The sequence below is a fragment of the Lampetra planeri genome, chromosome 18, assembly GCF_965212315.1.
Source record: "Lampetra planeri chromosome 18, kcLamPlan1.2.h2, whole genome shotgun sequence".
Taxonomy (NCBI): domain Eukaryota; kingdom Metazoa; phylum Chordata; class Hyperoartia; order Petromyzontiformes; family Petromyzontidae; genus Lampetra; species Lampetra planeri.
The window spans coordinates 8,793,272-8,849,773 of NC_136124.1; the positions used below are offsets into that span (position 1 = coordinate 8,793,272).

General features: G+C 46.4%; 1 protein-coding gene across 1 annotated transcript; it reads left to right on the forward strand.

Moving 5' to 3' along the window:
- Window positions 1-19,657: 19,657 nt before the first annotated feature.
- LOC144723742 (protein cornichon homolog 1-like) lies at window positions 19,658-45,159 on the forward strand. Its single transcript, XM_078602676.1, has 6 exons — window positions 19,658-19,738; window positions 24,032-24,100; window positions 25,658-25,705; window positions 34,173-34,285; window positions 39,922-40,065; window positions 45,129-45,159. The coding sequence occupies exons 1-6, from the start codon at window positions 19,658-19,660 to the stop codon at window positions 45,157-45,159; spliced, it is 486 nt and encodes a 161-aa protein (XP_078458802.1).
- Window positions 45,160-56,502: the final 11,343 nt, after the last annotated feature.

Genomic DNA, 56,502 nt, shown 5'->3' on the forward strand with positions numbered 1-56,502 from the left:
GGTGTCTGGTCTGATCTGCGAATCCAAGTCTAATGCATCAACCGAAATGACTTTTTCCGCCAAATTACTTTGACAGTGTCCCTTCATATAATTTTAATGACAGATACGTTTTTTTACAGCTCAGCTGGCAACGAGTGTGTTCTAAATGTCACATCATCAAAGTGGCCATGCTTGGCAATGTTGTGGTTATGCTCCAAATTAACCGCGTGGTAATCCATGACGAGCTTTCCTTATCGTGCATTCAGCCCAGTGTGGCCAATTCAGGCTGGTACAACGCCACACCAGTCGCATTTGTCTCACCAATGCTGATGTTTTCTGATGCTTGGCTAGGGTTGCCACCTGTTCCACAGAGCAAACCCGGACATATTTTCTACACTGCCTAGCTCTATCCAAATCGTGTTATCCACTGGGATAACGTTCAACACCTGCCACCAGATCTCAATGCAAATACATTCCTGGCACCTCGTAACAGAAGCCAATTCCCTCGCTGTCCAGGTTAAATGATGTTCGGAGGGTCACCAACCTTCTGGGTTTGACTCGGACAGGTGTCAACCCTATTGTTATTCACCAGATCAGCAGGTTGTCTTGCGTTGACCTACGAAGGGCCCGGGGCAGGTTCAGATACAGCGTGTTTGGAAGTTGAACGTGGGTTGCTGGGATTGAAGTGCAGATCGTGAACCACTGTGCCACATCTGCGCTATCAGGAGCCCGCTCAAAAACACACGTTCTATTCCCAAACATACCAACACAACGCCAGAACAATATTCCACAAATAAATTGACAGAATTCCACTGTATGCTAATTACATTAACAGATGCAGATGCATCTGTTTAATGCTCGTGATTCATAATCAAGTCATTACGTTTTTTGAATTAAGACAAATGGCATCAGCAGGATCAGATGTTGGCTGATTACTGAATTTCTAACCAGATCGCCCTGAATGTGCCCAGATTTTATGGATCTCAGAAGCTAAGCTGGATGGAGCCTAGTTCGTACTTAGATGGGAGAATGCCATAGAATACCAGATGTTGTAGGCTTAGACTGTAAAGTTGCGAGGTTATGCAGTACAACGATGGATTCTTGAATCTGTTTGTGTGGCTCTTTAAGGCTTTCCCTCTCATTAACCCAAACGTTCATCAACGAAACTGGCCAAACATCAAAATGCAGGGTACGCCTAGAAAATAGTCTCAAGGCTCAGAAATGCTTTCTTGGGCAAATGGAAATATTAAATAAAAAATGCTAACCCATTTAAAAGTCCACTAATTCACCGGGCGTGTGGCTGATTTGCTGATTAGTGTAAGTGCGTTTTCCCAGTAGAATTCCGTCTGCTGCTGCTGCTGCTGCTGCCCACGCTCTCAGCCATTTGATGTGACGCGCAAGCGAATATCTCTGCTGCGGCGACATCCACGTGGCACATGGCGACGCAACACTGGCCAAGCCGTGCGTGCTGCACGTGTACCCGAATTTTGGCAGTGCCGATAGTCCATGAGCTTGGCAACACTTTCGTGGTTCCAATTTCTTCGTGTGGCCAGTTACAGTGAATTGTGTGATAACCGTTTGAAATGAGAGGGTTGTCACATCGTCCACAGTTGTTGGTCATGTAAACAAATGTGTACAAAAGATCTGCCACATTAGGTGGTACCAATTTCTGCCGTGGCCCATTGACTGATATTTCGTTTTCCAAGACTGGCAAATATGAGGAGTAGCCGGGAGTCACAACCACTTGCGCAAACAGTTTTAACGGCGATGGTGGGAATTTCCTCGCAGCTGAACTTTGCTGCAAGGAAGCAGGGCACGTGTGGTGGGAATGTTTACGCAAGGCTCAGGGCATGCATCGGTGCGTTCCATTCAATGGCATCGTGGCGCCCAATACAAAACACCGCGTGGCGCCTTCTTGTCAACAAATGAGGTTTCTCTAATTTTGCAAAGAAAAATTCTTCGAGACCTTCTCACCAGTGGCGGCTCCTGCAAAATCTCTCAGGGGGGGCAAATGTCTGGATGATTGATAAGGATAAGGTCCACCCATGCAAAGGATAAATTAACAGCTTAAGCATGTAAAGGCAACTTCACTTCTTTAATATTAATGAAAAATAAAGTGACTCTTACAATACATCTTGTTTGTTTCTATACTCACTATTAATACAATCCACTCATGTTTCTTTTATTAAATATTCCACTAGGTGGCGACAAATAATTTTGTTGGATGAAACGTGCTTACGTATGATGACGTAAGCATGTTAGTGCGAGCCCTCCCGGAAGCCATAGAGAATGCATTGCAGCGCCCCCCGTTCGAAAAAAAACATCTTTGAATGTAAGTCTATGGGACCACTCGGGGCGATTCTCAGCCGGAGGGAAATCGCCCAAAAAGAGGCGGTACTCCACAGAACGTAGCATGACGCTGATTGGACTATATCCAGAGGCACAGTGACGGCTAGCGTGACTCTGTGGTTGAATGACATTGGTGGTGCGTCGCCCAATCGCCCTAATGAAGAAACCGCCTCTGCTTCTCACCAAAAGAAATATTTTTAGAAGCTGACATTCTCACCATTGGCAATGAGTAAAAATCGATGATTAATTTATTTCTATTCAGCGATGTGAAGTGCCAATGTTTTTTTTTCACCGCAAGCTGCCAATCGGAGGCTGCAATGCGACATTGTTTACCACATTTCAGCATAAAGGCACTGCTGGACAATCCCCAACTCCCCAGCTAATGAAGATTTTTTTTTTATTCCTTTAATACTTCCAGCATCCCAGTGTGTGTCCGGAAGCAGACCAGCTGGGCAGGGACGCACACATCTGCTGCTGCTGTTGTTGTTGATTCTTACCGTCAGAAGTAGAAAACCACACTTGTGAGTGTGGGTGTTTGGATTAAATGAAGATGACATAATGATAATTCCTTACCACCCAGAAGAAACACACTGGGTGGCAGGGTGGTGCAGTGGTAACACTCATGCCTTACATCAATACATTCCTGGGTTCGATTACTGAATTTGGAACCTTTCTGCGTAGAGTTCTCCAATTGGATTCTTCCTGGTTCTAAGGTTTCCTCTCTTAGTTTAATTTTTAAAAGTCGTGGCTAAACCGCCCAATATTTAAACAAATCCTGGATATTACGCTACTCAGTTGGGATTACACGCAGCAGTAAAATCGCCCCCGACCACAGAAACCTGACAGGATCCTTCTGAAAAAGAGTCTTGAGACTGGGTGAGGCTTTACTGGGTAAAAAAAGCACAATCGCAATAATAAAATAATAACAGTGCAGCGTTTGAAGGCGATATCTAAGGAAGATCCTGCTACATTGGGATGTTTGGCTCACGACAATTACGTTGTATGTTTGGATATGACAGGAAACCAGAGCCTGGAGAAAATCCACGCAGAACAGGGGGAGAACACACAAACTCCACACACTCACACTCACTCTGCAGAACAGGGGGAGAACACACAAACTCCATACACTCACACTCACTCTGCAGAACAGGGGGAGAACACACAAACTCCACACACTCACACACACTCTGTAGAACAGGGGGAGAACACACAAACTCCACACACTCACACTCTGCAGAACAGGGGGAGAACACACAAACTCCATACACTCACACTCACTCTGCAGAACAGGGGGTGAACATACAAACTCCACACACTCACACACACTCTGTAGAACAGGGGGAGAACACACAAACTCCATACACTCACATACACTCTGCAGAACAGGGGGAGAACACACAAACTCCACACACTCACACACTCTGCAGAACAGGGGGAGAACACACAAACTCCACACACTCACACACTCTGCAGAACAGGGGGAGAACACACAAACTCCACACACTCACACACTCTGCAGAACAGGGGGAGAACACACAAACTCCACACACTCACACACCCTCTGTAGAACAGGGGGAGAACACACAAACTCCACACACTCACACTCACTCTGTAGAACAGGGGGAGAACACACAAACTCCACACACTCACACACCCTCTGTAGAACAGGGGGAGAACACACAAACTCCACACACTCACACACTCTGCAGAACAGGGGGAGAACACACAAACTCCACACACTCACACACACTCTGCAGAACAGGGGGAGAACACACAAACTCCACACACTCACACACACTCTGTAGAACAGGGGGAGAACACACAAACTCCACACACTCACACTCACTCTGCAGAACAGGGGGAGAACACACAAACTCCACACACTCACACTCACCCTGCAGAACAGGGGGTGAACACACAAACTCCACACACTCACACACTCTGCAGAACAGGGGAGAACACACAAACTCCACACACTCTGCAGAACAGGGGGTGAACACATAAACTCCATACACTCACACACTCTGCAGAACAGGGGGTGAACACACAAACTCCACACACTCACACTCACTCTGCAGAACAGGGGGAGAAAACACAAACTCCACACACTCACACACACTCTGCAGAACAGGGGGTGAACACATAAACTCCATACACTCACACACTCTGCAGAACAGGGGGTGAACACACAAACTCCACACACTCACACTCACTCTGCAGAACAGGGGGAGAAAACACAAACTCCACACACTCACACACACTCTGCAGAACAGGGGGAGAACACACAAACTCCACACACTCACACACTCTGCAGAACAGGGGGAGAAAACACAAACTCCACACACTCACACACTCTGCAGAACAGGGGAGAACACACAAACTCCACACACTCACACACTCTGCAGAACAGGGGGAGAAAACACAAACTCCACACACTCACACACTCTGCAGAACAAGGGGAGAAAACACAAACTCCACACACTCACACACTCTGCAGAACAGGGGAGAACACACAAACTCCACACACTCACACACTCTGCAGAACAAGGGGAGAACACACAAACTCCATACACTCACACACACTCTGTAGAACAAGGGGAGAACACACAAACTCCATACACTCACACTCACTCTGCAGAACAGGGGTAGAACACACAAACTCCATACACTCACACACACTCTGTAGAACAAGGGGAGAACACACAAACTCCATACACTCACACTCACTCTGTAGAACAGGGGTAGAACACACAAACTTCATACACTCACACTCACTCTGCAGAACAAGGGGAGAACACACAAACTCCATACACTCACACTCACTCTGCAGAACAGGGGGAGAACACACAAACTCCATACACTCACACTCACTCTGCAGAACAGGGGGTGAACACACAAACTCCACACACTCACTCTGCAGAACAGGGGTAGAACACACAAACTCCATACACTCACTCTGCAGAACAGGGTAGAACACACAAACTCCATACACTCACACACTCTGCAGAACAGGGGAGAACACACAAACTCCACACACTCACACACTCTGCAGAACAGGGGGTGAACACGCAAACTCCACACACTCACACACACTCTGCAGAACAGGGGGAGAACACACAAACTCCACACACTCACACACTCTGCAGAACAGGGGAGAACACACAAACTCCACACACTCACACACTCTGCAGAACAGGGGGAGAACACACAAACTCCACACACTCACACACTCTGCAGAACAGGGGGAGAAAACACAAACTCCACACACTCACACACTCTGCAGAACAGGGGAGAAAACACAAACTCCATACACTCACACACTCTGTAGAACAGGGGGAGAACACACAAACTCCATACACTCACTCTGCAGAACAGGGGAGAACACACAAACTCCACACACTCACACACACTCTGTAGAACAAGGGGAGAACACACAAACTCCATACACTCACACTCACTCTGCAGAACAGGGGAGAAAACACAAACTCCATACACTCACACACACTCTGTAGAACAAGGGGAGAACACACAAACTCCATACACTCACACACTCTGCAGAACAAGGGGAGAACACACAAACTCCATACACTCACACTCACTCTGCAGAACAGGGGTAGAACACACAAACTCCATACACTCACACTCACTCTGTAGAACAGGGGGAGAACACACAAACTCCACACACTCACACTCACTCTGTAGAACAGGGGGAGAACACACAAACTCCACACACTCACACTCACTCTGCAGAACAAGGGGAGAACACACAAACTCCATACACTCACACTCACTCTGCAGAACAGGGGGAGAACACACAAACTCCATACACTCACACACACTCTGCAGAACAGGGGGAGAACACACAAACTCCATACACTCACACTCACTCTGTAGAACAGGGGGAGAACACACAAACTCCACACACTCACACTCACTCTGCAGAACAGGGGTAGAACACACAAACTCCATACACTCACACACACTCTGCAGAACAGGGGGAGAACACACAAACTCCATACTCACACACACTCTGTAGAACAGGGGGAGAACACACAAACTCCACACACTCACACACACTCTGTAGAACAGGGGGAGAACACACAAACTCCACACACTCACACACACTCTGCAGAACAAGGGGAGAACACACAAACTCCACACACGCACACACACTCTGCAGAACAGGGGGAGAACACACAAACTCCATACACTCACACACACTCTGCAGAACAGGGGGAGAACACACAAACTCCACACACTCACACACACTCTGTAGAACAGGGGGAGAACACACAAACTCCACACACTCACACACACTCTGCAGAACAGGGGGAGAACACACAAACTCCATACACTCACACACACTCTGCAGAACAGGGGGAGAACACACAAACTCCACACACTCACACTCACTCTGTAGAACAGGGGGAAAACACACAAACTCCACACACTCACACACACTCTGCAGAACAGGGGGAAAACACACAAACTCCACACATAGACGGAGGGGCCCCGATCTTTCTTGTTGTGAGGCACAAAGTGTTACCAATTTGCCACCCAACCGCCCGGATCACACGTTTACTTTTTAATGCAGCGATTTGCAACTGACTTGAAGCCAACATCCTATGATTGCGTATGGCAGCAAGATGTTCGGGAGCTAAATGCCGATGACGAGATATGTTCGCCACAACAAGAGGGCTTCAGGAGAAAGTTCGCGTCGTTTTTCTATTGTTGAGTTGATGGAGTGCAGACAACAGTGGGTTACTATACGGGACGTTCCATGGCTTGCATGGCCACAATTACACCGTGGCATGTGTTTAATTCTACATCTATAAAGGAAATAGAAACTATCATGCTTGCTGCACATGAAGCCCATGTTGAATTGAGCTGTGTGATGCTGTGTGATTTGGTGCTGTGTGATTTGGTGCTGTGTGATGCTGTGTGATTTGGTGCTGTGTGATGCTGTGTGATTTGGTGCTGTGTGATGCTGTGTGATTTGGTGCTGTGTGATGCTGTGTGATTTGGTGCTGTGTGATGCTGTGTGATTTGGTGATGTGTGATTTGGTGCTGTGTGATTTGGTGCTGTGTGATGCTGTGTGATTTGGTGCTGTGTGATGCTGTGTGATTTGGTGCTGTGTGATGCTGTGTGATTTGGTGCTGTGTGATGCTGTGTGATGCCGTGTGATTTGGTGCTGTGTGATTTGGTGATGTGTGATTTGGTGCTGTGTGATTTGGTGCACGGTGTTCCTGCACTGGGGAGTGAAGCAGTTCCCTGGCACAAAGTTTCGGCAACTCAAGCTGCACAGCAAAGAAAACTCAAAACGTATGAGTTCGTCAGCTTTCCGCTTCTACAGATATGAGACTCGGGTTTGTTTAAGTTTTCGGTGCGGAATGGGAAACAGAATTAGTGCACATGAAAAGTTAAGCTCTCTGCTGTAACATTCCGTCGCAGGACACAGAGAGCAGCAAGTGCCAGATTTCATAAAAAATGCATCGGTGCTTCTGCAAAGTCTTTCAAGTTTGTGATGAGCTTTGGCTCACATCTCAGCACCTGAGTGAAATCGGTGGTTATTTGCAGAAGAAACAGGAATCTCTTTATTAGCTGTGCATACTCCACGCGCCACATTCATTGCCATAGTTGCGTCTTCAGTATAGCCCATCTCAGCCCTGAGCACGTCCTTCTTTCAAAATTCTGAGCGGAAGATCATCTTGCGAATGACCTTGCCTTCCACCTACTAACCCAGTGTTCATGTACAATTGATCCCCTTGAATCTCAGGAGCTAAGCTGGTTGAGTCTGATTTTTATTGTGATGGGAGACCACCTGCCAGGGCTTGCCAGGTGTTGTAGCTGCTTCTTGCTGTGAAACACAAGTGTCGTCACTACACACCACCATGCCACAAAAATAAACAATTAGCATTGTTATTATTAAACTGTTGTGCTGCATATGATACAGTATATAGTACTATAGATATAAAAAGGTGCAATCGTTTGTTTATCAACTGCTGGATGAAGTCCTTCCCACACCATGCTAGTCATGGGGTTTATTCACCACTGCCACCGCTGCACCGCTGCCTGTGGTGCAGCACGCAGCCTCAGTGGCACGCTGCGGCAAGACAAGACGGCATGCGTGCCGGCGATGACTTCATTGGTCTGTCTGCTCACACACAGGGCACAGTGGCCCAGCACTGAGCCTCCCTTACCTCCAGCAGCACAGCTGAAGCAATCATCAGCACTAATAGGTTCTCACGGTACAATTCCGAGACATTTTACAACAGCGATCACTCAAATGACCGGAGCGTCAAGAGATAGTTTTCCCAAATTAAATATGTGGGATGTGGAGCGAATAACTCTCCCTCTTCGATGTGCAGTTCGATCTGTGTGATTATATACGATGCTTATAATAAGACCGAGCTGGGGGCTTATTGGAATTCAGCACTCTTACTTCCTACAAGGCCTAGGGCGTGGGGAAAACAATCTCGGGGTGGATATAACCTTAAAAATAAATTCAATGCATGTGATGTCAACTTCTTTCAAATGTTAATGTCCTAAAACGAGAGAGCACAAGGTTTCTGGCAGCAGAGCACGTGGCACGCGGATGGATGCGAGCACGGCGCGGGTTCACCGATCGCGTCAGCCCGCCACGTGCTCCGCTCGTGGTGACCTTGCGTTGTCTCGCCGAGCCCGGGAGGTTTGTTGCCGTGCGGGCCGCGTGCGGGAACTCGGGCTGGCTCAGGGGCTTGTGGAGGGAGCCACGGCCACCTTCGCCCCAGCCACCCGCCGCCGCTGCTGACAAGTGCTGAAATTCGAATTTCCGAGTCATTGTTTCGTACGGTGGGGAGTTGACCGCCGACGTTTCCATGTCCACGCCGAGGCTGCTGAGCGAGCCGGCAGACGGCTCCGTGAGCAGCCGTGGTCAATCTCTGAAACGCTGTCGGCGAGTGATGCGAGCGCGCGGCGGTGCCACGATGCAGTTTGTGGCTTGAGATTGGCGACTGTGGTCGCATTGAGAGAGACGCCTGCATTGGCCGTGGGTGCGGGTGTAGGAGGAGGTCGTCGTATTGGAGCCAAGACGGCGACCTCCACTGGGTTGCCCCCCGTTCCGTGTCACTTGTCGGCACTTTCGTGCTGCTCATCAGCACGACAGATGTCATCAAGAGGTCACCACCGGATACCGGTGCTGTGCCCCCCCCCCCCCCCCCCCCCAATTGTTACCAAATAATTTCCTATCCATGCACTTACTCTGTTCATAATCCTTGCTGGCGTCGGTCAAAGATCGTCTTGGCATTCAAATACTAACAGTTTACTCTACGGCAAACAGTAGCGGCGATGCAGTTGGCTTGTAACCCCACACTGTGGAGGCGAGGGTCGGTAGATCGCATTTATGTTTTTCTTCTTCTTGGTTCTTTCGGTAAAGTCACGTAGAAGGAAAATAATAAAAATAAAACATAATAAAATAATTCTCACGACGTTTTGGCCACAACGCAAGCAGCCGTCTTCAGGTGGAGAACAGGTCTGTCGAGAAGGCAGAGTCTGAATGCCTTCCCGACAGACCTGTTCTCCACCTGAAGACGGCTGCTTGCGTTGTGGCCGAAACGTCGTGAGAATTATTTTATTATGTTTTATGTTTATTATTTTATTATTTTACTTCTACGTGACTTTACCGAAAGAACCAAGAAGATGAATCCATGCAGTCACGAAAGCTTTAAATCGAAATTTACGCATTTATGTTGTGAAACTCCCTTCCCGTGGGCGTCGAGTTGCCATATCCTAGCTCGCCAGCAGAAGGCAGTACAGCAAGTGGACTAATCGACATCTGTTTCCAACTGTATGGGGATAGAGTGTTGCCCCCCGCGCACGTGGGGATTCTCTGGGTGCTACGGGTTCCTCCCACTGGTATAATACACACTCAGAAATTGTCTGAAAACACCTTACAATTAAAACCCAACACGGGACCCTCCTGGAAAACAGTCCCACAACTCAGTGTGGTCCTCCTGGATACATAAGCACATTTAAAAAACAAGTTTTTAGTGGTGGGAACCACCTGGTTCCACCAGCCCACAGGGGATTATTGTGTCCGTCCGTCTGTCGTGCATCCAAAAATGGGAAGGGTGGGGATGGGTGGGGAGGGGCTGGGTGGGGTAGGTGGGGAGGGGCTGGGTTGGGAGGGGAGGATGAGGAGGGGCTGGGTGGGGAGGGTTGGGCCGGCTTGTGCCCGCCCTCACAGTCGGCCATTTTTTCGGAATACACCACGCCGCCGTTGACCCTGGCCATTGACCGAGCAACCCAACGTTCCTACCAGCTCCCTCCGCAGGAATGTGTTTTTTTTTCATTTCATCTCCGTAGCGTGCTTGAACTTCAGTGTCTCCTCCTCCTCCCACAGCACTGTCCATGTAGAGTTACAGCGCTTTGTGTCGACCCACCAGTGGACGAGGGCCTACCTGCTCCGTGCAGGTCACGGGAGGTTATTTGGCCACCTTTGATCATACTTCACCAAGATGGTCGCAGAGGATTGGTGAAAATGGGGAGCATAGAAGACGGAGCGTAGTACAGTACAACGATGGATGTAGCTGCACTTCCGCCCACTGCAAGCGTGGACATCGGATGGCCGCGTTCAGCACAGTGGCCTTCAGAGCAATCACCATCACAGAATGCGAACTATTTTCGCATCGTATGTAACCAACCGTGCTAATCGGAGGTGCGGGACAAGGATAACAAACTAAACACAAAAAGCTTTCACCACTCTTCCACAACAACTCATCCTCCTCCTGCTCCATGTCCTCTCCATGTCATTGTGAACACAGAATTATCTAAGTGGGTGGAATGGGGCAGCGTCTCACCTTAGCAGCCCTGAATCAGTGGTGGAAAGTCCACATTCATATGGTGGAGGTGAAGCATTCCGTAGGACAGCCTCTGTTAAGTTCCCCACAAGGTGATCATAATTGTATCTACCCCCAGGGGATGATGGGCTGAGTGAACCCTGACTGGGAAATGAACTCACAACCTTCAGATTGCTAGTCTAACCGCTGCTCCACCCAGCCAGACTTAGTGGGTGGTGAAACGGTGGGGTCGGGGATATGGGTTTCTACGTCTTGAGTGATGAGCACTGCTAGCAAGATAAATATGAGCCTGTGAGCCACAGAGCGTCTTGAACGCATTCGCGTCAGTGGGCGCTGTGCTCCCCATTCGCCTACTTTGAGATCAGCACAGAGGCAGGCAGGCAGGGGTCCGCAACATCTCGCGTTCTGCTGCCAGTTCTACCACTGTGAGTCGAATGGAATCCTTATTCCATCATTATCAGCCATGATCTATCCACTGCTGGATAAATACCCCGTAACACCTAGCTCTGTCTGAGACCTCCATCCAGCGAGCCGTGGACACTTCACGTGGCGTCAAGGTGCACCTAGCCTGGTACCGCCACTTATTGACGAACAGTGGGTTTTGTTGGGGGCCAGATATTCGCCGTGGTTACAAATTGAACTCGGGGCAATCAGGTTCAGCGTGCAATGCGCTACCCGCTGCACCAATGCTCCACCCCTCCGCCCGTGTACATCCTTTGTCAACCCACTGCTGGATGAAGGCCTCCCTGTGCTGTATCGATCATGGGGGTTGTCTTACCATACTTCACCTTGCTGGTTTGTGAACCGTGGGTCCAGAACCGGTTCAGATAGCACTCACAACTGACGCTAGCCGCGGCCGGGAATTGACCTCAGGTATTCATTGGGCAACGCGCTAACGGCTGTGCCGCCACTCCACCCCTGAGCTTGTTGAGGGCAGGACATTCACGGTTAAGTGGTGGCAAGTTCAGGTTGGCGTCAATGCTCGAGCTCGCCGTTGATCAGAGCCGCTGGCTTGTGGCCAGAGGACTATGCTGGCGACGTGCGTACAACAACAGCGTGGATGTAGACATCGGCTACACTTAACTGCAGAAAGAGGATCATTGATTCGAGAACACGCGCTGGTTGAAGACAATTAAAACTGTGAATAGAGCTCAGTGTGCCTGGGCGGGACACTGCGTTAGGCGGGACGGCAGACGCTGGTCAAGAATCACGACGGAATGGCAGCCGAGGGACAGGACGCGTCTGAGATGACGTCCACCGAAGGGATGGAGCGATCGGCTCGTGTGCTAAAAGGATGTTAACTCTGCAAGACCGTGACATATTTGGCGGTGGCTTGGGAAGCCTTCATCCAGCAGTGGATTGATCACGGCTGTTGCGGCTGCTAATGATCGAAGGCAACTGCATCTCAATGATGCTGTACACAAACAGAATGTATGGGTCATAGGCAATCAATGCAGGCAGGGAAAGAAGCATTTTTAGTTTCTCCCGGACAAACTACGCATTACAAGCCAGAAACAATCCGTGACCGCACAAATGAAAAGGAAATGGCATCATTTAATTGCATAGTGACCCCAAATGACCGCAATCCAACCCTGTCCCCACAGTCTCGCAGCGCAGAGGTCTGTGGGGATAGTTTGCATCACATCCTCCACATTTACATTTGCATAAAATGAGGAGTTTAAAATCTAGAATTGAATTGTCATTCCATGACTGGCTTCGGTTTGATCGTTTGATATGAATCCTACATTTGCAGTGTGTATCAGATACAGACACACACACACATCATATCAGACAAAAAAAATATGTTGGTGGCAAAATGCTGCCCCCTGCCGTGCATGGACCTGGTCACTTGAAGGGACCTCAGAAGTAGTGCTGTGATGTCCGCTTCAGCGGGCCGTTCTGACACAGGGGTCGCGTGTCAGGTTGTATTCGCGTCGATCTCGCATTGTTGTTATTGTTGCTGAGTGAAGGTCAAAGGTCACCGTTAGTGCCCTTGGTGTCGCTGGGTGAGGCTGGAGGATGTTCGTCTGCTGGGAACTCGCTCTGCTCATGAGGAGCGAGGTCCCTGAACGTAGCTTGGAAATGCAAATTAGATCGAAAATTATAGCAGCTGTTTAGCATTTCCAGCCTCAGTGTTGCCCACAGCTGCTCAATGGAACGAAACTACTTTAATTTAAAGCAAATTGCGTCCTGTGTAAATGTTATAAAGACCGTGAAAATATGTTTCTGATACGGACTTGAAAAGGGCAGAGTGGTATTTATTTTAACCTTAGATTTGTTCTTTTTTTTACGATTTATCTATTTTCGTCGATGTTAAACTGTTCACAGATGAAAGCAGCGCGCATCGATTGAACCCTCCGTGCACTTCAGCCGCGTTCACGCTCGCACCTCCGAAGGGCGACTGAGAGTTTGTGGACAGGGCAACACCAACCTCGCCGGTGCACAGCTTCACGCACAACCTCACCGCATTGCCTGTCGCGGGGACCCATATCCCGCGACTTATACAGAGTGCAAATAATATCTGCCGCACCGAACCTCACAAAAATAATATTCAGGGGCTATCTTGGCTCCTCCCACCCTCAACCAGTATATATACAAATACTGTGTTCTTGGAATTTCTCTCACTTGATACAGCTATCGTGCTGTGACGGTTCCACCTGAAGACGGAAGCTTGTGTTGCCTCCGAAACGTCGTGATTTTTATTTTATTTTTATTTTACTTTTATTAATTTTTATTTTTTACCTACGTGACTTTACCGACAAAACCTAAGAATACAAACCCAACAGCATTGCTTAACGAGCCCGGATCCGCTGATGAGACCGCAGAACGGCGAAACCGGTGCAGAGTGTGCCTGCTTTAAACAAATCTTGCTCCATGTTTGTATGGAAAGCGAATAAATAGATTGATAGCCTCCTCCACCCCTCCCCCAATATTGAGTGTTTATACGTGGAGACGAAACGCGGTTCTGCGTTTATTGACGGGGTGGTGCCAATTGGAGAGCTGTGGATGTCCCCAACGGCGATTTTCTATTCTTGTGCATGGCACCAATTGGTTCGGGAGCTAAATGCCACTGTCGAGGTCGAGGTCTGCCAGCCACGAGAGGGCTTCACCGGGTCGTGTGGTTTTGCAATTTGTCCTCGGCTGAAGGATTGCAGACTACAGCGATTTATTATTTGTTCCATTGTTTGTGTTCAATGGCTTGTGTCTTTCATTTTCCATTCATGAAGGACATGTTCGCATCGGCCTGTTGATGTTCTTAGACTCAGAATCTTTATTTAGAGTGGAGCCATCTGATGAGCTTTCGAGCTCGTTTTCACAGATGTTCAAATGTTCCGATGCGGTTGATGGTTATACCACCCATTTTTTTCTGGCAACAAAACTGGAACCTTTTTACGAGGATTCATGTCTGCATTAACCACAATACTTGCAGTCAAAATGCAAACAAAAAACACACTATGATAATATATGCATTGTCCTTGAAACTGATTGGTCCACACCAAGTTTCAAGGACAATGCATATATTATCATAGTGTGTGTTTTTTGTTTGCATTTTGACTGCAAGTATTGTGGTTAATGCAGACATGAATCCTCGTAAGAATGTTTCAGTTTTGTTGCCAGAAAAAAGGGGGAAAACCCGATTATTATATTTTGGTACTGGCAAAGGAGGTCAAATGATGGAGGTGCGATGATGTTTGGGTGTCGAGTGAGGTGTTCATTCTGGACGTCTGCGTTGTTCCACTCTGCTCGTCAACGTTCTTCCGGATCTGGGCGAGATTCAGGCACGGTGACAGCAGCAGAGCGATCCTAGAAGGGGGATCGGGACTTGAGTTTGCGGCGAGAAACATTGACGAGGTCTTGGTGGACCACGGTTGGAGGTGGTGGTCGTTGGCATAGAAAGCGTGAAAACTCCCTTGCAATGTGCACGCGGGTATTTAGTGACAGAACGTTGGCCAGGACAGGGAGCCCAGGGGGTTGGTGTCGGTTTCAGTGTTCTGGTTGTGATGCTCGTCGCATTATCTCATTGCGCATCGAGCAGTCTTGTATACTGCGATGCATGTGGAGGTTATACTGGTAGGAACCTGCTGGTTACACCAGCCCACAGGGGATTATTGTGTCCGTCCGTCCGTCCGTCGTGCAGGGAGGGGCTGGGTGGGGAGGGAGGGGCTGGGTGGGGAAGGGAGGGTGGGGAGGGGCTGGGTGGGGAGGGTGGGGAGGGGCTGGGTGGGGAGGGGCTGGTCACCCCGTGGTGCCCTTATAAAACTCAACGTTTAACCTACTCACGCCGGCTTGTGCCCGCCCTCACAGTCGGGCATATTTGCGGAATACACCACGCCGCCGTTGACCCTGGCCATTGACCGAGCAACCCAACGTTCCTACCAGCTCCCTCCGCAGGACAATGTGTGGTCAGTGCAGCAGACGCGTTTTGAGGCTGTGTCACTCAGCTGGACGCGACGCGTGGTAATTGCAGCAGACGCGCGCCGCTCCTGCCTCCCAGCAGGCCCCTGCGGTCTCCCCGTTTACAAGCGGCTGTGATCATTGCCGTGATAATCGCCTCGAGCGAGCGGGCTGGGCGGATTGCCACGCCGCGGGGCCGTGAGAGGTGGCCACGACTTAGGGTGGCCTTCATCCAGCGGCGGACTGATCATGGCTGACGAATACTGCGTGATGGACTGTGTGTAATGGTTATATATTAATCGCGAGCGTAATTGCGGATAATGTAAATACCTACGACAATAGATAAGCGGGCACTGTTTCCTTATATCTGCCTCTCCGCGTAAAAACACAGAATAAGTTTTCCACAATCCCTCGGCCGCTACGTGGAGGACACGTTTGTGTTGTACGTGGAGAGACAGACTTGGGAAGGGTACGATTCGTGCACGAGGTTTAGCTCGCTACCAGGCGAGATGACTACGATGACTGGAAGCCGTCGAGGCTACACGTGGCGAATTCACGACGGTGTCGACAGTGCTCTCTCTCTCTCACGGTGGCAATCGGAGCGAAGCTCACGACACTGATGGAGTTTGCCTGATGGCGGTGATGACGGTGATGCTGGTGGCAGTGGTCATGGTACTGATGGTGTCGGCAGCGATGGTACTGTCGATGTTGACGGTAGTGCCGGTGACGTGAAGACGCGGATGGCGACGATGATGGTGGTGGTCGCGGTGGTGCTGCTTGTGGTGACGCTAATGGTTGTGCTGTTCGTGTCGGCACCCCCCCATCTCTCCTCTCCCTCCTCGTCTCTTCCTCGTCTCTTCTCGGGTCGGCGTGATCCGTACTCGCTCGCTCACTCACACCCTGTGCCATAGCAGCGGGAGTGGTGGTGAGCGGGGGTGAGTGGGGAGCTGGCGATTGTGAGTACCGCAAAGCTCACCCATCGTGAGGTTTTGGGTGATGCGTTGTGGGGAAATAGCTGGTGAGCTGGCGATCAGTGAGTAATGTGCGTCTTGAGGAGTACTTAATATAATAGTCGTGGGATTGGTGAGGGTGGGTAGGTGAGTGGTGTGGGAGGCTGGCTTAGCTCATGGTAAGAGGTTTATAAAGTGAGGAGTGAGATGGTGAGCAGCTGAGTGATGATAATCTGAGCATTTAAATGTTGAGATACTGAGGAGGTGAATGGTAATTAGTGAGGTTAGTGAGTGCGTATTAGTGTGTGTGTGTAGCGAGTGGTATGAGTGGTGTGAGTGGTGAGCAGGTGCATTGCGTAATATTGAGAGATTGAAATAGGTGCGCTGAGTGGCGAGTCATGATCAGGCGGTGAGTGGTGAGCTGGTGAGTGGGTGAGCACGACACGAGAAATGTTGAGCAAAGTCGTGACATGAGATAACGGCGCACGGTGATCGTGGTGAGTGGTGAGAGGGTTAGTGGTGAGAGGGTGAGCGGTGAGAGGGTGAGTGGTGAGAGAGTGAGTGATGAGAGGGTGAGTGATGAGACGGTGAGTGATGAGACGGTGAGTGATGAGACGGTGAGTGGTGAGAGGGTGAGTGATGAGAGGGTGAGTGATGAGACGGTGAGTGGTGAGAGGGTGAGCGGTGAGAGGGTGAGTGATGAGACGGTGAGTGATGAGAGGGTGAGTGATGAGAGGGTGAGTGATGAGAGGGTGAGTGATGAGACGGTGAGTGATGAAAGGGTGAGTGATGAGACGGTGAGTGATGAGAGGGTGAGCGATGAGACGGTGAGTGATGAGAGGGTGAGCGGTGAGAGAGTGAGTGATGAGACGGTGAGTGATGAGAGGGTGAGTGATGAGACGGTGAGTGATGAAAGGGTGAGTGGTGAGAGATTGAGTGATGAGACGGTGAGTGATGAGACGGTGAGTGATGAGAGGGTGAGTGGTGAGAGGGTGAGTGGTGAGAGAGTGAGTGATGAGACGGTGAGTGATGAGACGGTGAGTGGTGAGAGGGTGAGTGGTGAGAGGGTGAGTGGTGAGACGGTGAGTGATGAGACGGTGAGTGATGAGAGGGTGAGTGGTGAGAGGGTGAGTGGTGAGAGAGTGAGTGATGAGACGGTGAGTGATGAGAGGGTGAGTGATGAGAGGGTGAGTGATGAGAGGGTGAGTGATGAGACGGTGAGTGGTGAGAGGGTGAGTGATGAGAGGGTGAGTGATGAGAGGGTGAGTGATGAGACGGTGAGTGATGAGAGGGTGAGTGATGAGAGAGTGAGTGGTGAGACGGTGAGTGATGGGAGGGTGAGTGATGAGAGGGTGAGTGATGAGAGAGTGAGTGGTGAGACGGTGAGTGATGGGAGGGTGAGTGATGGGAGGGTGAGTGATGAGAGGGTGAGTGATGAGACGGTGAGTGATGAGACGGTGAGTGATGAGAGGGTGAGTGATGAGACGGTGAGTGATGAGAGGGTGAGTGGTGAGAGGGTGAGAGGGTGAGTGGTGAGAGGGTGAGTGATGAGACGGTGAGTGATGAGAGGGTGAGTGATGAGACGGTGAGTGATGAGAGGGTGAGTGATGAGACGGTGAGTGATGAGAGGGTGAGTGATGAGACGGTGAGTGATGAGAGGGTGAGTGATGAGACGGTGAGTGATGAGAGGGTGAGTGATGAGACGGTGAGTGATGAGAGGGTGAGTGATGAGAGGGTGAGTGATGAGACGGTGAGTGATGAGACGGTGAGTGATGAGAGGGTGAGTGATGAGAGGGTGAGTGGTGAGACGGTGAGTGATGAGACGGTGAGTAATGAGAGGGTGAGAGAGTGCGTGATGAGAGGGTGAGTGATGAGACGGTGAGTGATGAGAGGGTGAGTGGTGAGAGAGTGAGTGATGAGAGGGTGAGTGATGAGAGGGTGAGTGATGAGACGGTGAGTGATGAGAGAGTGAGTGATGAGAGGGTGAGTGATGAGAGGGTGAGTGATGAGAGGGTGAGTGATGAGACGGTGAGTGATGAGAGGGTGAGTGATGAGACGGTGAGTGATGAGAGGGTGAGTGATGAGAGGGTGAGTGATGAGAGAGTGAGTGATGAGAGGGTGAGAGAGTGCGTGATGAGAGGGTGAGTGATGAGAGGGTGAGTGATGAGAGGGTGAGTGATGAGAGGGTGAGTGATGAGAGGGTGAGTGATGAGACGGTGAGTGATGAGAGGGTGAGTGATGAGAGGGTGAGTGATGAGAGGGTGAGTGATGAGACGGTGAGTAATGAGAGGGTGAGAGAGTGCGTGATGAGAGGGTGAGTGATGAGAGGGTGAGTGATGAGAGGGTGAGTGATGAGAGGGTGAGTGATGAGACGGTGAGTAATGAGAGGGTGAGAGAGTGCGTGATGAGAGGGTGAGTGATGAGAGGGTGAGTGATGAGAGGGTGAGTGATGAGAGGGTGAGTGATGAGACGGTGAGTAATGAGAGGGTGAGAGAGTGCGTGATGAGAGGGTGAGTGATGAGACGGTGAGTGATGAGAGGGTGAGTGGTGAGAGAGTGAGTGATGACACGGTGAGTGATGAGAGGGTGAGTGATGAGACGGTGAGTGATGAGAGGTTTAGTGGTGAGTGGGTGTTTGTAAGACTCGTTCGGCTCCACCCCGCCCTCCCAGGGCTCAGTGGTACCCCAGCAAAGCCCCCACCGCCTCCGGTTTGAACAATCGAAGCGCGGCGCGGCTCCTCAAGTCTCTCTCCACGCCGTGAGTGCTCGGCACCCATTGTTTCCTCCGCGGGCACCCTTGGCACGAATTCTGCGATCATAATTCATATTATTACAAGGATTAGGGCCGTTGAAATTTGTTCGACGTTCGTTTTTTTTTCTTCTGAAATCAACGGAGGGTGGCTCTAAATTAAGAACATATTAATTAAGTCTTCCAAACCCTCAACCGTCGGTCGTGGTGTAAAAAAAAAATATTAGACGTGAAAAGTAGTTATATTAATAATAATAGGAGACAATAAGGAATACGGGCCGGTGCAGAAGACGGCTTTGGCGACGAAGATTCCACAGCGAGCAACGGAGCGTCAGTGGCACGGGGAAGACGCAACACGGCGGCAGGCAGGCAGGTGGTGGCGGTAGTGCCTCGCGACCATGGCGTTCAGCTTCTCCGCCTTCTGCTACATGTTGGCCTTGCTCCTGTGCTCTACGCTCATCTTCTTCGCCATCTGGCACGTGAGTGATGCTGCTGCTGCTGCTGCTGCCGCACAACGCGCTGCACCGAATTGAGTGCCGGTGGCTCGCGCTTGGCTCGTGGGAGACTTGCCCGGGCGAACAGTACTTGGGCTGCGAGGTAGCCAGTTGATGCCAGTTGCAGCAAATGATGATTGAATCCATCTGTGTGGCGCTTTGAGTGTAACCCGTCCAGGATGCCTTGTGAGCGTTTGTCTGGCTTTCCCGCCGTTCATCTCACGTGAAGCCGATCGGGAGCGTGGCGTTGTTCAAACATCTCATTGCAGGGCCCTCCGGGTAAACATTGGGCATTACGAGTACTGCTGTATTGTTTATCTCAAGTGGTGCAATGCACGTGTATGTGTGTGCGCTTTTGGGGGAGCGGTGGCGCAGTGGTTAGCGCACTACGCTATGAAACCGGCGAACAGAGTTCGATTCTCGCTCAATGACCAATAACAGTGGCGAATATCTGAACCGGTCCAAGACCTCCCCGAGGCTGACTCAGCCTTAAATGGGTACCTCTGGTGCGATGTGTAAACATCAGAACCCGGTGAAACAAAGGCGAGCGGGCGCGGTGCTGGCCACCCACCCCCTGGTGTGCCGTGTCGGCCTTCATAGGTGCTTCGCTAACAGCACTTGCCCCAACAGTCTGTTGAGGCTATACGTGGGATCTCTGTCTTGTGGGTGGTGATGAATCCGCGGTGACTGAACTCGCGTTTAACATCCGACCGCTCCGTGCTCTCGGGGGAAACCGCACGTGTAGACCGTGCAGGGCTCACTCATTGCAGTCCAGAGTTCATTGGCCAAGCATCCCGCCGCCAGACCCGCGTCAAACGTAATTCCAAGACACTGAGGCTTGTTGGGGTAAATTATTTTACACGATCGTTCATATTCAACCGTGCTTTGCATGATTCTCGGCTACCACCGGTGGCGAGCGATATCCGGACCGGGTCCGAGCCACCGCAACGCCACGCCACCTCGCCAACCCGCGTGCTGTGGACCAGCGTGGTGAAGTATGGTCAAACGACCTCTGCGCCAGACACGGCGTGAAGAAGAGGTGTCATCCAGCAGTTGATTGAGAAAGGGCTGTAAATCCGTGATGTAGGTGATCCCAATTGAAAACATTGCAAGGCGGATTAGGATGATGCGTCGTGGGGAACTCTGGCTGCTGTGGCACTTACATTTAGAGTTGTTAATTTTTGGAAAATGAAGCAAAATAATGAATCATGTGCGGTCGTGTCTATTAATAGTGGAGTTTCTTCACATCGCGTGATGCAAATCAAATTTACACGCGGCCCACTTGGTCTGTAACGGCGTCAGGCCGGTGTGGTAACGAACTTCAACTTCGACGCGAGAACACGTCGAACAGGCAGATTGTTGATAATATCATTACTATTACAGCTGTATTCGTAATTAATAATTTACAGCTCTTGGCATTCCACTGCTGGATGAAGGCCTTTTCGACACGCAACGTCGCTCGTTGAGGTTGTTTAGCTATACGTCACCAAGCTGGTCAGTGCGGGTTGGACAGACGCTGACCCATGATGATGAGTGTTGTTATGATAATTGCTTTTTTACCCTTTAATCTGGCAACAAAACTGACACCTTTATTACAAGCAGTCATGTTTGCATTGACCACAATAACTGCGGTCGGAATGCAAACAAAAAAACACAACTCTGATAATCTATGCATTGTCCTTGAAATTGATTGGTCCACACCCGAGACAGCTTTTCTAGAGCCTAGTCTTACATGGTGTTGGACCAGATGACGCCATGGTGTTGGACCAGATGACGCCAAAAGGCGTCATCTGGTCCAACACCATATGAGACTAGGCTCTAAGAAAAGCTGTCTCGGGTGTGGACCAAGCAATGTCAAGGACAGTGCATACATGATCAGAGTTGTGTCTTTTTTTGGTTTGCATTCCGACCGCAGGTATTGTGGTCAATGCAAACATGACTCCTTGTAAAAAAAAGGTGTCAGTTTTGTTGCCAGATAAAAGGGTAAAAAAAAGCAATTATCATATTTTGCTACTGGCAAAGGAGGTTCCAATGGTGAGTGTAGTTATATTTGACAATTCAACACGCAGGCTTTCGCGACCAACATTATTCATAATAAACGTTTTTGGGTTAGATCGCGTTATTTATAAATGTGTCGCAACCCTCCACCACCCGACACGGCCAATCAGTAAAACATGTGTCACGTTGACAAAAGACAAATAGTTCACTACTTTAGCCCAGAGGTCGCAAACGGGTTTTGATTCCTTACCCGTACCCGGCCGCACCAGGGTCGCAAATGGGTACCCGTACCCGTACCCGAAATGAGTGACAAACGGTTACTCACCAGTGACTCACGGCCTACCCGTACCCGGCCGCACCAGGGTCGCAAACGGGTACCCGTACCCGGCCGGGTACGGGTAGCCGGGTATCGGGTAGGGTACGGGTATCGGGTACCCGATTGCGACCTCTGCTTTAGCCCACCGGTGTGTTGTGTATATTTGACAATATTGCTCTGGGTGTGACATGACACCATAGGTTGTAGAGTACAGCAGTGGGAGTCCACGCCGCTCTGCGCATCCTCCGCCGATTCCGCTTTGTTCGTCAATGTCCACGTCCCTTGTCCACCGAGCGGCAGGGAGGCGCAGTGGAAACTCTCGCTCCTCACAGAAACGAGTGCCTGGGTTACGTGTGGAGTGTGTATGTTGTCCCCCTGCTCTGCATGGGTTTTTTCCGGGTTCTCCCTTGGCTGAAAACACACCACGCAATGTAACGGTATTGTCCAAACATCCCAATGCAAAAAACGTATTACCGACACATTACTCAATTAGGGTTGCACATAGCAGCAACTGCGCCCCTGATGAGAAAACTTAGCAAGACCCTCCTGAAAAGGAGTCTTGAGTGAACAGGCAGAATGCAGCGCAATGTGTTGCGCATTAGAGAACATACACGAGTTAGACATCTCCTTCAATGTTTGGGAAGTCGGTGGGGCTTGGGCAGCTCTCTGGAATGGATGATGTCTGGAGTTTGAGTCGAATGACTCAGCGATGCAATCCGCCGGCGTGCAGGTGCCAGACCTGTCGATGCGTTGCGAGCCTCTAAGAAGTAGCAACGGCTTGGGGGGTGCCTTAATACAGCAGCGGATAGATCATGGCTGATGATATTCTTAGGTTTTTTCGGTAAAGTCACGTAGGTAAAACATTAAAATTAATGAAAGTAAAATAAAATAAAAATCACGACGTTTCGGAGGCATTTTATTTTATTTTACTTTCATTAATTTTAATGTTTTACCTACGTGACTTTACCGAAAAAACCTAAGAATATGAATCCTTGCAGTCACGAAAGCTTCAAATCTAGAATTGATGGCTGATGATGATGATGCCGGGTAACACCAGGAGCGGACGCCTGCTTCACTTACACCGAATTTTATTCGGCAGCAAAGGCTGACTCTCACTCGAGGTGTTTTGCGCAAACCTCCTCATTCGCACGTGTGTCTCAGATAACCCCCCTTACATAACCGCGAGCATATGCCACCGAGCGACGGGTTAAAGGGGGCATCGGCTGCAGCACGCGGCTGGTGATCTGGCAGTCGGGCGTGGAGATTAATTGCAGAGTCAGCCAACCTGCTATTATAAGTAATGATTACCTGAAGTGGTGGGCTATCATTAGCCCCGTTGCTCGTCTGCCTGTAGCGATGGTGGCCCTCTGTGGAAGAGGAGGCGGCGTTTCGTGCGCCCACGCGCACGCCGATGCCGCTCATTGTCGCCGATGCCGTTCCATTGCATGCTTTGTGCCAGGGGTAACAATGGCAGTTTGTATCGAGTCGAATACTGGTGTGGGTGTTTAATACCCAATAACTTAAGCCATGGGTTTGCATAAAGCATGTTACTATAATGCGTTCGTATGTACACAGCACTGCACTGCGTGGGTTTGTAGCGCACTGCATGCGTATCCATGTCGTGAATTGCATGTAGTTTCTTGTTGCTGCGCACTAAATGTGTCTGCATATATCACATCGCGTTTATAATTAGCAGGTGTACTGGAATGTACTTGTGCACGTTGCATTGAACATGCATCAGACGTGTACTGCACGGGTTTCAATACATCTGTGTGCTGCATGTGCATCTATATAGCCGTGCACTGCTTGGGTCTGCATAAGACGTGCTGCATGAATTTGCATAAAGTCGTGCACTGCGCTAAGTGCAAGCCGCGATGTAAATTCACGGAACGTCGCAGTCTTGAGCACGGTCCCCGCGAGCGAACAATGTAACGCCTCCCTCCCTCCCCTCCTCCTCTTCACAGATCGCTGCTTTCGACGAACTCCAGCGCGAATGCACGAGTCCCCTCGAGCACAGCAACGTGTTGAACAAGGTACGGGCAGAGTGGGCAGAGAGGAACGAGGTACACCACGCGGAGTGGACAGAGAGGACCGCCAGCCCCGCCGGACGACTCGGAGAAAGGGGAGAGTGCCACGAGGCTCTTAACCCACGCGCCGTGGTGCCAGCCCCTTTGCCAGCTCGTGGGTCCAGTATTTGGAGGGATGGTGGCATATTCATGACCAACCCTGTAGCTTGACCTAGTTTCAACGGAGAGTGAGGGGGGGGGTACACGCATGCAGAGGTGTCATGACATTTTTCCGCAGTCCGATTTAAATCCTTTTTTTTTTACTCGAGTCGGTTTCCCGTCAAGTAGTCGCACACACGCAGAAATCGCACGCGAGTAACGCTTACACGCGAATTTGTGGCTTGCCAATAGGAGCTTAGAAGGGGCATCTGATCCTTACGCAGGAGGAGCTCAGCCCCCTCCAGCCCTCCCCGGTGTTACCGTCCGGAACAGCCCACCTGAGTCTTATCAGCCGCAACATTTCCTTGCGGAACCGCTCTGGCTTCCTCCCCGAGCTGAGCGCGAAGATAATGACTCGCTGCCTCCACGCACCAATAAACGAGTTCACCTGCACGCGTCACTTGCGACCCCACAAGTGACGGTGGCGACACGCACAGAGCCAGCGCCCTCGGCTGGCATCGGTGCCAGGCCAGGTTTCCCACGTGGAGTTTCATGCCAACAAGTTAATTGACTACCCTGGTGTTACGCAATTAGTAGTGCCTTTCGGGCCGGGATGATGCGGGTCGTCCCTTGGCACCAGCTCGGAGTGTTCCGCAGGGGCGTCGTGGTGGGAAGCTCGCATTAAACACCTCCGTCAATTGTGCGCACGATAGAGATTTCGTACAGTGACGATGCAAAAATAAATACCGTTCAAATATGCCGCATAGATATATGACAGTGATGCGTAAGTAGAAACAAAGAACCCACACCAAAAGTATTAATTTCCGCAAAAAAAAAGCAGAGTGCAAGGCTTTTGACAATTTGGATAAAATCCACACACACGGAAAGTCCTGGCGGAAACGATTATAGCAGCAATTGCTTTTGAACATCGGCACCTGGCAAGATAATGGCACAAGCCCTCCACGCTGTGCTATACACACTTACACGGTGTACACAGGTGCAGGGCAGCACGGCGAGAGGGAGTGTGGAATGTATTATTAATGCTCAGCCTCGGTAAAGTAAATAACACATATGTTCTCCTAGTTGGCGGGTAAGTGCAGTCGGAGCGCGGTTACGCTTCATCCGAAGTGCCCGCGTATTGATGGGGGCTTCAGAAGATCTGCCCTTTTAACTCCACACACGAGCCGTTTTAATCGCGTTTCACTGCAGATATGCATTTGTTTATTGAAGCGATCTGATGGTAACATAGCACACGTGTTTCTGTTCCATGAGCTAATGCATGCTGCGTGTGAAGTCTAAATCGAGTGCGTAAATGAACAGATATTGTGAACGTGTTCATAATTATACTTATTGAAATGGCGCGTGTGTGTGTGCGTGTGCGTGTGTGTGTGTGTGCGTGCGCATGATGCTGTCGCCTGCATGCAGCAAGAGCGGATGAGGAAAATTGAACGGATCTGCCGCATGCTGAGACAGGTTGGCTTAACCCCTCGCCCGCCCGTCACACCATTGTTTGCGAAGAGAGCGCCGTGTTCTTTGTCTTGCGTGGAGCGGGCTTGCTGGCTGGCCTATGGAAGACGCGCCCGTATATCGAGGCCCGTGTGAGCCTGGGCCCCCCGATAAATCGCAGGAACGTTCGCTCGCAGTGCTCCGTTCCCACGGGCGCTCCAGGCTGTGCTGAGTCTGCAGCTGCTTTCTATATTGAGTTGAAGGCAACAGATTATCCCCAGACGCGGCGCAGTCAAATAGTAACGGAGCATCAAAGGAACATTTCGCACGGGCATACAAAGCCGTCCATGGCATTCTTGTCGAGTACCGGAGTTGTTGCGCATTGTTTGGAGACACGCCGTATCTGCAATGTCCCCTACTCCACCTGAAATAATTCCTTTAATTAAGGCAATTACAGCGCATTATGGAAACAATGTTATCATAAGCATAGTAAGACACGAATGCAATTACAAACTTAAATTTCCGGGCCCATAATTCAGCAATTGCAAATCTAAGGCATTTAGGCAATCAGCTCCCAAAATCTGTCGTGAGAGTTTAAGTTGTGATGCGACGAAGAATAATGCACTTTATTCCATGTAAATTTCAAAAGGAAAATACCACTGAGTGCACTCTGCAGCACAATAATTTTCAGTGATGTGAATGTAATCAATTTCCTTCTGAGATAATTCTGCGTAAATGTAGCTACTCAGAAAACAATCGCACTTGGTAATGTAAATCAGGCAGCCCTTGGGGGATTGAAGCCCATACAAGTATGCTGGAATGTCCCGATAATGTAAAATGAAACAATAATTACTGAAGGTATTTAATGAAATAGATTTTGTAAAGCAGTATGAGTACAGTTTCTGCGTGTTTCCGAGACAATAATGATAATTTATATTTCCCCCTGCAATGCAACATTTGCTGTTTAAGCATTGGCAAATGTGTTGCTGAAATCAATATTTAACTAAATTAGTTCTTATTCATTTCTGGTGTGTGTTTCAATTTGTTGTTAACTTTGCACAACAAACAATGCACGTATGCAAAACGTAATACATGTCAATGGCACTTCAATTACATTGCAAGGATTTAAATTTCACATTGAAAAATGTACAGCAAAAAAAAAGGTAAATACTTTTAAATGTGCGCTGCCTTTAGACCACGAGTGCATTTTAAAGTTCTAATTGTGTCGAGAAGGGACCTTAGAGCCAAGCACAGAGAACCTGTTAATTGGATTCCACACCGAGAAACGCAGAGCGATGCTGCTCATTGGTAATTACCACGGCGCGCACGAAGAGCCCTGACATTTGGTGCCAGCCTCTCTTCGCCAGCACTAATCGCGTTCCATTCAGTGATCTCAATTAATGAATGACAAATGTTTGAATGCTATTTGAATGCCAGTTTATTAATCATGTGGAATACAACACATATTTCTATTGTTTTATTTAACACCCCCCCCCCTCCACTAAATTAGCATTACCGGTATAGTGCGTGTCTCGTGCTTGGCCGATGAATCGATGCTGTGATTTAACGGAGAGCACGGTGGCGCGTCGCGAACCTTTGGATCGTGCGACAGCTTTGTTAGCGCTGCTTGTCCACACCTCGTTGAGCCAAGATTGGCAATGCGATTTAAAAAATATATTTATAATTTCGGATCGCGATAGATTTAGCAGCAAGTACCGTGCTGCCGTTTTTCTCGCCGCCGTAATATTATCACAACGGCCACGTAGCTTCGTAGAATCAAAAAAAGATCTGGCCCACTTGGAAATTAGTATTGTACGCATGCATAATTATGTTTGGTTTCTTTGCGTTTGATGTTTTTCGTTGCTTGTCAATTAAATAACGCTCGGGAAAACATTTACGTGACATTTTTTGGTATATTAATCACATGTACGTGTTCAGAGGTTTTTAAAGTATTTAGGATTAATATTCATTCTCTGTCATTAGCCCATTAAACATAACCATACAAAACACAATTACACAAATACGAATGTCCCTTTATTCGTTCCAACCTTTCCTGCAAACTGCCGCTGTGGCCGGGAGCAATGACGGGAGGTGTGAGTGTCTGTACCCCAGTACAGAAGAGAAAGCATCCGAAGTGAACAACCAATTACCATATTATTATTATCATCATCATCATTATTATTTTCTAAATAATGTTTGCCGCGCACGCATTTAAAGGAACACAACTCCTCTGTGGTCACGCGCGTCCTAGCAAGGCTCCCACTGTGCTCACTCCCGCGTCGCCGCCCGCAGTGTCGTTGATTGCCCGCGTCCCGGGCTCTGCGTGCCCAGTCTCTCACAGTCAGTGGCCGGTAAGCCGGGAGGTTCACCATTCACTGGTGGCCATCGCGAGAGGTCGACTGGATGCGGTGTGTCGGGGCGTGGAAATATTTTCTGGGTCGCCGACCTCTGCTGCATCTGTGATTTAAAAAATATATATATCGGTTATACATTTATAAGTTTTGTCTTTTGTTATGGGACGTCGAAATATCTAGCCAGATGGCTCATCGGTAACGAGATGGGCTCGTAATTAGAAGGTTACGAGTTCAATTCCTGCTTTAGGGTTGTAAGGCCATCATTCCTTTGGGGCCAATAAAAAGAGGACCACTCTGTGGGGTAAGTCGACAGTAGTTGTCCTATGTATAGACTGGCCCCCACTATAGAATGTGGAATTTCCACCACTGACTCAGCTGTAAATAGATGAGCAGCACCACTTGGATTGTTCACTTAAAATTTGGTTATGAATACACACAATGTCTCATTTTGTTATTATACGGATGAGTTTTTAAGCCGTGGTTCTTTACCGTTTGTTTCATTGGCTCACGTTAATGTCGTCATGCGTTTTATAGAAAGAGATCAGCGCTGGTCATTAACTCTGAAAGCAGCAGCCTCTTGGGTCCAGTTGAGTCTCTTTGTCTTCCGACTGCTCCACGACATCCACCGAGTGCCGATGACTCGTGCTTTGTGCAGATCAAAGTGATTCGTGCGTCTTCATTTAGCGTCTCAACAGAATGTCTCATTGTCATCGGCCATGGTCAATCCACTGCTGGATGGAGGCCTACCCCAAGCCGTCACCAACTCTCGCCATCCTGCAAAGCAACAATCCATCCGTAGTGTCATTGCGGATGTCACTGTGTATTGTCGGCTCTAGAGAGGCACGGCGTGCGATGTAACGACATCGCGGGCACCACGTTTAAGTGGGTGCAGTAACGGCCCTTGAGGGGCTCGGTGAGCGCTGTCTGACAGTGCTGAGTGGCTCCACGCTCTGCGTGCAGTGCCAACCCCTACAGGATAGGGTGTGAGAGTACCGGCCATGGAAACAGGGTTACTAAAGGCCGTGGCACTCTGGTTGACCGGAAAGGACACGTGAGCGGTTGAGTCTACACAGGGGCCCCCAAAGTGGGGGCTAGGGGTGGTCACGTGTCAGGTGGAGATCCTGCTCGAGGATTCTCGAAGGTGGTTGTGGCCAGAGGCGGAGCCAGCCCTGCCACAGAGGATATAAGCCGGGTCCCCGAGCAGGATCGGCTGCTGTTGTTCATCCTGAATAATCTACATTCTACGTCCTATAAGAGTCATCAACACGTGGACCTGGACCCTGGCCAGAGTCCGGTCCGTCGTAGCTAATTCCAGTGTGATTATTGTAGTTAGCCTGGTGGTACACCACCATAGGTTGTTAATGTGTTGAGGGGTAGTGCCCCGTGTGTTGGTTTTAATAAATGTGTTGCCTCCAAGAGGTACGACTGCGACTCAGTTGAACTCACTACACATCCAGCACCTGCTGCACGTGAAATTATTTCATTGCTCCATCTCCTCGCTGGATCTCCGCTTGGATGCGTTCCGTTCCATGGCTGCCATTCCATAATTATTATTGACAACTGTCCAGAATCGTCCCTTCTCATCATCACATGTTCTGCCCAAGCCCACTCACTTTTCTGAATGGTTTGGATGATGTCGTTAACCGTTACCCTGCGTATGTTCTCCAATCGACATGTTCCTCTGTATCTCAGTATACTGTTATGCATGCGTCTCCCCATGCTTCTTTATGGTCTTTTTCATTTTTGTAAAAAAAATCTGGAATGACAGTGTTCATGAACCATGCGTCATAGCAGGTGATATGCATTGAATGATGCTTATGATAAGAAACATGAACTCATTTGAGTCAAGTGAACAGGTACAGCTCACATTGGGAAATCAAATTATATTAGTTATAAATATTTGCAGCCCTTTGTCAGTCCGCTGTTGGATGAAGGCTTCCTTATGATGTGGCTGTTATTGAAGGGTTTTGTTTTGAACCATGCTTCACCACTCTGGGCAATGCTGGTTGGTGAAGGTGGGGCGCCAGGGCCAGTTTCGAGATCACTCGCCAATTATGTTGGCCGTGGCCAGGAATCAAACTCAGGGCGCCAGGTTAGTAGCACAGCACTATCAGGAGTAGCAACTGCGTGCCCTTGGCAGTAGGGTGGCGCAGTGGTAGCAATACTTTCTACAGGTCCTGTGAATCATCAAAGTTACTGTTCAAGGCCAAAACATAGCAATGCTGAAAACTTAGCTGCAAATTACTCAATTGGGATCACACAGCAGTAGCAGCAGCAACATCGCCCCCCCCTACTGCGAACATATCATACGACCCTTCTGAAAAATAGTCTTGAGACTCAGTGAGGCATGCCTGGGTAAACGAGTAAAATAACGATGATGATGAGATTCATAAAGTCCCACGTAGGCGGTCCGTGCGGTTTGCGTCGCGATGGCTGCTGTGGGATCGGCCTGCACCGCACTCGGATTTGTTGGCTCAAGCGGGCAGCTCGGCCGCTCCGATACGGCGCGTCGCCCCTCCGACTAACACCACGAGCACTTAACCTCATCCAGACGGGGTGGTGGGGGGGGGCGAGGGAAGGGGAAGAATGAGCGCGCCGCTCGTCGTCTGTAGACGTTAAACATCTCAAAGCGTTCGCGGAGAGGCAATTTAATGAAAGGCCTCGGCACTCACGCGTCTTCCTGGCCACTTTGTACGTTTCATGTCCGATGATATGTACCCGTGTTATGGTAATGATATGTCGATCAGTCTTCGCCAAAAAGCCGTTTGTTGCCTCTCTGCAGGCATTGGGAATGGTCCCTCCCTGTGTGATGCTTCATTTATTTGGCAGTGTTTGACGATATGTCAGCACCTGGGCAGGTGGCTCACTCACTGCGCCATTTTGTTTCAGAGCTGCGGTGTGGTGGTGCCAAATGGACCGTTATTACTCGGGTTGTTAATGTTTGGGCTTTCTTTCGCATTACGGATAATTGCATTGAAAGCGTGGTCAAAGACCGGTTCATGATTTGTTGCACATTTGGAAATGTACAGAGCGGTAAACATAAATAAAAATGCTTTTTAACCAGGCAATGAAGGAAAACTGTTACGGTGTCATGGTTAGCGCACTGGACTTGCAATTCAGAGGGCGCTGGTTCAATTCCAACTCCTGGTTCGGCAGTTGACACACTGGGGCAAATTTCGATTTTAAATTTTCTTGCCGTGGTTTTCACACCTGATGATGATTGCTTGTGTTACAATCGAAACGTCGTAAAAATGTTATTGTTTTATTTTTATTATTTTATTATTTGCCTTCTACGTGACTTTACGGAAAGAACCAATAACTTGAACACTGGGGCAAGTTTCTCAAATTACCCTGCTTATGTCCACCCAGCTGTATACATGGCGGGGTAAAGTGTGGGTACACCTATCTCTTCTATAGCATCTGACTAGCGTGGAAGAGTAGACAAACTACCCTCTAGCTCCTCCGTCTGGTGTGTGCAGGCAAGGATCGCACCTTTATCTTATGACTGGGAAAAGATAAGAAAAATGTACCAGGCGGAGACTTAGGCCACTCCGGTTTGTACGTTCACACAAACTGCTAATCGGTGCCTTCATTACTGATATTCTACGGAACCGTTAACAAATTCAGAAATCCATTGCCGGCTTACTGGTTATTACTTAACAATACTCCTTATTACCTGATCATTTAAGCAATGTGAGTTCTCCAGCCTTTAGTTTTGGGTCTTAAAGCAACAAAGTCTCAGGCAGGTGCTTGAATGATGGGCGTTCAAACGCAAACTAACTGAGCTCGGTGTTTCTACAGAATGTCTCTATCAATTTTGTATCACCCACTGCTGGATGAAGGCCTCCTCGTGTTGTGTTGAACGTGGGGGTCGTTTGACCATGATTCGCCATGCTAGCCAGTCGCATAGTTTAGTTGAATCTGTTTAACGACGGAATAACTCAGAATACCAGCGTAGTCTCATTGCGGGTGATGTGGGTCGCCAAAATAACAGTGGCGTACACAGTCGGATCAGGTGCCACTCACTGCTCATGTTGGCCATGGCTGGGAATCAAACTCTGTTATCTGGGTTCATCGCGCAGTTTGCTAACCACCGCACCGACCGCTTCCCTAATGTACATTGGAGAAATTTGCATCGAGGTGTTTTTCATCAAGATGATAACAGCGTGTCAACGGTGCAGTACGTGCAGCTGATATTGGGGTTCGTTGCATTGCCGTTGTCCTTATTAATTACACGCCCCGCAGTATACATTATGCAAATGTGTTGCTCTCAAGATGAAATGTAAGAAAATTGCTACTCTAGACTGATAAGCGTAAGACCTGCCATTACATGTTTGAAATGCTCTCAAACTATGTTGATGCTTTTTAAATCGTATGGTTGGATATACAGGGTGCCAATGAAGGTATCACCCTCCACTCTGATGGCACTGCAATTAGACAGCTGATTGAGTTGTCTGATTGAAATGTTGCAACGTATTTCATATATAATTATTATTCATTTTTTACCGAAATTCTTGAGTGATTTTCAACAGCACGAAACAAAATCATTCAAAACCATCTCACCGGCGATGCTGAAGAACACCTGGGTCTCTCTCTCTCTCTCAGATCTCCATAGGGCACGCAATGCCATGGCAGTGGACTGAAGGCTCGGAGGGATGAGATGCGCACGATAGCACGCTTGCTTGACATCGCGATTGCGTGCAAAGTTCAATCGACCGAGCCCAGTTGGCTGTCTAAATATAATGACTTAACAATGCATGATGATCAAATCAGATTATTTTTATATAGCGCGAGGCTATCACGGACCCACACTATATGTTACTTATTCCTTAGTCAGTAATAGTTATGCAGCAGTGGGTTTTGCCAGATCTCTACTGACACCAGCCTAACTTTACAGGAGGCCTTCTGCCTTCACATTTCTGATGATGATCTGCAGTAGTTTCACAGCATGGTATAATGCATGTTAAACTTCTTTCACACCGTACGTAGCCAACTGTGCTAATCAGAGTTGCGAGAGAAGGACAATAAACTAAACACAAAACTAGTGATGTTGCTATGTGAAATCCCAACCGAGTTTTTTTGCAGGTAAATCTTCAAATTTGGCAAATTTAGACCATAACACCTGTCGTGGAGATGAAGACTTTGCCCTAACGTACAATTTGGCCTTGATGAACACTTGCCCTTTAACTTTTGCACCAAAGGAATACTTGGAATGGATGATATTTTCCCTCTGGGTCTGATTCTATTATAATCCAGCCAATACACAAAATAGTGTATCATGTTAATACGGGAGCACAGTTGCAAACATAGGCAGCATTTCACGCTGATTATATTCCGCAGACATATCGTCATATTTCAGTAGGCCTTAATGAAGCCTGTCTGGTGTTCTATGTCTGTTTTTTGCAACAGTAGGGAGGTAGTGTACAGTGCTTAAAAAACGTATTTCTCATTTAAGTGTGCGTGTTCTCATAAAAAAATAACAAACTAATTTAAAACTAGTAATTATCAATAAGGTTTGGATTCACTTATTTTTTATGGATATCATGAGGAAGGGAAAACGTGGATGCATTGTAGTGAGCATTGGCCTGACTGCTGACGAGACAGTGAATGACAGTCCTGAGTTTAACTTCTGTTGATCCAACGCTGAAATCAATGCACTCTGAAAAGGCCGTGTGGCTGATGGGATATATAAAAAATTAACCCGTAAAAAGAAAGTTTTTCAATATAAATCCTTTATATGCGTGGCATCGCTTTTATTTTATTATTCATTTCTGTTTTTCTTGAGTAAGAGTTTCATTTTTATCACATTGGTATTTTAAATAAAATATGAAAAAAAAAATTCCTAAAAAGTGGAAAATTTTTACATTTTTTTCACGAAAATAAATTGTCACGCACAACGAGTCTGTGTGCAAAATGTCAGCTCGATTGGATCACGGGAAGTGGGTTAAAAAACGACCGAAAGATTTGCACGGTCGTAAGCGCGCAAGCAAGCAAGTGAACTTAATATAAAGGATTTAAAAAATACGTTACTTTTTTGTTATTTTTTTACGCGGAGGGACGTGAAGGAGGCTTATTGTCTGATTATTTGTAGTGAGTTTTCTGTGTCATCCAGTAATTGGAGATGTCCTCTGCATCCACAGCTGATCCTGCCAGAATATTTCATCCACAGCTTATTCTGCCTCATGTTCCTGTGTGCCCTGGAGTGGCTGGCCGTGGGGGTAAATGCACCTCTCCTGTGCTACCACATCTGGAGGTAACAAATCAAAATTCCTTCGCTCCTTTGCCCTTCCCCATGTGATTCCCCAAGTAACAAACCACCCCCTGCAAGGTGAAGGATGCGTGCGTTTGACACGTCTCCTTGTCTGGTTACCAGCTACTGCCATACCCTAACTCCACGTGACGTTACCTGTGTAATGGCGGAATAACCGCCACCTGGGGTTAGAGCGCTGTTGCCACCCACTTGGGGGGGGGTACACGAACGGCCCTAGGGGGCGTGATTCGGGCAGTCAAGGGAGCGAGCCTTCTGGGAGGTGCCAGAAGGAGGGCGGAGCCAGAGGGCGGGGCAAGGCCACGCTTAACAGAATAAAAGGGGAGCGCCGAAATCGTCGAAGGTCGATTCAGTGGCTAACGTTCACGTTGTCGGGTCGTGGATCGTCAATAGCCTCGTGTTTCGTGGGTTACCTAGTGATAGATACGTCTACAGCAATTAGTCAGTTCCGTAAAAGTCCCGATATAAGGAAGTGTTAAGGGGCCGTCCATAAATGACGTCACGCACCTGGGGGGGGGGGTCAGACATTTGTGACGATGTGTGACGATGGGGGGGGGGGGGGGTGAGAAATGTGACGTCACATAAAAATGCGCAACTTTAAATAAATATAGACAACACGTTCTACTTAATTAAATAGACGTTTTGATAAATGTTTTTTCCTACAACATCAGAGTGCAGCGGCACATTAAATACGCACTACTATGACAATAGTTTAAAGCGAATTGAAGCATGTTTTTTTTGGGGGGGGGGCAGATCTTTGTGACGTCATATTTGAGGGGGGGGTCTGACTCTTTGTGATGCCGTGTGACAAGGGGGGGGGGGGGTCAAAAATTGTCCAAAATCGCGTGACGTCATTTATGGACGGCCCCTAATAAACGGGTTGCCTCCAACCACGTAGTGTGTGTCTCCATTCATCAGCACTACACCTGTAACGTAATTTTATTATGAATGTATTTTTATAAATTGTTCAGGCCATATTTTATGAGCGGATATTGAATGTATTGAATATTGGTTCATGAATCCCTTCTACGTGACTTTACCGAAAGAACCAAGAAGATATTGGTTCATGTTTATGCAGTGTTTTAGATTTCTGTAACGCGGTTATATTGGTCATGTTTCAATTTGGCTGTGTTTGTTACGTCAATTTACATGATTATATTTGTGATGTTGGTGTCTCAGATCATCCTTTGCAAAGACAATCCTGGTCCTCTCGTGTTCTCGCCTGGTCACATAAATACACGTGCAACTTTAAGGTGGCGACATATATCTTTGATGTTGTGCTAGTTTTCTAGAATAACTTGTAAAGCATTTAATTAAGCAATCGTTGGCATTTAATTAAGACTACATTTGAAGCTTTCGTGACTGCAAGGATTCATACTCTTAGGTTTTTTCGGTAAAGTCACGTAGGTAAAAATATATAAATAAATTTATATAAAAGAAATAATGCTAATTATTAAATGATAATATAAATAAAATAATAATATTCATTATTATAATAATATTTGTTATTATATTATTATTTTATTTCTATTCTCATTTTTATCATTTGTATTATTATTTTATTTATTAAATAATATGTATTAATATATTATTACTTTATTTCTATTATCATTGTTATCATTTTATTATTATTATTTATTTTTATGTTTACCTGCGTGACTTTACCGAAAAAACCTAACAGCATTTAATTAAGAAATCATATTATAGCAGCAACTCAAGGGTTTAATTTGCATGACTGCCCTTGCCCTGTGAGAATGGCAATCCTGCGGCATTGGCCTTTTGTTATGTAGTGACAGTGATGCCAGGAAATGGTAAAAATGTATTTGCATAAAAATAGCTGCAAGCGCCAGTTCCACTGACTCTTAATTAAATAATACAAACTGAAATGGACACTTTTCTATTTGACCTAAACTGCCATTTCTGTCCAAGCGGTTCTCTGAGTCGAGTCTGCATATGAAGGTGAACGCAACATGGGAGTTTTTAAATAAACATAGACATTATTCAAGAGGGCTAATCACACCCCAGTATAAAAAAAAAACACTCCTGTTTTCACACAAGACACGGGGTTTATACATGACCGGATAGGAGCCGCTTGAGACCAAGAGTCTCTTTTTCAAAGGAAACCTGGTATTCAATAAATAAATACATACATAAAAAAAAGAAATGCCAACGTGTAAACATTGAATACAACATTTTCGGTACCGACCACCGTTATATTCTTTTGCGACATTGAATCACACGTTGTCAAATCTGACAATGCCTACGCCGTATCTGCTTAGAGTGGTGTGATTGTGCAGGTTACCGACAGACGCAATATCTCTCTAAATGCGTGCGGTGCAGCATGCACTCTGCTGGTCTCTCACGGGCATCTTCTCCCTCAGGGCACGAAGTGAGCTTCACTCCCAGGCACCCTTGTGCTTATGATGCCAGTGTATGTGCCGCATGCATACATTTCTTATAATCCGCCCAGCACAGCTATCGAAGGCATGACATTATTGGATTGGGTTTTTTTCCCCCATAATTTTCTATCATTGAGATGTTTGACCAATACCAGTTATATTGTATGGGTTTTATTTAGTTATGCGAGGAAACCAAAGAACACAGCAGATTTTTAGTGAAATAATATACTCCATTCCTTATGCAATCTCGTTATTGAAATTGGTACATTTCGAATTCACAATGGACCATGTTTTTAAAGAAGAACATATAAATTTTGGGACAGATTGTTGATATTTTCGCTCATTAAGCACTGTCCCATTGGAGTATGCGGCTTCAACCATATAGCGGGGGAATGGTTTGATCAAACATTGTTTACCCAGCGACCTACATTTCTTTGCAAAAGTGAAGTGAATCTCTACAGATTTATCGCTATGTTGGTTTATCTCTGCAACCCAGCCACAGCAATATAACACATCATGTCACCGACTGAATAGGTGTAAGCGTTTATTTGCCGCTGACAGGCTTTGTGAGGGAATCATTCTGAGACATGAGAAGAAAACACCTCTGAGATTCGTTGCAATAGCTTATGCAATGTTTTTGAAACAGTGGCTGAGATGCCATGTGGCAATGTGACATCTAGTTTCATCCCTAGCCAGGGTCGCTGACCTTTTTGTTAAAGAGACGTTAAAATATTGGATCGGCAAAGTAAGTGCTCAGTGGTGTGAGTGCTCGACGGTGATAAAGGCCATTTCACAAAAGTGGATTGAAGTGGCCAAAGTGGATTTTTATTTAATTTCATTTCCATGTCCTCTGTTTATGCAGCGAGAGCCCATTGAGATTCACCGTTTGCATTGTAACGGAGAGCGGCGCAGCTGTGGGTATGGCACAATATGTAGAATTTGGTGGATTTTATTTTTAGTTTAGTGGAAGCAAGTTTACAGATATGAGATTTTCTATGTAACGTAGGTTCACACTTTTACAAATAATTTAGTCAGAAAACGTTGTTGCATTTTACAATAGTAAAATGCAACAAATATAATTTGCCACTGTGCATTGCTTTTGTACTGATAACAAGCTCACATTAATAATTCGAATAATAGTTGAAATTTGGTTGTCAATCCACACTGGTTGATGAAGAGAAGGGGGGGGGGTTGGTGAAGTTGTGATACCCTGGGTATCACTCGGCACCGATGTTAGCCGTGGCTGCTAATTAATCAAAGTCGGGGTTCGTAGGTTATTGCGCCACCCACCCCACCACACATGCACCACCAGATACAGATCCAGGGGCGGTTTCTTCATTAGGGCGATTGGGCGACGCACCACCAATGTCATTCAACCACAGAGTCACGCTAGCCGTCACTGTGCCTCTGGATATAGTCCAATCAGCGTCATGCTACGTCCTGTGGAGTACCGCCTCTTTTTGAGCGATTTCCCTCCGGCTGAGAATCGCCCCGAGTGGTCCCATAGACTTACATTCAAAGATGTTTTTTTTCGAACGGGGGGCGCTGCAATGCATTCTCTATGGCTTCCGGGAGGGCTCGCACTAACGTGCTTACGTCATCATACGTAAGCACGTTTCATCCAACAAAATTATTTGTCGCCACCTAGTGGAATCTTTAATAAAAGAAACATGAGTGGATTGTATTAATAGTGAGTATAGAAACAAACAAGATGTATTGTAAGAGTCACTTTATTTTTCATTAATATTAAAGAAGTGAAGTTGCCTTTACATGCTTAAGCTGTTAATTTATCATTTGCATGGGTGGACCTTATCCTTATCAATCATCCAGACATTTGCCCCCCCTGAGAGATTTTGCAGGAGCCGCCACTGTACAGATCCCTGAAAATGTGTGGATATGGTGTTGTAAATTAAACCTCTGCCGAGGTCGTCTTTCTGTAGATGAGCGGGCATTAAGAGCGAGGCTTGGTGGCACGCATCTGTAATCTAGCGTCTCGGAGGCAAGTGTTGGTTGATCGGATTGAGATCTGTGAAACTCCCAAAGACGCTGAGCTGCGAGGTAGTTAGGAGATGACAGTACATCTAATGAGCTCATAGACCTGTCTCTGTGGACCTTACAGCGTCATCCCCTTGTGTATGTTGGTCAAGCATCCAATTGCAGGATGTTCTTGAAAAGGAGTCTATTGTTTCGATTTCAAGCTTTCGTGACTGCAGGGATTAATCTTCTTGGTTCTTTCGGTAAAGTCACGTAGAAGGGAAATAATAAAATCATAATAAAATAAAATAATAAAAAATAATAAAAATAAAACATAATAAAATGATTCTCCCGACGTTTCGGCCACAACGCAAGCAGCCGTCCGAAACGTCGTGAGAATTATTTTATTATGTTTTATTTTTATTATTTTATTATTTCCATTCTACGTGACTTTACCGAAAGAACCAAGAAGATGAGTCTATTGTTGTTATTATAAACATTTGACCAGGTGGCTCAGTGGTAGAGTGAGCGGCTCGCAATTGGAATGGTTGCGAGTTCAACTCCCGTTTGGGGGTTTACTTAGCCTATCATCTATCCGGGGTCAATAAAATGAGTGGCTCTGTGGAGAAGTCAACAGTGGTCGTCCTATGAAAAGACTCACTCTCACCAGAGAAAGATATAATTTCAACCACTGGCTCAGAGATGTAAATAGGAGATGGGCACCACCTCAATGCTTGTTTAAACAGCAGGAGATCACTTATTATATTTAGTTTGACTCTGCGCAGCAAATGATGTCCAATGCAGGCATTGCAACGCTCACTCGGAGTGCACGCCGAAGAGTTGGAAGGTGCAGTGTTGCAGGGAAATTGTGAAAAATGGAGCCAGGGATATAACTTAACACTAATGTCCTCAGGCCACAATATAACCTGCGTCCATCATTCTTGTTTTTTTGTTTACTCTCTGGCTCCTACCTCTTTCATGCCCAGCAAAAATAACCGCACAGAAAGCTGACGCTTGCAACGGCAATCCATCTTTATGCCCCAGTTACGGTCTAATAAAGGCAAAAAAAATCATACACTCCTGGGTGAGCAGCAGCCAACACAATCGAATAAGAGACTCGCGCAGCTTGTAGCAGGGCCCCTGTAACAACGACATCGCCACGGCGTTGGCGTTGGGTGTCAACGTAACGCCGCTGGCATCACTTTGTGTCACATCTGTGGTGTGTGCCCCTGTCACTTAACCCCACAGGTACCTACATGGGCCGGCGATGAGCTCTCCTGGACAGTACGACCCCTGTGCTGTTTTGGGCGACGACGCGTTGGCCTACTGTCGCAAGGAGGGCTGGTGCAAGCTCGGATTTTACCTGCTCTCCTTTTTTTACTACCTCTACAGGTTAGTTGGAGATTGGACAAGTTGATGGCTCGCACGCTGATGAAGCAGTGGCAGTTTGTTTTGAGAAGGCACAACAACTGGAAGTTAGATGATATTGAATAATTATGGATTGATAACTGCTTTGTGCATGGAAGCGTGTGAGCGCCACACCTGTTTTTCTATGCTAAATTTGTCCTGGTTTGTGTTTTAAAAGCAATTACTAAATGGTTAATCTCGTGCCAAAATAAATCAGATTATCTTTGACATTCAGTTGGCTTTCATAAGTGTAACCATTACGTGTGCGCAAAAAGTAAAGCCTACGCATAAATTAGCAATAATGTTTGCTCTGCCAGCTCAAAGGGAACTGCACGCGAGCGCTATTCGTCTGGGAAGGGCGTGCTTTGAGTAGCAGTTTAATCTCCCCCGTTACGTGTGGCTGGGTCCCTGGGCTCCCTGCGTATCGCCCACTGAACTGGAGAATCACAGTTTTTGGGGAATGGTGGGCGTGGGGTGGCAATCAACCCTCTGGTGGGCCTTTGCACCACAAAGAATTCTGTCAGCCTGTGATATCTACTGGGGCTGCCTTCACCCTGCGGATTTCCATGCAGTCTGCAGTTACGGCAATTCCAACGTGCTGATTATTTAACTGTTTGCCTGGCAGTGAAACATTGTGGTCCTCAGCATCGTGCCACGACCAAAGAGAAAACAATGAATTGATATTTCGATTTAAAGCTTTCGTGACTGTAGGGATTCATCTTCTTGGTTATTTCGGTAAAGACACGTAGAAGGGAAGTAATACAATAATTAAAATTAAACATAATAAAATAATTCTCACGACGTTTCGGCCACAATGCAAGCAGCCGAAACGTCGTGAGAATTAATTTATTATGTTTTATTTTTATTATTTTATTACTTCCCTTCTACGTGACTTTACCGAAAGAACCAAGAAAATGAATTGATAGTACACACTTTTTGTTTATCATCATTGCTTTTGTCATTTTGGTGACCCAGTCACTATTGCAAATGAGACTATCCTGGTCTCTTGAGTTCTCATCTGCTTAAACAATATATGCCTTGATCATCATCATTGGCCATGATCTATCCACTGCTAAATTAAGGCCACCCCAAGTTGTAGACATATTTAATGGTCTTGCGATCCAGCAATCTATATAGTCCCTGCACACGAGCCGATTGTATTGTTCCATCTCCATTGAAGCACAGTGTTGCATATACATATTCGCACTGGGTGAACATGTGCAGCCATGGGAGCGCAAAGCAACTATTTCAGGATAAATAACTTGACCTCCATTCCAGGAGGCCAGGGAAATGCGTTCAAGCAACTCGTGCCTTGAAAGGATTTTGAATTTTGGTGACAATACCACGTGGTGTGCATGTTTCACGTTTTCTTTCTGCCTGCAAGCTGCAAAAAAATATGCAAATGCTGCTGTACAATGTCTAGAATGAAGTCTCACACGGATTTTTCCATCTATATAAAATACCAATGGCTCAGTACCAGTTTATATCTGAAACATAATTATGTCAGGTGGAGGAGATGGGTATATTACCATACACTAATGTGGGCATTGAGCTAAAATGCATAAAGAGAGAAAATATATGTATGTATGTTGAACTTCTTTCGCACCTTACTTAGCCAAGCCGACCATGCTAACCGCAGGTGCGGGACTCTGCAAGTGCTGGAATGACAGCCAAACTCATCTATAATGTAGTCTCACCCGGACAAGAAATGTCATCTCTTAGTTTACGAATCTTAAAAGTGAACCTTAGAGTGCTGTCGTTGCTGGCAAAATAATAGTTTTAGGCCTTTGGGCCTGTGTTTAACAATTGTGCTTGAAAATAAATTTAAAACATTTCATAATTAATACAGGCCCATAAATTACAGTGGACTTTTATTGGTGATACAGCGTCAGACTAATTACGAGGCACCAGTTATCTTGTAGTTTGGGCAAACGCATTAAATATTCATGATCAATATGGACACTCGCCGTTTTATATCGCTACAAATGTACACCATCAATTACATGTGCTTTTCTATCATGTATACATATTTTCAAATAGAGATGCGAAATTAATGGGGTATAAAATACATATATACCGGAGTGGTTTATGGTCTGGAATTAGACATTGGTCATTATAAAGTTATACTTTAACGTTTAATTGCAAACCCGCTTCACCAAGTGCCAAAAGCGTTTTCTGTTGAAAGGTTGCTATCTTCATGCTGGTATGATTTCTTTATTGTTTCCATCTTTGAAGATGGAAAAACAATGAGGCTGCTTGTAGCTCATTTAAAAGCAAGCCCTTTTAATCATGCGAATGTTACTTATTTACCGTGTGTGGTGAATGTAACGAGACTACCGGCAAACGATGGTACTCTCTGAGCATGAGTGTTGTGGGAGCATTACCACCCACGGGCTCGTATGTGAGCTGCCATAAGACAGCCTCTGTGAGTTTTTAAATAATTAATTTGTCCATCCACTGCTGGATGAAGGCTTCCCCGAGCCACAACCACCTCTCATGATCTTGCGATGTAATAATCCACCTAACACCTGCATTCCATTCCACGGCTATCACTCCGTTATTATTTTTGACCATTGGCCATCGTTCATTCCAGCCGTAAGATGTCCCAGCCAAGTCCACTCCCTTTGCTTAACAGCTTGAATGATTCTGTGTGTGTTCTCCATTCCTGTTGTGTTCCCTAATCCTGCTGTGTGTTCTCCAATCCAAACCCCATTTGGTGGAGCCAGGAGACTGTTCCCCCTTTCGGGTTCCTCTAAAAACAAACCACTGCAGTTAGGCATGTGGAATGTTGGTGTGCTAACCGTGGAGGAGAGGCTGCCGTTCTGTGGCTTTAGAGTCAGAATCAAAATATTTAATTATACTGGAGGAATCCAATGAGCTATGAAGTTATTTTCACAGATGTCCAGTAGGGATGGGTCAGAACGTTAAAACAACAAAAATACAAAAACACGATAGGAGTGCAAAGTATAGGAAAGGTAAGCAGATCACGAAAATATATACAATTGTGTACATATGTATATACATACATATTTAATGATACAAAAATTATAATATTTATTTTATTAGATAAATTACACTGAGCTATTAGCTTATTTTTCAGAGGCGACCCGGCTACGAATGATGTGGAAATGTATAGCAGCCAAATAATCGAAATAATCTGAACGCACGTTTCTAAATGTGGAGGGAAAAACCGGAGGACCCAGATAAAATATCCACGTGACCATGGGGAGAACATGTACACTGTGACCCCTGACCTCCTGCATACCAGGCGAGGAAGATAATATCACACCACCGTGGTGCCTCTATTATAAATAAATAAGAGATAAAATATATAAGTTCAAATTGTATAAGAACGTCAATTCCTAAGCTTTGGAAAGGCAGTAAACAACAGCAAAACAGTCCCAGGCCACACCATTGTACACACGTTTAAACATTTCTTTCTGCGAAAAATAAACTGGTGATGTAGCAGTGTGACTAACACAATTTTGAATATCTCATGGGAAAATAGAAAACCAGAAAACACCATTATTAGATTTGTAAAACTCGCATCATATGTAGCAATTTGCATAATTACACAACGAAAGTGATGCGTAAAGCTATCGCTTTCAATGTGCTCAAATGTATTTTTGCTGCATGTTTACAGCTCCACAAATGTACTTTCCTTGTAGCAGTAGAATAAGACAACATTCTAATTAACGTTGTCCTGTTTTTTATAAGTTTATTTATGTTTTACAAACTGAATTCATTTCAATATGCTGGAGTCACGTGCTGTGATTTATGCATTCTGATTTCCATTGCCTTTTATCATCATCCATGTTCTACCTACTACTGGATGAAGGCCTCCTCACATTCTTACATGCCTTGTGCTCTTGCGATGCTACAATTCGTCTCACTCCTGCACATGAGCTGATTTCATCACTCCATTTCTGCTGTGGTCATCATATTCTTCGGTGTGTTCACTTCTTTGGCTGCCATTCAATCACCAGTCTCATCTATCTGTGATCATCCCTTATAGTGCTATGTTCTGCCAAAGCCCACTTACTCTTCTCCCTGTTATAATGTCTCTAATTTGTATTTGTTCTTTCATCCATATGTCCCTGTATGTTTCTCAGCATACTTCCCAGCATGTATTCATCTAATTGTGCTTCTGTTTAGCAGTTTTGAGCTTTTGTTCCACATTCTTTGGTTGAGTGCATGTTTCCGATCCACATGGCATAGTAGGAAATATGCATTGATTGAACACTCCGTTTTTTAGACACATTGTAAAATCGCTTTTCTTCGTTAAGTCCAGCTTTCCAAACACACTCCACCTTACTCTGCCTGGCCTCTTTATTTCATCGTTTTGATCCCGATCCGCCTTCAATAATAATAATGGTCCTAGCTATAGACACACTGCTGGTAACGGTATGCTCGGGGTGAAGCGGTGGTGCCTGCGGTACGCACACTGGTGACCCTAGTTTGTTTCCTGGCCGTGGCTAACAACAATGGCGAGTGATATCTGATCTGGTTCTGAGCCCCTCCTTCTCCAACGCACACTGACCGTCGTGGTGAAGTATATTCAATCTCCATAACTGACATGGTATTGAGAGTATTTTATCCAGCGTTGGATTGTCAAAGGGTTGTAAATTGGTGGTGACGGTTGGCATACTGGTCTTACAATTCAGAGGTCACCCGTTTTATCTCCTGGCACGGCAGTTGGAGCAATGAGCAAGTTTCCTGAATGCCCCCAACTCTGTCCACCCAGCAGTTTCAATGGGAACACCACAGCTGATCAGCAGGTGACGTGTTGTAGGGTCGAGTGTGAATACTCCCACCTCTTCTTGGACGTCTGGCTAGTGTGCGAGATAAAAGTACTTAAAAGTTACATTGCTATCCCCCCAGAGGGCACTCTTAAGAAGGCCTGGGGAGGCCATTGGAGCTCCCTTCAGTGAAGGCCCATTCACCCACAGTGGCCTGAGCAAACAGTTTCAGGGCTGCGTTTTACCATGTATATCTCAAGCAGGGACACGGGTTTTTGATCGGTGCACGCCCCCTATCTGCGTCTGCAGCATGGTCTACAACCTGATGAGTCCTCCTTAGGGACCCCAGCTCTTCCTTGGCTATGGCTGCTCCGCCGCACGCCAACCTCTCTTCCAAAGCGACGGTGCCTCTCAAGCGCCGATCGCTGTGTTTTGGTGGCCACCGGAACGTGCGATTGGGAGCAGATGGACGATTACTCACAGTGAGTGGATTGATCGCGGATGGGTTTATAACCAAGCACGAGGGATTAAAACGTTGCACTTTGGGACCACGTCAAGTCCTCGCTGGGGGAGAAGATTTTGGCAGAGTGTGAAGATGAAGACCCCCCCCCACTGAGTGGAATGAGCCTTAGTTTAGCGAAGTGCACTCAGACTCTTTGCAGTTAATTATTTGTTATTTGCTGCGATCTGTCAATCTCTTGCTGTTGCACCTCCTGTTTGTTCAATCGCTCCTTTCTGTTTTGATGCTTGTGCGCGACGTCTGCACTCATGGACGAAAGCAAAGAGAGGGATTGTAGCTCAAGCCCTATCTTGCTGGGTTGATTAAAGAGAAACTAGGCATGATTAAGCATCTTTGGGTATTGTTTTTTAAACAGACAGTACAAAATGTATGTTTCTCGGCTACCTTGATCATCCCAGTTCCATTTTTAAATAAGACTCGAACATGTTTGCAATCATCTCGGTGTTTGATCTCCAGAAGAAAAAAAAACATTGGTGCTGTTACACTGAATTTTTTTTTTTAAGTGCGACAATGATGGACAAGTTACGTGAACCGAGTGGTAGAAAGGAATTATATTTCTGGATTATGTCTTAAAATAAATTTTTAATATGGTGTCACTAAGAAAAACACCTCATAGTGACACACATGGCAGGTGTCTAATCATTTGCATGCAATCATTCCTTGCTGCTTGGTATGCGTAGACTAACTCCGGCGATATTCTGACCGACAGAAACCGTTGCGTGCCCACGGACGTCAATGTGGGATGGGCCGCACACTCAGCCCTAGGGGCAGCAGCGGCACTGCTGATTCAGCCTAGGCCATTAGCAGACATTGTGTTTGGGTTAGGGTTACACGATTACAAACATGATAAGTTAGATAAACTACGGAACTAAATGATATCACCCTTGTGTGAAACAATGAAAATAACCGATTAATTGAAATTTACATTATTTTAATAATATTGTTAGACATGTTAATACTTTTTTTTTATAACGATGTGAGTGTAAGGCCATATGTGGTGTACCCCTATTTTTCATGTCTCCTGGGCCCCTTGGGTTTCTTGGGGCCCTATACTTCTTCTTAGTTTTCTTATGCCTCGCACCATCATTGCCTAAGGTGTGTTTTAAAATGATGTACTCTGCTATGTTTGATGCATCAGTATGAGAGTGCCCGTGTATTGCAAGTGTAAATGAGAAGCACATCACAGCCATGGAGGAGGTGGTGGCTGCGGTGTCCACCTCTAACTAGAGATAAGTAACTTGAATGAGGTGCACTTACCGTGTAGGTGGCCAGGTGGTTCAGGCGTCACAGTACTGAGCCGGCACTGCTGAGATCCTGGTATTAAGTCCAGGTAACCAATTGTGATGTAACTGTGTTCCCAAGGGTAGTGGATTGATGGTTTCAGCTCCATTACCAGTGACTGCACAAAGCAAGGTTATGCACTTAATTTGGCTAAATTACAATTCTGAAAAATAAAACGTTGGTTTGACTAGCTATCATGTGACAAACATTGCAGGTACAGTTGATGTGCAAGTGCTTCCTCTTCCTGTGCAAACCAGATCGCATTGAAGGGTTCTCGAAGGTAGTTTTATGACGTCTGCTTCAGTGGCCCGTTCTTCAACAAGAAGGGTTGCTGCTCCGTGAGGAGATGCGAATGGATTATTCGTCTCATAGCATGACGCCGACAGCACAAACATCGGGGTGAAGCTCATGAAAAATGACATTGTAAAAGAAAGTAACTTGAAACAAATTGTGGTCACTAGTTTGAGCACATTTGTGTTGTCTTCCTCTGACCACTGCGATGCAGTGCACCTGAGTGTGCGTCGCTGTTCGTGGAAAAATGTCAGAACCGGATGTGCATTTTTTCATTTTATGTTCTGAAATGTAAGGGTCACGTTCATGAGTGCTGGAACTCAAACAGCATTGGCAAGTAGGCCCTGGAGGGAGTAATGCATCCGTTGTCACACCGCCGAGCCCTGAGTGCCCATCTCCCTCTCTGCGGAACACAAGCTGGATGGACTGATCTCGCATTGCCATGTACCGCGTAGTAAGGGTTAGTGTCAAGCCCTTGACGTGAAGACATTACATGTTTGAATGAGTTATGTTTCATGTTAATGTCTATAATTCATGTTGTCATTTTAAATATAACAATAAAAGTTTGTTAAGTTTTTATCTTTACATTGATAATGCTTTAAGTTATTTTGCAATGCTTCATAAGTAAAAGTGGTCAGTTGAGTGTAATACAACACAGTCGTCATTTTTAACACTTTGAATTCCAGAAAAACGATGTGGAGTCCATGATGTTTGAATACAGTATTTTAAATATTAGAGCTGTGTGTTTTATTTTAATAATATAGTTATTCTGCGCCTGAAAATGTCTGACATAATTTCATGAGAAACGCAAAGGAGTTGTACATCCTGTGCTCTCGTAAGATATTTTAAACACATCCTTAAGTGTTTATAAAACAAGTGTAATAAAATATTTTAAACGCCTCTTTTTGCACCTACAGAAATACACCACATGCTGGATGATACAGCTCAGATACATTGCAGCCAATGCAGTGGATATTTTAGGAATTCATTCAAATACTTCCTAATTGATTACTGAGCACAGTGTCAAGGCTTGTTACCATTTATGCGAACACGATGACCCTCCTGACTTATCCTCACGTGACATCACCACTACTGATGCCTGTCTGATCTGCGCCACGTTATTTTCCAGATATTGCCTTGAAATGGCTTCATGAGGCCTGCTTTTGCGGGGTTTTTTTGTCCTTGTCCCAAGTTTATCTGGGTTGTGCTATCGACATCACGTCACAGAGCAGTGCGACTCTTGGTGTTAGAGAACTGCCCACAGAAGCAGACATCACAGCTACCTCTGAGATCTCTTTCAGTGACCTGTGATCCACACAGTAAAGAGGCAGCCCTCTGACACTCACCCAACAACAATGAGTAATGTTCATCCCATGACAGTCAAACTAATATTTGTAACTCACATAGAATAACATTTGGTAAATATCATGTGGAATCAAATTTAATGTGATGCGTTTTACGTGCAGTCATTGGTGACACGCCAAGAGTTCAACATACATAACAACCCAGTTTAATCACAGCTGGCTGCCTGGATTCAAACCCACGTACTCAGCAGTGCAGGCGCAGCGCTCCTATCACTGAGCCACCCGGAAACCTCTCAGGCAGTCAGCCCAGGGACAGGCGGCTGACATCACACGAATTACATTTCACGGCTTCAGGGCTGCAACTTGGTGTGCGTGTTAAACGGCAAATGTTGAAAGGCTGCTTATTTTTGCCAGGAACATGCATGCCCAGCTGACGAGCTCCATCAGTCCCCGTGATAGCTGGCCAAGTGAGCAGGTGGTAACTCGTCGCAGGATTTTGGTCACAACTCTCCGCTGTGATGGTGACAAGCTGGAGGAATAGAGACAGCTGGTATTCAATTATTTTAGGTTGCAGGCTACAGTTGAAACCATCAACATAACAAGCCCGCAGCAGATGACACAAGGGGGCTCCGTTGGCCAAATGGCAAGGCTCATCGTTTACTCTCTCATCCCCATTTGGCGGCATCGTACGGTGGTTAGGAGAGGGTCAGAAATGTGCAGAACAAACGGCATACATTCATCTACGAGAGTAATTCTTGCATTACTCTTACGGTGATTAATATTCAATAATTATGAACCATCATTCATCTTCGTGATAATTCACCTGTGTTGTTGTACCTAATGTGAGCAGCAATTAAAACATTACAATTAACCCCCAAGGTCATGCTTTCAACAAGGACACTATGTTCACGTTAATGTAATGCATCATCTCTAAGCTAGTATAAACTCACTCATGATTATTCAACTGGTGAGTGGCATTTCAATTACTTCTAAATAGATGGATATTAAAAAGACATCCACCATTGGGAGAGTAAGGGGAGCATTTTACCGACAGCAGAAAGGAACAGGATCTAAATTAACACAGGAACAAAAGTCATTTGGTGGATTCAGAAGGTTTCCTTATGCAAGACACAGAGAAGACAGGTGGCTTTACAGGGACATAGTGGGGGTTGCCACCTTTATGAGGTGTGATAGTTTGTGCAAAGTTAATACGTTAAGGCTGTTTGCAAAAGGGAATGTGTACTGAATATTATTACCCGTTTTCAAAAGCATATACTACATAGTACAAATCTGTCGTCTTCCACGTTTTCCTTCAGAAAATTATCATGGCTGGAGATCGACATGCAGAGTAAAGGAATAGTAGGGCATGAGAGCCCTGACGAAAATGTCATGTCCATGAATACGTGTTTCTACATGAAGCAAATAAAAAAACATCGCATTGTGAGTCATTTTAGCTAGCATTTGATTTGTGTTTAGCTGCAATACACACGCACTTCTTATTTTACTCTTTAGTACGCGATTGCCATTTTTCATGCCAGGGTTGTAAATGATTAAGGTGCGACGCTCCAAATTCTCACGCCACTACTGGCGGCAGTGCCTCTACGAGAGACAACTGTGGTAAGCACCTATAGAGGGTATTGGCCTCGTTTTCCACACTGGCCAAATTTCATGGAAGGGGTGTAAAGAGGTACTGTAAGTGAAACAGTAAAGAATAAAATGTTGCGGTGTACTGCTTCAGTTTTAACTAATGCCTAAACACATACCAAGCCCGTAGGAGCCGAATGCCTTTCGCTGGAGTGATTGATACCTACGCTTCATTTACCCATCATGCACACCTGGCCTGGGAAAATTCCGAGCACTACACTTGCACTTAATTTTACCCCAAATGTGGCCACAAAACCAATTCTCGTGACGACTGCCCATGTAACTTGAACGCCAGATTGCAATGTAAGGACATGAGAGATTTAAAAACACAATCAATCCAAAACCAGAAATAGCTCACGTGAATCACACTGGCTGCACTTTTGGCATCATATTTTCTTACTCCCTGCATCAGTCTGGCAGGAGCATTTGATGTGAACACACATATGTATCATGCATTAGTTTCTCGTGAACACGCATTTAATTGAAATGTATTATTAGCCATATTGTTAAATGATTAACTTCAGTATATATGGACTGCAATCTCTTCACCAGGTTGGGAAATACGAATCATGATTACCTGCGGTGTGCGAAATGTAATACAGTATTATAGCGCCTACTACTGGGCCGCTCCAGGCAAGCGCTGTGAATTTTATTTTTACGAGCGCAGTTCTGCTTGGCATCTTGCGTGCCCACGTTTCACGAGAGTGTATGAGCACAGGGGATTTATTGTTTTAACCCCGCAGTCAAAAAAGTGCGGAAAATGGACACAGAAAGGAGATAACCATGTTTATTGGCAATGGGTTCTCCCCTGGTGAAATGTAATGCATTGGATATTATGGCATTCGCATTCATTGTATTCAACAAATAATACACCACCCACGATTTAAAGATATCTATCAGAGGTCTTAATCATACAAACATTTATACAAGTTGGACTCCAAAGAAAGAACTGCATGACTCAAGTGCAAACACATTTCAGAGCTGACATTTTTTCAAATTAAAAAAGTAGATTTTTTTTTTTAAAGCCAGAACACTTAAAATGAACATTGGCTGTTTTGTACAAGCACCACTTACGACCAACACAATACAAGATAACATTGCAATGTCCCTCTTTCCTTACTGAGAGGATTTAACACTACAAATAATGTACGATTCAAATCTGAAAATGACCAGTCAACCAATCACAGTCATATGCAAGCTTAAGCAAATTTGGCATCAAATTGGCCTGCCTTCCAAATGCTCATAAAATCCCACTTCATGAAAAGGTTTGGCCTGTTTTAGTTTTTCTTCTGTTGTAGGGTAGCATGAATAATGAAATATGGAAATGTATCAGTTAAATGTCACCACATCTGGAAGTGTGGTCACCACATCTACGCCTCTATATAAGGAACAAAACAGGTTGACTTCTCCACAAATCTGTCTGTCGCCTGATGAAGCTAGTTGTAATTACTAGCGAAACGTCCTACTCAGATTGTAAATGTTGTGGCTTGGCTCTCCTAGTGACGAATTGGCATGTTCTGTTTACTTAAAACCCTTACTAGTTGACTGTGTCGGGTGGTGGTGGGTTTTAACGACACATTTATATATTTACGCGTTCTAACCCAACAAAAACCTCTTATGGATGATATTGGTTGCGGAAGCCTACGTGTTAAATACATACATCTACAATAAAAGCACTATAGACCCATGCACTTACTTCAAGGTTAATACTGTGTAGAGTTTCATATAAAATACCAGTTGTCCAGGTTCCACTTAAACAGCTCAGTGTATATCACACAGTTTGACAAATTCTGGTTTATAAAGTCTAGCGAGCCTGGGGATCATAAGAGGATTAACACAAAGGATGGATGGGGCAAGTGGCTGCGAATTGGGCCGCTACACAATCCTAACCCCTAACCTTACACTGAACTCCATATTATACTTAGCACTGCACGGTGTACGTATACACTGCTGAAATGAAGAAGGCTGAGCTGAATGCGCAACGGGAGACGATGGCACATCTGTGTTAGAAGAGAAGTGTAAAATGATTCCATAGGGCGGACCCTTCATTCTGAAATAAACTCGCTGTGGAGGCTCTGTTGTGACGAAAATTGAATCGCCGTCATTGTCACGCCGCCAGCCAGTGAGGGCGATGGGACCACGCCGAGTGATTTGCTCCTTGTAGCCATTAGAGACGTTAATATCGAGTGTTGTACTCAGTGTGAGGAAGAATAAGTGTTGGCCTGTGTTGTGCCCAGTGTGAGTAATAAAATAAGAAGTACCCTCTACACGACGTGTCGCCGAAGTCTGCACTGCATGCGGTGAGTTTTGTAATCCACCTATGTCTATTGGAGTATTGTGTAAGTTAAGGTATACGGTGGTGTATAGTAATACAGTATATAATTTAATGTTGGGTTTGTCTATGGCAGCATATAGTACGGGGTAGACCCGTGTGATGTAAGGGGAGAAAAAAAGTTTAGCTGGAAGCATATTATACTTTTTGCGACATAGAATTGTAATGTATTACTTACTGTTAGTAGCTCAGCTTATTGGAGAGTATATTTAGTATACTGATGATACTATGTAGTTTATACTTTAGTTTTTTACGTGGTTGTTTAGTTACTGCAGCTACATACTATTAACATTCCTTCCCTTTATTAATGCTACCCTTATCCCCTCCCTTTGATGCTGCTAATCCTGCATAATGCACGGGCATAATATGACTTTGAAACCCCCCGCCCACCTCCTACGCATTTCACAAGTAGTACTAATCACATACCTGCATTTCCCATAAATATGCTAAATTCCTCTTGATATGCAAATTATTTTGTCAAGGCGCCCTTTCCCCCTCCATCCCAGCTTAAATAGTCGCTCCAAGCCTGGAGTGTGTCATTCAGACTCTGTCTTCCCGACAGACCTGTTCTTCACCTGAGGACGGCTGCTTGCGTTGTGGCCGAAACTTCGTGAGAATTATTTTATTATGTTTTATTTTTATTATTTTATTACTTCCCTTCTACGTGACTTTACCGAAAGAACCAAGAAGAAGAAGTTAAATACTCTTAACCTAATATCGTGTTTGCAGTTTTGTTTGCATTTCATATTATTGGCATCTCATCCTGAGGACTTCCCAAATGTGAACTTCATGTTAATGCCTTTATCTGAGCTTAGCACTAAACATGTATCTTATTAACGGTGGTGGGGTAAAGTGTGGGCATCCCATCTCTACCCTGATCATATACAGAATTTCTTACCCAATGCAGATCTAAATAGGATATAATGTGGATCTGTTAATGTAATGATAATTGAGACACTTTTTTTCTATCACTGGAATTTTGTCTGTTTTGTAAATTATTGAAGATACCCCATTGCGTCTACCTACATGGAGGAGTGGCGATACAAGGAAACAAGAAACACAGGCCACTAACTGAAGCATCCTCTAACGTGCCTAAGGCACTATATCCACACCCTCAATGTAAAACTGCATGGCAAACTCTTTAGGGCAGGCCTCGAAGGCGACGGTGGTGACTTTGCAGCTATTGAGGAATCTAGCAGAAGGCAGGAAGAAATGGCAAGATACGGTAGCGTCAATATTTATTCCTTTCTCAATCTGCTTGTCCTGGTAAGGGTTGCGGCGGCAGCATGTTGAGTAGGGCGATCCAGACCTCCCTTTACCTGGCGACAGATTGTAGCTCTTCCTGGGGAATTCCCAGGCGTTCCCAGGCCAGCCGAGCGACATAGTCCTGCCAGTGTGTCCTGGGCCGGCCCCGGCGTCTTCGCCCAGTGGGACGTGCCCAGTAGAGTTCCAGGAAGAGTCTACCAGGGGGCATTCTTACCAGGTGCCCGAACCACCTCAACTGGCTCCTCTTGATTCGGAGGAGCAGCGGCTCGAGTATGAGGCTTTCCCATATTACCGAGCTCTTCACCCGATCGTGGAGAATGAGCCCGGCAACCTTGTGGAGAAACCTCATTTTGGCCCCTTGTACCTGCGATCTCGTCCTTTCGGTCATTACCCAAAGCTCATGACCATAGATGAGGGTGGGAACATAGATCGACCTGTAAACCGAGAGCTTTGTTCGAGAACTCAGCTCCCGCTTCACTACCACGGAATGGTACAGCGCCCGCAACACTGCGAACGCCGCACCAATTCGCTGGCCGATCTCCCGTTCCCAATAACCATCACTCGTGAAAGAGACCCCGAGGTACTTAAACTCCTCCACTAAGGGCAGCTGTTCCCCCTCACCTAAAAAGAACAATCCACAATCTTCCGGGAGTGAATCATCATGACTTAAGATTTGGAGGTGCTGATCCTCATCCCAACCGCTTCACATTCGGCATCAAACTCTTCAACTGCACGCTGAATAAAACAGACTGACGAGGCAAAGAGGACAACGTTATTTGCAAAAATCAGCCAAGCCATCTCCATGCCCCTGTACTGGATACTCTCCATCCCTCGGCTGCGCCTTGATATCCTGTCTGTGAAAATCACAAACAGGAGTGAGGACAAGACGCACCCTTGGCGGAGTCCAAATCCCACAGTGAACGACTTTCATGTAACACCAGGAATATGGACACAGCTTTCACTCCGGGAATAGAGGGATCATATAGTGCACAAAAGTGGCACCGGCACATCATACTCCCGCAGCACCTCCCACAAGACATTGCGGGGAACACGGTCATATGCCTTCTCCAAGTCTACAAAGCAGAGGTAAAATTGAGAAGCATACTTCCATGACCCCTCAAATATCTGTGAGAGTAAAAAGAGCTGGTCCATTGTTCCACGACTTTGACGGAATCTGCATTGTCCCTCCTGAATCTGAGGTTTGACAACTGGGTGTAGCCTTCTCTCCAGCACTCTGGTTTACGCTTTACCTTTGGCGCTGAGGAGTGTGTTCCCTCTGGAGTTGGAGCACACCCTCCAAGGACGGGTGTATTTCAGTAAATCTTAAACTTGCAAGCGAAAAGCAGACTGCGACGTGATATTCATTGCATCAATTCGTGTGCAATTTGTAAGGCCGCGGTGAACAGACGTATTTCATTTTAAGGTTATAATCCCTTGTTCATCATGAAATCCTTTTTACTTCTATGTCTCAACAGGGTTACGGAGATCGCGTGATGTGAGGGTTCTGCCTTTGTAGTGAGGGTTGTAAGTTGACGCCGAGGAAGGAGGAGGAGGCGCCTCGCCCCCCCTCCCATGTCGAGTGACGTCACCCGCTAATTATAATTAATGGAGGGGGGGTGGCCATTTGGAAGACGTCGCCTCTTTATGATTATTAATAAGAGGGGCTGTGTGATGTATAGTGACGTCACCTGCTCATCATTATTAACGGGGGGGAAGGGGAGGTGCATGTAGAGGACGTCACCTGTTCATGATTATTAATGAGGGGGCTGGCCAAAGTGGAGGGACGTCACACGTGGGACACACAGACATTCTTGGCTCATTATAGTAGTGAATGGGAACCACGACCCCAGTTTGCCAATGCAGAGGTGCTGTACCCGCCTTCCATGCAACATCGACGAGGCGTGTTAACCACGACACTCCGACACTGTCCAGCGCGTTCAACAACTCTGGGTGAATGTCGTCCATCCCAGCAGCTTTGCCGCTACGAAGACCCTAGACTACCACAGCGACTTTAGCGTGGCGTCAATGTAAATTTCTTTAATGACCCCTTTAATTTGAATGCCTCTCAAGCCACTTCTGTAAACTAGAAGTGAATGATTGTGGAATCCCTGGTGTAGAATCATCATCACCTGCCATGATCTATCCGCTGCTGGATGAGGCTCCACCAAGCCGTCGCCATCCATAACGGTGTAGGGCATTAGTAATTAACATGCAGTGCAAGTAATGATAGCGTTAATACTGTACAGCATGACACGGGGAATTGGGGGTGATCTGTGAAATTGTTTTCTCCCCATTGGCACTGCAGTTGAAAATCCCAGCGTATAACACTTAGGCAAGAGATTACTGTGATGGTATGTTAATCTCTCTGTCAGTATTATAATTTGTGGCGTATGTAAACACTTAAAAAAACAGAAAGCCGAGGGCATTTAAAATCCTGTATTTCCTTTTCAAGACATTGGCCAGTTTACCCAATAAACCGTAACGGTTAACCTTAATTCTAGCCCTAATACTAACCCATGTTATTTCATTGTGTCATGAGTAATTGTGCCAATTGAACGCCCAATATTTGATGCATTTTGAAAGCGTTTTTTTGTGAGTCGATTACTACTGTACACACTTTAAAGTGCAAAAATATCTCCATGACTGAAATTGGCCACACATCCCAAGCAGGGCCCTCAATAGAGTATTGAGGGTCAGTGAAGCTCTGATGAATGGATCTAGACTAGGAATTGTGTAACATAGCAACGTTATTTTTGGTACAGCATGGGAATTTGACGTTTGTGTCACAGTAGTGTTATTTGCGGTAAACGTCAACACTTTTCAGCCCTTTATTAAACCACTACTGGACAAAAATTTCACGCCTTGGGGGTCGTTTGACTATGCTTCACCACTCTTGTGAATTGGGATTGGTGACATAGGATAGGTTCAGAGATCACTTGCCAATGATGTTACGAGTGGCAGGGAATCAAACTCAGGTGGACGGGGTGCATAGCGCAGTGCGCTTGCCACCTCAAGGTTATTGTGTCACAAGGCGTGCGTTGGTGC

Bases quoted from the DNA above. Each gene is read 5' to 3' on its own strand.
- LOC144723742 (XM_078602676.1), top strand. From the start codon at position 19,658: ATGGCGTTCAGCTTCTCCGCCTTCTGCTACATGTTGGCCTTGCTCCTG. The intron at 34,286-39,921 runs GTAACAAATCAA...TTAACCCCACAG, and splicing joins CTGTGCTACCACATCTGGAG to GTACCTACATGGGCCGGCGA. The intron at 40,066-45,128 runs GTTAGTTGGAGA...CTGCGTCTGCAG, and splicing joins TTTTTTTACTACCTCTACAG to CATGGTCTACAACCTGATGA.